Consider the following 72,089-nt stretch of genomic DNA (forward strand, 5'->3'; position numbering starts at 1 on the left):
ATCTCATTGTTGCAATAGATTCATTCATTGTCACACACACACACAAAGAAAAAAAAAAAAACATAAGAGAGAGCTGAGCCCAGTACTGTGTAAAAACCCTTGAAGAAAGATCTAAATTATGTCATGGCTTGTCAGTTTACCATGATAAAAAGAAGAGAACCAGCTTGGACTGGTCTGCTATAATGTCAGTGAAGATTTTATCTGGGAAGAACAGAAAGCCAAGAACCTCTGCTCGGAAAACATGAATGATAAACTCACTAAAAAGATAAAGATAAATTACTGGGGGTAATTAAGAAAAGGTATACAAGACAAATTGAGATAAGTTTTCATAAATATGGATGGCTTTTGCACAAAATTGTACACAAGATAATCCTTCAAGGATAAAAAAGGAGCTATTAACTGTCTTTCTGTTGATTTGTCAGTCCGTCTAATCCTTAGTACTACGTATTGAATACATAGCATAAAAATAATCACCAATTAAATTGTTTCTTTATTTATTTTTACTGAGCTCTACATTTTTCTCTGCTCCCTTCCCTACCTCTCCCTTCCCTTTCAACCTTTTCCCAAGGTCCTCTTGCTCCCAATTTACTCAGAAGATCATATCTTTTTCTACTTCCCATATAGATTACATCTATGTATGTCTCTCTTATGGTCCTAATTGTTGTCTAGGTTCTCTGAGATTGTGATTTGTGAGCTGTTTTTTTTTTTTGCTTTATGTTTAAAAAACACTTATGAGTGAGTACATGTGATAATTATCTTTCTGTGTCTGAGTTACCTCACTCAAAATGATGTGCTTAGCACCATCCAGTTGTGTGCAAAATTCAAAATGGCATCATTTTTTTTCTACTGTGTACTACTCCATTGTGTAAATGTACCACATTTTCCTCATTCATTCTTTGGTCAAGGGGCACCTAGGTTGTTTCCAGGTTCTGGCTATGACAAACATTGTTGCTATGAACACAGCTGAGCAGATGTCCTTGTAGCATGATTGAGCATCCTTTGGGTATATACCCAAAAGTGGTATTGCTGGGTCTTGAGGAAGGTTGCTTCCTAATTTTCTGAGAAATTGCCACACTGACATCCAAAGGGGCTGTACCAGCTTGCATTCCCACCACAATGCAGGGATGTTCCCTTTACCCCACAACCTCTCCAGCATAAGTTGTCATCAGTATTTTGATCTTTGCTTTTGGTAAGATTGCCCAATTAAGTGATTTCTGAAAGCAAGTGACTATTTAATAAAGGACCACCATAAGAAAGTCAGCATTTCACACTCAAGGCCTTTTTCATCCAGTTTGAGTCTGTTATGATTATTTTGAAATTTTTGTTCCCCATGGTATTCTTTTGTAGTTGTTATTTTATTTCTTCTGACTACATGTTCAAGTTGTTTTTCATATATTCATGTATGTATATATATATATATATATATAAACTTTATTCACATTGTCTTTTCATTCGCTGTATGAACACTAGTCTTATATTTTGGGGAAGCTTAGCCAATCACATTTGGATAGGGTGTGGCCGCTGGGGGCCAGGGAAGAAAAACCTGGGAATCCAGGTATACTCTCTCTCTTCGCGAGGTGTTTTGGACATTGGAACTTTTACCCCGGTCGTGTGAGTTTTCCCCGTTTCCAATTATTAAATTATATTTGTTGTTTTTGAGCTGATCTGGTTAATTCTAGCTTACCGGTAGACTATGCCCATCACTTATATTTGAGATATTAGCCTCTGGGTGAAAATTGCTTGTATCTGTGCTCAACACCTACAGTGAAAATGTCCGGTGATCCATAGTTAGTTTTCTCTTAGAAAATGATGAGTAGTATCCTGCATCCACAAGTAGATATCTATATTCTCTTTAGAGTGCAAAGGGTACACAGGTAAAGAGTAACATGCATCCAGGACAATCCACTGAATCTCTGTGTGGATAGTGAGTGAATAAAGCTTCTGAAGCAAGACCCCCATAGTCCAGATCCCCATAGTCCATGCAGATCCCCATAGTCCAGATCAGGAAGACACACTCAACAATGGCTTCCACCCACCTCCAACCCTAACTCCTAGACTAAGAGCTACCTACCTGCTCACTAAGGAGAGGATATTAGCATTTCTCAAAGTGCTATCATTCTTCCATCTACTTGTTATCAGTAAAAATTGTGGGTGTGTGCTGCTAAGAATTGGGTGATTCCTTTTCCTCCACTAATGGGAGAGAAACTCTATCCTAGGCTCCAGGCTATTGGCAGATCAGTCATGCATATCCTAACTGCTAAGTTCTGGTTCTATATTGAGACAGACTGCTAACTGGTTCTATATTGAGATAGGCAAACTAAAACAAGCTACCCTGATCAACTGGTATGTTAAGGGATGCCACTTGGAGTGAAATAAAATATTTGTTATCTTGACCTGAGATCCATAGTCTTGGCTCAAGAACATCTTTTCCTGATATTTGCCTCTCCATGAGGCTAATGTTAGTTAGTTAGTTCATGGCCAAATCACTCTCAAGTGTTCCATTAAGTTTTCTTAATTTTAACTCACCTATGACATTATTATTTATTTCTAGTAAAGATAATATTGAGAGTAAGTAATTTTCAGAGATGCCTCCCGGAATACACCAAATATAATCTGATAACTATTACTTGATTTCTTACTATGTACTTCTTTTTTTTTAGATACTTCAGTCTGTTAATAAAACAAGAGTCCTCATGATGCAACAGAGAATACCTCTCTCTACCTGTCATTTCTTTGCATTATAGTATATTAGTATGTCCCCTGCTTGTACAGAGTTTATTTGTTTCTATTGCAGTTTTTATGGGTATTACTTAAGTCTGCAAGCAAAGTCTTCTCAGACTGACCATAGTGGCAAATCATGATTTGATGTGGGAGTGTCATATATTAATCTGTTGATTTCATTGGTTAAGCAATAAAGAAACTGCTTGGCCCTGATAGGTTAAAACATGGGTGGGAGGAGTAAACAGAACAGAATGCTGAGAGGAAGAGGAAGTGAGCTCAGACTCGACAGCTCTGCTCTCCTGGGCAGACACACACGATTAAGCTCCGACCCAGGATGGACATAGGCTAGAATCTTCCCGGTAAGCACACCTAGTGGTGCTACACAGATGATTAGAAATGGGCTAAATTAATATGTGAGAATTAGCCTAGAAGAGGCTAGATAGAAATGGGCCAAGCAGTGTTTAAAAGAATACAGTGTCCATGTAATTATTTCGAGGCATAAGCTAGCCATGCGGGTGGCCAGGTGCTGGGGACGCAGCCCTGCCGCTCCTATTACAACAATGATTAATTATTTTCAAGCGGTTTTCTTCCCGTTGATCACAAATAAATAGAAGTATAGATTTTCCTTTCATTCTAAATCTTATTATTGCTCAAAAATGAAGGCAAGTTTTTACTGAATGCTAAAATATGAATCTCATGTTTTCCCATGAAGGATAGAGTGGTCCTGTGTGCAGAATTCCAACAGTACCACGGTCCCCCAAGTAAAGAGTGATGGAAGATGAGCTTAAAGATGCTGTAGATCAGCACTGAGCAATCTGTGCCATATGCTGCCCCTCAGCTTTGGCATATGGCTCTGAGTGTAATTTCAAACTCCCCAGTCAGCATATTCAAAGGTGAGGAATTTAGAGAAGATTGAAATACCACCATAGAAACTGGTTTGCAAGAGTAGAGAGATTTTTAAGTGGTCATTCCTCTAGCAGGTGTTCTCCAGCTGGCCTGAGAGAGTAGCAGAAGTAAGGTTTTGTGATTGGTACAAGTGAAGCAACTGTCTGGGGAGAGTCTCTGGAGCACCTGGACAGATAGTGTCCTGCCCTAGTTTCAGAGCCCCAAAGTATCCAGAGCAAGAAAACAGTAAGTGTATTCTCTTGGCTGAACAATGAATATTATTTTTATGTTTTATTTTAGACATATCACTTTTGAACTTGACACTGTAGCATCAAATATTTTTCTTTTAGATTTCAGACAGATATTGCAAATAATTTTTTAATACTTAAAAAGAAATCTATTGTGCTTCCCTTGCTCCCTAACTCCTCTTTTTTCCTCTCCCCCTCCTTCCTTCCTATCTTCTTCTCTCCCTCCCTCTTCCTTTATCTCAGCATTTATTTCTATGCAATTAATGTGTATTTCAGGGTAACAGGCTATTTAGATCATGTATAGGAGCAACACAAGTTATTTTTCTTGGTGAAACTCCTGATGTGTGTGTGTGGGAGGGGGAGTACTATAGATCAGTATGCATAGTATATATAGTATGCTAGTGTAATTTATCCATTGTAGAACAAGATAACTCTGATCTATGAGTTGAGTATTTGGGGCTAACAGAAGAGGATATTTAAGAAGAAACTAGAAAAAAAAACTGATTTGAACTAATATCTCTAGGACATTTTTTCCTTCCAAAACACATTAACTAATCAATTATTTTCCCCAATTCAGTCACAGTAAGCCTGCTGATTTAGATGGCATGCCCCTTGAATGATCAAAACTAATTCCAGGCACTAAACTTTAACAAACCAAGACACAAGATTCCACATCTGTTAATTGTGTGTGTGCCTACTTCCTGTCAATGTCAGAAGAGGTCATTAGATTCCTGGTACAGGAGTTACAGACAGCTGTGGGCCACTGCATGTGTGCTGGGTATTGAACCCAGGTTCTCTGAAACTCTTAACTGATGAGCCATTTCTCTAGTCCATAATACCTGTTAAAATCACAGATAGCTCTATTTAATTAAATAATTTAAAATTTATAAAAATCCACCTAGGATACGAAATGTACATGGCATAATGATGTGACACATGCAATAAGAAATCTTCCTCAAGCATTAACATAAGACAAAAAACAAATCTTAAATTTGTATACATTACTGATTTTCCCCTCAGTACGTATGATACAGGGGAGGAAAGCAACAGTGACAGAGCTAAGTCATGCGTGTTACGTCCCATGGGTAGGAAGTGATAGAGTGGATATTTGATGCAAGGGCTTTCCATTCACTGTATAGTCTACATTTTAGTTATTGCTCCATGTCACGTCACTGAGATGGTTGTTTTGTTGCAGTACTGGGGGATTTATTGTAACTAGTTTCCTGTGTTTTATCTCATAATTCTACTTGTAGTAGTTCTATCAAGGTGACTTCTGTATCATTTACCTTTAGGATTTGAAAGATTTCTATTTCCATGTCCATAAACTCTGAATCATGCAAGGCAATTCTATGTTAATAGAACTCCTAGAGTTTAATACAGAAGATAATAAAGCCCCATGGTTCTGGGCGGCTAGTGAGCCAGACTGGGTAAACAAGTGTGGAAGTTGCTATGGTTTAAAAATGACTTTTGTGTGCCTCATGTGTTGCATGTCGAAATTTAATATCCAATATGAGATATTAGGAGGGTGTAATTGCAGTTGACTATCATGTATGTGGTGGTAAAGCTTTGAGAGTCAGTTGGTCTCTTGGGTGACTCATCCACAGTCTTGTTGGCTTTATAAGAGAAGAAGCAGAGACTTCCTATGCATGGGCGTGTGCTGCCTAGTGCTTGTTGATTTGAGATCTCCAGTAGTGGGAACATTCATAAGCTAGTTTCCTAACTTGCCTGTCCTGCAGTACTGTGGAATGGATCATACAGAGCAGACCAAGTGATAAGCAAAACAAATGCTGCAGTAGAAGACTAAGGTAATATTGCTAGGGCAAAACTAGATTTATAGAGGTGAACAAAGTAAGATTGAAAGTATTGTTCTTAGCTCTACATATCTCGTTCGACTACAAAGAAATCAACTCACAGACAGGTAAACTAATTCCCCTGAAAACATTGTTTTTAGTTCTACATAACTCCTTGGACTATGTAGAAATAAACTCACAGACATGTTCCAATGTTTCATTTATATTTCTATAATTTCAATATCCGTGTACCAGTTTTCAGTCCTTTCACCTACAGGTGCTTATATTCTTCTGAAAGGTAGGAAAATGTGTAACTCATTCATGGAATTAAGCAGCATTTTGTTAAATAAAACAACTTACTAATGTCCTTACCAATTTCTGTACAAAATGTGTGGTCTAACACCCAGAGTTATACAGTTATGTGCTCTTCACAATGACATACACTAGTGTCACCTCTAATTCTATCCCATTGCTGCATCAAAGAGCAGTTCAAAGTGTTTGTCATTAGTTCCCTTCTTGAAAAGTGGATGAGTTAACTTTTTACATTTCTCATCTAAGAAGTTGATAAAAAACAGAAGAAATATAGTGAGTAGTATTCACAGCAAGAGATAATTGTAAAGAATCTACTCCGTTGATTCAAAGTATCTTGAGTAGTTATGATGGACAGATAGCACTGGGCATTAGGGCTGAAATTAAGAATGTAGCCAATACTGCAATCTGCACAGCCTTGTTTTTTGCTTTCTTTTAAAAATTTTTATTAGATTTTTTTTCAAAAAATACCAATCTAAATTCCCATTCCCTTTCCTCCTTTCATTCCCTCTACACACCCTCCCACCCCACCCCCATCTAATCCTAAGAGGGGCTAAGGCACTTTTCTTTGGGGAAGGTCCAAGCCCCCCTCTGCATCTAGACTGAGCAAGGTATAAATCAAAAGAGAATAGGTTCCCAAAGTGTCAGTACATGCAGTAGAGATAAATCCTTGTGCCACTGCCAGTGGCCCCTCAGTATGCCCCAGCCATATATCTGTCAACCACATTCTGAGGGACTAGTCCGGTCCTATGCTTGTTCCTTCCTAGTCCAACTGAAGTTGGTAAGATCACATTAGCTCCGGTAAACTGTTTTCAGTGGATGAATCCTTCATGGTCTTGACCTCTTTGCTCATATTCTCATTCCTTCTACTCTTCAACTGGACCTTGGGAGCTCAGTCCAGTGCTCCGGTGTGGGACTCTGCCTCTGTTTCCATCTATTGTTGGACACAGGTTCTATGGTGATATTTAAGATAATCATCAGTATGAATACAGGGCAAGGCCAGTTCAGGCACCCTCTCCTCTATTGCTTAGGGTCTTAGCTAGGGTCATTCTTGAGGATTTTTGGAAATTTTTCTAGAGCCAGGTTTCTTGCTAACTCCATAACGGCTCCCTCAATCAAGATATCTCTTTCCTTGCTCTCATATCAGTCCTTCTTTCATCTCGGCAATCCCATTCCCTCAAGTTTTCCTCAACTCTCCCCCCTCCCCTCCTCTTCCTTTTCTTCCCTTTCTTCTACCCCTTGCCCCCATGCTTCCAATTTTGTCAGGCAATCTTGTCTGTTTTCAATTTCCAGGTGGGTCTATATATGTCTTTCTTTGGGTTCACTTCATTACTTAGCTTCTCTAGGATCATGAACTATAGGCTCCATGGTCTTTGTTTATAGATAGTTTTCACTTATGAGTGAGTACATACCATATTCATTTTTTGGGGGGTCTGGGTTAACTTACTCAGGATTGTGTTTTCTAATTCCATCCATTTGAATGCAAAATTCAAGATGTCATTTGTTTTTCTTCTGAGAAGTGCTCTAATGTGTAATGTGCCACACTTTCTTTATCCATTCTTCAGTTGAGTGGCATCTAGATTGTTTCCAGTTTCTGGCTATAACAAATAATACTGCTATGAACATAGTTGAACAAATGCCTTTGTAGTATGATTGAGCATCATTTTGGTATATTCCCAAGAGTAGTATTGCTAGAATCTGAGGTAGGTTGATTCCCACTTTTCTGAGAAACCACCATACTGATTTCCAAAGTGATTGTATAAGTTTGCATTCGCACCAGCAATGGATGAGTGTTCTCCTTACTCCATATCCTCTCCAGCATAAGCTATCATTAGTGTTTTTGATCTTAGCCATTCTGACAGGTGTAAGATGGTATCATTTGCATTTCCCTGATATCTAAGGAAAATGAACATTTCTTTAAGTATGTTTATGCCATTAGAAATTCTTCTGGTTGAGAATTCTCTGTTTAGTTCAGTACTCCATTTTTAAATTGGGTTATTTAGAATATTAATGTCTAATTTCTTTAGGTTTTTTATATATTTTGGAGTTTAGTACTTTATATGTTGTGCAGTTGATGAAGATCTTTTCCCATTCCGTAGGCTGCCTTTTTGTCTTATTGACTGTGTCCTTTGCTTTACAGAAGCTTCTCAGTTTCAGGAGGTCCCATTTATTTATTGATGCTCTTATTGTCTGTGATATGGGGTTATATTTACGAAGTGGTCTCTTGTGCCTATGCATTGAAGACTACTTCCCACATTCTCTTCTATCAGGTTCAGTGTGGTCAGATTTATATTGAGATCTTTAATCCATTTGGACTTGAGTTTTGTGCATGGTGACAGATATGGATCTATTTTCATTCCTCTACAGGTTGATATCCAGTTATGCCAGCACCATTTGTTAAATATGCTCTCTTTTTTTTCTATTTGATATTTTTTGCTTCTTTGTCAAAAATCAGGTGTTCCTAGGTGTGTGGATTAATATCCAAGTCTTCAGTAAGATTCCATTGGTCAACATCTCTGTTTTTATGCCAATACCAAGCTGTTTTCATTACTGTAGCTCTGTAATAGAGCTTGATGTCAGGGATGGTAATGCCTCCAGAAGTTCCTTTATTGTAAGGATTGTTTTGACTATCCTGGGGTTTTTTTTCCATATGAAATTGATTATTGTTCTTTCAAGGTCTGTGAAGAATTATGTTGGGATTTTCATGGGAATTGTATTGAATCTATAGATTGCTTTTAATAGGATTTCCATTTTTACTATATTGATTCTTACTATCCAAGAGCATGGGAGATATTTCCATTTTTTGGTATCTTCTTCAATTTCTTTCTTCAAAGCCTTAAAGTTCTTGTCAAATAGGTCTTTCATTTCCTTGGTTAGTGCTACCCCAAGATATTTTATGTTATTTGTGAAAGGTGATATTTCTCTGATTTCCCTCTCAGCTTCTTTATCATTTGTGTATAGGAGGGCTACTGATTTTTGAGTTTATTTTGTATTCTGTCACATCACTGAAAGTATTTATCAGCTGTAGGACTTCTCTGGTAGGGTTTTTGGGGTCACTCACTTATGTACACTATCATATCATCTCCTATAACCAAAGTTAGACTTCTTCCTTTTCAATTTGAATCCCCTTGATCTCCTTTTGTTGTCTTATTGCTATTGCTAGAACTTCAAGAATTATGGTTGAAGAGATATGTCCTATTCTTGATTTTAGTGGAATTGCTTTTAGTTTCTCTCCATTTAATTTGATGTTAGCTGTTAGCTTGCTGTATATCGCTTTTATTATATTTAGATATAATTCTTGTATCCCTGATTTCTCTAAAACCTTTATCATGAAGGGGTGTTGAATTTTGTCAAATCCTTTTTCAGCATCCAATGAAATAATCATACTTTTTCTTTCAGTTTATTTACTTCATAGATTACATTGATCGATTTTTATATGTTGAACCAGCCCTGCATCTCTGGGATAAAGCCTAATGATCATGATGGATGAATTTTTTGATGGGTTCTTAAATTCAGTTTGCCAGTATTTTATAGAGTATTTTTGCACCCATGGTCATGAGTGAGACTGGTCTGTAATTCTCTTTCTTGGTTGAGTCTTTGTGTGGTTTTGGTATCAGCGTAACTGTAGCCTCATAAAAATAGTTAGGCAATGTCCCTTCTGTTTCTATTATGTGGAACACTTTGAGGAGTATAGGTATTAGCTCTTCTTGGAAGTTCTGGTAGAATTCTGCACTAAAACCATCCAAGCCTGGGCTTTTTTTGGTTGGGAGGATTTGGATGTCAGCTTCTATTTCCTCAAAGCTTATAGGTCTATTTAAATTGCTCACCTGGTCTTGAGTTAATTTTGCATATGTTATCTAAATAATTTTCCATTTCTTTTACATTTTCTAATTTTGTGGAGTACAGGTTTTTGTAGTAAGACTTAATGATACTCTGAATTTCTTCAGTGTCTGTCGTTATGCCCTCCTTTTCATTTCTGATTTTGTTAATTTGGATGTTCTTTCTCTGCCTTTTGATTAGTTTGGATAAGGGTTTGTCAATCTCTTGATTTTCTCAAAGAACCAGCTCTTTGTTTCGTTGATTCTTTATATTTTTTCTTTGTTTCTATTTTGTTGATTTCAGCCCTCAATTTGATTATTTCCTGTCTTCTACTCTTCCTAGGTGAGTCTGCTTCTTTTTGTTCTAGAGTTTTCAGGTGTGCTGTTAAGTCACTAATGTGAGCGTACTCCATTTTCTTTATGTAGGCACTTAGTGCTATAAAATTTTCTCTTAGCCCTGCTTTCATAGTGTTCTATAGGTTTGAATATGTTGTGCCTTCATTTTTGTGAATTCAAGGAAGACTTTAATTTCTTTCTTTATTTCTTCCTTGACCCAGGGGTGGTTCAGTAGTTGACTGTTCAGTTTCCATGAGTTTGTAGTCTTTCTGAAAGTAGTATTTTTGTTAAATTATAACTTTAATCCCTGATTTTTTTGTATTTGTGTAGGTTTGCTTTGTTACTGAGTATGTGATCAATTTTAGAGAAGATTCTGTGAGGTGCTGAGAAGAAGATATAGTATTTTGTGTTTAGGTGGAATGTCCTATAGATGTCTATTAAGTCCATTTGATTTATTACATCTGTTAGTTCTCTTATTTCTCTGTTATGTTTCTGTGTGGTGACTCCATTGGTGAGTGTGGAGTGTTGAAGTCTCCTACTATTAGTGTCTGCACAGCCTTGTATCTCAGTGAACAAAGTATATAAAATTAGACATAAATTATTTGCTACTATTCTTCAAAGTTATTATCATAAGCCTTGATGCACCTGATGTGTACTGAATTCCTCCAAGGCTTAGAACACTATGATGGGCATGGATCATACAGAAATAGAACAGATTCAGGGTTTATATTTTAGAATCTGAAAGTCTAGTGAGCAAAGAAAATTGTTTTCTGAGATCATAGCTCATATTTGCTGTGTGAATCATAAAGGAAGTTGGTAATGCCTAAATGTAGAGACTGGATGATAGTAATAAAATACACATTCCTAATTCATGAAACTCTGTATCATAGAAATATTGAACAGAGTACAATAATTGATAGTAGATTGGAAATAGATATTTCAGGATAAAAAGAATTCCCTGTTTTAAAATAGTAGAAGCAATACTGAGGCCTCTCTACTTTAACAGATGAAATAGAAATAAGTAAATATATGTTCTCAGTGGCCCCTTGAAAACAAAATTTTTCCTTCTGTTTAAACTGATTTGTTATTAATTTAAAAGAACTTATTTTTCCTTGTAGACAAATAATAGATTGAATTTAGCATATTATTGATTGTAGGACATAATTTTACTTACCCCTAAAAAAAATGAAAGGTCCTGCTGATCATAACATAAAATCAATCAGGAAGCCCTTTGTGAGCTGAGTGGTGCTGGTAGGTGAAAAGTATGAAATTTAGAAATGTTAGCTAGTTGGAAGGATCAGTTAAAGATCTAATATATGATCAGCAAAGGAAAACATTCTTTTCTCCACTAGACTATGTTGTGAGTATTCACTCTCACAGTCTTTTAACTGTTACAAAAAGGAAATTACAGTCATTAAGATTGTATTACATATATTTTGTCTAAAATATTATGTTACAAATTTATAGTGAAGTATTGGTATTGTGTGGTGGATCTTGCCGTCCACGACTCTCTCTCTCTTCTCTCTCTCCCCCTCTCTCATGTGTGTGTGCACATGTACTTGAAGTAGGACAGGAAGTTACAAATGTAGTAGCACAGAAACATAAAAAGAACCCTCATTCCATGAATCGTTCCTCATCTATTTTTGTCACTAATCATTTTATGAGCAAGAAATATGTATCATGCTATGTATATGTGCTCTGTCGTCATAGAAATTGTATTAATATAATACTGGTCATATGCATTCAACTTTATTTCTTACCAAATATTCAGCATCTGTCATGTTAGATCCAAAGCTCACTTGTATATGGAAAAGATTGGATTCATCCACTGGCTGAGTGATTGTGGATCTTCAGTTGAACTAGCTACATAATAATGATGTAGAAAATGAAGTGGCTTCCTAGTCATTTCACCTTCCTTTGTGCCATTGTGGTATAAATACTGAGTTTATTATGGTAATTAACCATTATGATTATATTAGTCATTGCAATATTACATTGGTATGTTTATTGAGGTTCAGCAAAAAAAATGCAATTGCTTATGTTTTTTCTCTTGTATTTTGTACATGGCCTATCTTCTTGAAAAGGCCACAGGTCTGAAATACATTGGATAAGGTCATACATGCTAGTGTATTCTTATTAGTTTCTTATAAATAAATATCTATCCAAAGTACTCTCAGGAATATCCCTACACAATTAGGAGAGCTTTTCATGAAGATGTGTATAAGACACATGCATCAATTCCTCATGAGGATAGTCTAGGAGGGGATTATTTGATCCTTTCTCTTCAGCTTCTTTTTGACCACTCAGGGGTTTCCTTTTCAATAGTAGCAAGAGGGACATTTCTATCCTAGTAAATGGAGGTCTAATTATATCTATCCTTAATTAATATACATGCTTGTTTGTCCTTATTATGTGAAGTGTTGGTGTCAGGGAAGGGTTGTCAGGGAAGACTTGAGGTCCAAGCAATATTGCTAACACATTTAAGATATATTCTACTTTGTACGTTTTTACAGAGAAACCTAGGATTGGAGGATAAGAGATTGTGGGAAAGTTGAGACTTCTGAAAATGTGATTCTGACTTCCTTAAGACTGAATTTACAGTGCATTACACTAGCCTAGACGACGGGACATAGTCGATGATGGATGAAAATGAGCGGTTAAGTTTAGCATTATTTTATATTTGGCACAATTTCTAAATGTGCAGTGAGATTAATAGAGCAGAAGATGATTAACTTTGAAAAGATAGATTTTCCTTTTTTCCTTTAGATTGATTGATGCTGTGTGTCATAATCCCATGTGTACATGACTGTGCCTGCATGTGGAGGAAAAACAGGACTCGAGTGTCCTACTATGACTTTTTCCTTTATTCTCTTGGGACAGAGTCTGTAGGTAGGGTGGTGGCCAAGACGTCCTGGGAGCCCCCGGAAAGGGGAATGTGAAGAATTTGGGTCCACAGAGGTCTGCTGTTTTGAAGCTTAGTTAAAGACAAACTAGATTCAAGGTGCTTACAGAATATCTTGGGTATGTTAATTAAGACACTGGTCCAATGAAATTTAACATACTATTATGAATCAGAATCTCAGAGTATTTTTTCCACAAATGTTGCTTTAGAAGGTTTACAATAAATCTTTGAGGAAGTATGATTATCCATATTTTACATACATTTTTGATAATTGCCATAGTTATCTTTTATGGGATATAATGAGAATATATGCAGTGGTTAATTTAAGTCAATCATGTAAGATAAATGTAATTATCTATTTATTTAAAGATTTATTTGCTTTCCTGTGAGTACGAGTGTTGTCCTCCATATTTGTGTGTATGTATTTGTGTTCATGTATGACCAGAAGGAAGCAGCATGTTCCCTAGAACTGGAGTCACAGATGATTATGAGTCACCATATAGGTGCTGGGAATCAAATCCCACTCCTTCAGAAGAGCAGAGATTGCTGTTAATTAATGAGCTATCTCTCCAGCCCTATATCTTCATTTTGTGTAGTAGCAAACTCAGAGTTGTATATGTGTAATCTGACTACATCACATATGTTTTTATTTTTCTCAGAAGCTGCTGATTGGCCTTGTAAACAGAACAAGGAAGGAATGTGGTCTTTCCATGGGAGTGGAGACTATACGACATTTTGAAATGTGCCTGGGTTTTACAGGGTGGAAAAGGAAACTTGGAAGATGAAAGGTCTCTTCTACATGTCAGTTCCCCCGAAACTCAAAATGACAAATACTGATGGAGCTTGATATATTTGAAGGGACACTAGCCCACTCTCTTTAGCATGTGGTTCGGGCAGGCCTTGTCCTTCTCCCCCATTCCCTCTGCCTTGCTAAAAACCATTAGATTACATTCCTAAAGCTAGCCACGAAGGTCTATAAAATTATTTGGACACTTCCTCCTCCTAAGGCTGACTACCAAAATCTGGAAATCAAATGCTCCCTTTGGCTCACATAATTAACATGCACAATTGAAATTAAACACCTCATCCTAACTCGGGGTTTTTCCCCTTTACATTTATTAACTGTCATTTGCCTATGTGCCATGTCTGTCTGTCTCTCCTCAATTAGAAGCAGTCTTTTGTGCCTCCAGGACAAGAACCCCTTCCTCCTTTCCCTTGTCCTTTTCCACTTTCTCTTCATCCCCTATCCCATTTACCACCTCATTCTAGCCTATTCTAACACAGACCTCCCCTTTTCTTCCTCTTAAAAGTTACACCTGCAAGGTCACCTGCTGCTGTTTTCTGCAGGAATCAGAAAGCAACCACATTAACATATCTTTCCCACTTAATAAAGGATCTCTCTGCAACAACAGATGTTTGGGTGTGGTCTGTGCCTAATCCCAAGCCCAGGAGAAAGCCCTTGCTCGGCAGGAGTCCCCTTCAATATTGATCTGATCTGAAGTTTCTGAGACCATAAATGATCCAAGAGAAATCACATAGCTTTCTGAGAATAAGTATTCTAAATATGAGCTTCTATAGTATAAAAAAAAAACTTTCAGATTTACAGGTCTGAGTGTAGGGTTTGGGAAATGAAATCATTTGAGTAATGTGTCCTGGTCATAAGTCCTCAGCCCTAGACTTGACCTCGGTGTACGTGATTTGGAACCCCTTCTGCTCTTTTCAGAGCATTTCACTGGATCATTTCAACTAGGTTCCTATGTGGGCATTTCTTCACCAGTAGCGTCACTGGTAGAATTACAGAGTGTTCTCTGAAATTCATATGTTGCAGTCTTCATCTCCCATTGCCTCATTCTGTGACTGCAATTTAGTGGGAGACAATTAAAATAAAATAATGTTGTGTTGATGTGCCTTAATACAATATAGGCAGTATTACTTTTTAAAGAGTTCAGAAAAGGGAGAGCTCAGTTAGTAAAGTACTTCACATGCATGAAGACCTGCAAATCCCCTGCACTGACATAAAAACTGCATGCTGTTGCATGTCCTTTTAACCCAGCACTGGGGAGGGGGTAGAGATGAGTAGATCACAAGGACTCACGGGCCAGTCAGTCTAGTCAACAAACGAGCAGGTTCAGTGAGAGACCTTGGCTCCAGAACTGTGGTGGAAAGTTTTGAGTTTTATTCTCAGTTCACTAAGCCACTCTTATTTCGGGGAATGCTTCCCCTTTGTAGAACATCGAGTCTCTTCCAGTCTCTAACAGTAAGAAAGATATTTAGTAATTAATAATTAACAATAACAGAAGAAGTTTGGGAACAAACAAGGAAGGCACCCAATAATGAACTCTGGTTTTTACACACACACACACACACACACACACACACACATGCTTGCATGTGTATGCACATAGAGCACACACATGAAATATCCATTACCCCATGAATAAGCAGATACACATAACAGGACACATACACACACACATACAAGAAAAGATCAGGACACAGATACACCTGATGACATTTGATCCTGGGTTCTAGCCTTCAGCATTGTGTGAACAGAAATTCCTGTATTTTGTAATATCCAGTCTGTGGTACTGTGCCATCGGAGGCTTAGAAGCTTAGCTGGAGCTAAGTCTCCACTACTGAAATCCAAACAAGAACGTGGGCGTTGTTCCAGGCACGTACAGTGGCTGTACGAGTCTCCGGTTACTTTCCTGCATTCACCAAGCCCAGAGGTCAGATGACTTCCTGGGATGAACGCCAGCTTCCTCTTGCTGTTCCGCCGCTGGCTGGTCAGCAAACGCCTTCTTCTTTTTCTTCCTGTCCTCCTCTTAGTCTTCTGAACTGCCTCCTGCGTTAGGGCAGATAAATTTTAGAATAAAAAGAGAACGCTAAAGTTGCCACTCTCACTTCCTCTCACCCTTTGGCCCAGAACATCTTTAAATATAGTACTCGCAGAGGGGCACCCACGGAGAGAGAAGAGGCCGGTGCCCCAGGGACTCTGCCCTGCCAACCGTTGCAGTTAGCTCATCATGCTTTCTCATGGCCTCCGCTGGTTGCAGAAAATGCCAGGATGAGGCCTCGCTTCTGCCTGACTGGTACATTGATGATGGCATTGTTCCTTTCGTGCCTGAGACCTGAAAGATTGGACCCCTGCGTGGAGGTATGTGTCTTGACCATTTCCTTTCCTGCTAGCCTCCCTTGTCTCTCAAAACTGTCCCCAGCACAGAGCTTCCTGCTGTACATTCCGGCTTGTTTACTTTGCACAAAGGAATTAAACTAACCAAAACATGAGAAGTTGTGCGAAGAAAAAGACTCAGTGTTAGCAGGGCAGGAACAGGCAATCAGTGTGGTGTTTTCTTCTATTCACGACATCTGAGCCATGACTAGATACTTGACATTAGTAAAAAAAAAAATTTAAACGTATTGTTCTGTGACCTGCCTGAGTGACATCAAAGAAATTACTGAACCTTTCTGAGGCTTGTTTTCACGTTGTAAAGGAATTAGAGTGTTCACAGGGGAACTGAAGAAGTTTATTAATATCAGGGCCTTCTCTTGGTACTGTGGACACTCAGCTTTCAGTGGTCATTCCTCCCCTTTCCAACTGAGGTGAAGATGGCTGTCACTTCTGTCTCTTAAGAAACTTCTTTGATGGAGAGGCAGCTCAGCAGGTTGCACAGTTGCTGCCAAGCTTGACGATCTGAGTTTAATCCTCAAGTCCCACATAGCAGAGTAGAGAATGTACTTTTTTAAGGTATCTGCTGAGTTCCAAGTGTTTGCCTTGGCAGGTGTGTACATGCATGAATGCACACACACACACACAAATTAATAACTAGAACTGGTTTTCAAAATGAAGAAATTTTCTGAGAGTTTGGAATTATGTCATTAATACAGGAAGATAATGAATTGGGAGGGAAGGAAGGGGAGAGGAAGAGAGAGAGACACAGAGAGAGAGAGACATATGGAGAGACAGACAGATTACACAGAAAGACAGTGAGGCATACAGAGACAGAGACACTCAGAGACAAAAGACAGAGACAGAGAGCAATGTAAAACCTGGACTAAGGCAGTGACTTTTTCTTGGTGAAACACTGACTAGTGAGTAATCTAATTCATGACGAATTCTTGTTTGCTCACTGCACAGACCACACAATTATCTCAGAAGCTCACAATAGAGCTAAGCAAACAAGGAAATAATTCAGGGTGAGGCAGGCTCAGAAGCTCAAGACAGGTATAATGAGTTAGAGTCATGATGTTGACATGGGGGAAAATATTATAACTTAAATCAAAGACTAACTCCTTGCTTCCTCGGTATCTTGCCTTCTGATTCCTTGGCTATGTTGACGGAGATAGAGTTTCCAACCAGTTTCACACTGAGATAAAATCCCTCTACCCTTGTTGTATACTGTATTCTGGCAACCCTCAAAAGCTGGGTCTCGTTCCCTTGGCCTTGTCTCCAAAGGTGATTACTAGCTTCCTAATTTACACTTCTTTCTGTAACCATCCTACAATCTATATCTGTTTTCTTTGGTCCAGAGGCTTGGATCTTTCAAACTGCTCCTTTATAAACTTTTAATAACTCTTTAGGTGCCACAAAGGCTGTTTTGCCCTACAGGGTCTTTGAACTGCTTGCCCTACCCACAACATCCTTCACCTAGATAAGAGCTGTCTCATGGTAAAACTTTGGGATCCCCTTATATAGTTTAAAATTTTTCCTAGTGGTAAAATTGTAAAATGAAAATAAAGGGCAAAGCTAGTTTTAGTGATATATTTTATATAATGAAATACACTCCACCTACTAAGAGGATAGTTTATGTTTCATTTTGGAGACAGAATATTAGAAAGTCAGCAATAGTTTATGTTTATCACACATTTTGATTTATCCTACGCACATAGTTCGTGTTTAAGAGTTGTGTGTGGCATATAGCTACAATACTGGAACATAGGGCCTTTTAGGATTTATTTTTACACTTTCACTTTATGTAAATATCTGTAGAAGTGTCTCCTCAGGGAGTTTTTTCTTGTTTGCCACATTGACACCTCTGCCTTTGGCCACTGAGTATGTGTTCTCATCCATCACATCATTTTGCACTATTGTCTATTTTTTATTATTTCTCATCTTTTTCTGCTGGCCTTATCATATGCTAACAGTATCCAGACCATTATAGGTCTCCCATTTGTACATGTGAAACAAATGAAAGAATAGCTGATAAACAAAGCCTGTTGCCCTTGCACTCAGACTGTGGCTTCCCATGACTGAGGCTCTCTTCTCTTACATTTCTTCTCTTTTCATGTTCTGGATGTAGAATCAATCTCTATTTATTCTGAACCAGACCTACCTTTTGGGTCTTATTAACTTTCCTTCCCTGTTAGCTGATGCTGCGAGTTCAATGCCATCTGGAATTCTATGTCATTTATTTTTGTATTACCCATGGCCCTTAGCAGAGAAGGTCTACCATTTGACTTACATGCATCTCTGATCCATAATTACATAATGCTTATCATTCACTCGTCCAACAAAAAATCTACTGTGCACCTTTCTGAGCCTTGGAGACACCATAACAAACAAAATCATCAGAGCAGCAAAGATCATGGTCCATTTCATTGAATGAACAACATTTGGAAAATAATTACTAGGCAATGTAAGGTTGCCTAGTGATCAAAACCTGTAAAGAAATAAAAGAGGGCAAGAGAAGAATTTCTGACTGACACCTTACTCTATTAGCACTGTCTTCAAGGATACTATGATAATTATCATTTAAACAGACATATGTGAGGGGATAACCTATAAGTATAAATCTTCTAACTATATGTGCATTACCCCATCTTCTTATGTTTTCATCTTTAAAGGATTTTTTTAATATTAGCATAAAATACATAACATGAAAGTAAAATGTTGATATGCAACAAGGGGTTAATAATAGCCAATGATAATTAACATTTATATTTATCACTTTGGTTATAGCAAGCTTTGAGATAAACTCTGATCTCACTTATTTCGTTGAGAATTCTGTTGCTTTTAAATTAGAGAAAATAAAACTTACTGGGTTAAAAGAAGCATTTTCCTGGAATCATATAATTATGAAATTCGAAGGAAGGTTATGGAATAGGGTTTACACTAAATGTGAGAAAATAGATAAAATTAAGTGGGGACGAGAACAACACAAACCCTTGCCCTTGGTTACTGTTTTCCACCACTGGAATCCTTGCACTCTAAGACTGTCTCTCATTCCTGCACCAAGCTGCTAAGGTCATTAAGCCAAGAAAGAAAATACAGTTGTCAAAAATAGGTGATAGCTGAAAAAGTCTCGACATGTGACTGTATATAATTAAGATAAGTAATTAGAATGATAGGAATTTTACATAAAACTAAGCATTTACAAATATATATATATATATATATATATATATATATATATATATTCCCTAAAACTACATTTACTGGAGATATTATAAAACAAACAAACAAACAAAAACAAAACATTGTCTCACTTTCAGAATTTCTTAGTTGCCTATAGTTCTTAACTGCCTACAGAGAGTTGAGGAGCCCTGGGCTTTATACTCTATCCATGATAGCATGTCTAATTGTTGTCTTGCTCAGCTTTATACTCTATCCATGATAGCATGTCTAATTGTTGTCTTGCTCACCTCATGTTTAAGCAATCATGTTAGTGAGACTTTATGGGTGTAGCTTTTGACATTATTAGGAGACACAATATCAAAGTAAACTTTTTGTTCCCTGGGCTCTTATAAATTTTTTATTCCCCTCTTCTGCAATGATCACTGAGCTTTAGGTGCAGGGGTTCTTTTGTAAATGCATTTGTTGGGACTGGGTTTTAGAATTCTGCATTTTGATTGGTTCTGATTTTCTGTATAGGTCTCCATTTGAGTGGGAGAGAGTCTTGCTAGGGAAGAGAACATCAGATGGTTACCAAATGCCAAATGGTCATTCATGAAAACACACATATGAGTAATGTTATACAAACTGAGCAAGATGTACTTATGTATTTAAAATTATATTTATATACATATTCATGTATGTATATAAGAGAAACTAATACAAAAAAGAAGCCATTGATTTGAAAGAGAGCAAAGAAGAGGGGCGAAGTGAGAACTTGAAGGGAAAAAAGGGAAAAAGAGAAATGATATAATTATAACCTCAAGAATAAATAAATAAAATAATTAAAAGTTACTTTGTACCAAGTGTCATAGAACATCTGTTTTGGAACTAAAGATTCTGTACTTGGGAGCCTTTAACACCTGATGCTGTTGTCCTTCAATTAATCATAGTTTTCTTGTAGTTAACATGTTGAGAATGCAGGAGATACTTTTTGTTTCCGAATATAAGAAAAAGAAATTTTATATGTGTAAAGTGATAGATAAATTAATGTGTGGGAATGAATGTGATGTCATACTCATGTAGTATCAGAACTTGTGTGGTAGGGAAAGATAGTTCAGGAAGTGCAATGTCACCTTGGGCTGTATAAAAAGCTTAAGACTGGGCTAAATGTGACCCTGTTTCAAACAAAATAAAACAGAATGGCTGAATTGATAGATGGATGGACAGAAGAAGGTTGACTGTATAAGAATTTTACAACCCCATTATTTGTTTTGGGGGAGGAGTGGGAACACTGGCAGTTGGGAACAGACATTTGTCGTGTGCTTTTTACAGGTGGATCCTAACATTACCTACCAATGCATGGATCAGAATCTCAACAAAATCCCTGTCAACATTCCTTCTTCAGTCAAGAATTTAGATCTGAGCTTCAACACCCTGAAGACCTTAGGAAGTCATAGCTTCTCTAATTTTCCAGAACTTCAGTTTCTGGATTTATCCAGGTAATAAATGAGCTTTTACATGTTGCACAAGGGGAGATAGTTATTTTTCTATCATTGTATTCTTGGGCAAGAAAATCTAGCTTATTCTAACTCAACTTCTTCTGGAACTCATTCATCCAGCAAATGTATTACTTACTGTATATTCTCGGAAAAACTACTTTTCTTCACCGGTTTCAGTTTGATGTACAGATAGAAAAGAATATTTAAGAACAGTTCTAACTTTTACATTAGCTTAAACTATTCCATTAGATATTTATGGACCACATCCTACATGCTGTACCCTAAGCTACAGAACAAGAACTTATAGATACATAACACACACTCCTAGTAGGATTAATACTCTCTTGAATGAGTTAATAAGTTAAAGTGCCCTTGTTATTAGACACATAGCACAAATCCAACAAATGTTAATCAACTATAATACTGTGGTTTACAACAGTAAGTGCTAAACTATGTGCAATAACAATTTGTGTTGGTTAGGAGAGGGACTGTCTTGTTATGTTGGGTGAGGAGTGAGACATGAGGAGGTGCAGAAAATGCCTAAAATATTGAAAGTGAAATAGAGGATAAGAAAGATACTAACTTAGGAGAAAGATGCCAAGATCCAAGAAAAACATCTGCTATGAGCAAGAAGTAGTTGCTAAGATTTTCTTTTTCTGATTCAATGCATTATAGCATTTTTTCGGATACATAAACTTTTAACCAATATTTTAGATGGGAAGCTGAATTTTTCTATGTAAAATTTGTTCTTTGACAATTTCAATCATGGATGTAGTGCATTCTTTTGCTCTTACCCTCACTACACTTGATTCCACCTGATCCTTGGTAGCCCTGACTCTTTCCAACAGATCCCCTTCTTATAGTCATACCTTTTGATCCCCTTCTTATAGTCATACCTTTTATTTATTTTGTGACTCACTGATTTTAACCATAGTCTCTGAGTGATCATAGATTTGCAAATACTTATTGGAGCCTAGTGGGTGTAACCAGTTGAAAACAACTAAAATCAATGTACCCTCCTTCATCCATGACTTTTTATTGGTAGGCTTAGTCTTGTGCAGGTTCAGAGTAGTTAACCACAGTTGCTGTGACATCATGTTTAAAATGTCTGTGTCTTTTCCAAAGATAGCCCCTCTTCACCCTGTCTTCTGACTCCTAAATTTGTTCTGCTCTCTCTTCCTCAGTGTTCTCTTACTCTTAGAGTGGGTGCTATAAATACCTATTTCAGGACTGACCACAGAACTGTTTTTCACTCCTGGCATCTTGACCATCCAAGAATGTCTGTATTCTCCACTGTTTACTATAAAAAGAAGTGGCATGTGTTAATGGGTATAAATATATTTTTACAGTCATCTTGTGCCCTGCTAATTTAACTAAACCACAGTAAAAAACCACCCTCCTTCCCACCCCAAGCAATTGGGTCATAGATTAGTCTCTAATCACTGCTTTTTGACTTCTTTAACAATACCAACCATGGGTAACTTCCTGTGGAATGAGACAAAAATCTAACCCAAGAAAGATTTGTTACCTTAGAATAGATATGCTGACATTTCATCACCAGACACATCTTGCCTGAGAGTTAGTGCCTTAATTCATAGGGTTCATAGCTGGATGAGATCACTGAAGACTTCCCACCACCACCTTCCTGTGAAATCTAGCCATTGGGAGGGACGTGGCCAGCTCAGCTTCAGTGTTACATCAGTGGGGGCTGCGATGATCAGAGGCATCCATCAAGTCTGAAGTAGATAAAAAGGATTCATTTTTTCTGTAGTGTCTATAAAATTACAGAAATGTTCCATATGTTTATATTCTGAAATTCCTTGATAAAGATCAAGATTATGGCTGGTGGTGGTGGTGCACGCCTTTAATCCCAGCACTCAGGTGGCGGGGAGAGGCCAGCCTGGTCTACAGAGTGAGTTACAGGACAGACTCCAAAGCTGCACAGAGAAACCCTGTCTCAAAAAACTAAAACAAACAAACAAACAAACAAACAAACAAAAAAAGATCAAGATATAGAAAGGCTTCTGCAGAGCAGTTATTACTATCAAAAAGTCTGAAACTACCTACCCAATGTGATATATTCTTTACTTGGGTATTGATAGAATATTACAAAGTGGGAGGGCAACAACTCTGTGCACAAAGAAGAATGGAGCTCATTCTTCCTCCAATATTTATAACTCTATGATGTGATTCATGTAAATTTTACCTGAGTCTCAGATTTCACTTTTATTAAATTGTCTTATTGTTACTATTGCTGTAAAGAGACACAACATTTATAAAAGAAAAATGTAATTGTGGTGATTGACTTACATGTCAGATATTCAGTCCATTTTGTTGGGGAGCACAGCAGCATGCAGGCAGGCATGATGCTGGAGAAATAGTCAAGTGTCCTACATCTTGCGGGTAGCAGTAAGTGGGCTGTCTGTCACACTCGGGGAAGTGACACACTTCCTACAGAAGGTATGGTCCGGATTAAAGGCGTGCCTTCCAGTCTCAAGGTCTGGATTAAAGGCCTGTGTCGACTAGCCTCTTCCAACAAGACCACACTTCCTCCAACAAGGGCATACCTCCTAATAGTGCCACTCCTTGAGTTTATAGAAGCTAAATAGATTCAAACTGCCACATAAATGAAAATTATAAATCTCACTGCATGGTTAAATGTTATTAGGTACTGCATGTAGTAAAATCATTTAGTGAGTTTTATGAGTTTAAAAAAATAGTATTTTAATCATTTCATTAGATTTTACACTTTAGTTTCCCTAGGAGGTTTGCAGGGAACTGAGTTAGACAGGGAAGTAGAAGAGTAGAAAGAATAACTTCTCAATTCTTAATAAAAGAGGACATAGCTCTCATCAATGTCCTGGATAACTGAGCATTGATCTATACTACACTATAAGAACATTCCTTAAATGCTTTGAATATATGCTTGGGAAGAAGTCAGGTTTCTTTTCCCTTAGATCAAAGGATGTTTTGCATTAGTGCCGGGCAGACAAGCTGTTCCCCCAAACCTTTCCAGAGGTGTTTAACGTGTAGTAACTAGACTCCTAACAGTGTTTTGTAATAGATCAGGTAGCCCTTAGAAACATACATGCATGTTTGAATTTTTTCTTCTTGGGTCTAAGAAAACTGAGTTTTGAAGGATTTGAGTGACTTACCTACAGTAATATTGAATAATATTATTTATCTCAGCAGACTAGAGCATCCGCTAATATCTCTGGCTTCCTAGTTTAAAGTCTCTTCATGGTATCACTCCATTTCTCTAAAGTTATGAGCTGGATATTATGAGATAGAAAGAGAGAAAGAGATTTTTGTTCTTATCTGCTATATATGGTAATATATGTATATGATTATGGACTACAAAATTACATAGCTGAGAGAGGGAGCTTGAGAAAGAATCAAACTGAATTGCATAATTTAGTAGTGGGATGATTGAAACACAGACAAAATACGGTTCTAAAGACCATGTATGAAGGCAGGAGAGTAGATACATCCAATCCTGGCTACCTGGCCTCCTCTTCCAGTATTTTTTCTACAACACCTCAATCCTTTGTCAAATTACCAATAAATAACCAAAGCACAGACCAGAGTTATTTTCTTACCTATGATCATCCCAAAGAAAATAGGAAAAGTGGGGGCTGCTCTAAAAGTTTAGGAAATTATACATTTGCAGACTGTGTCTGGTAAGCATCTTCAGTGAAGTCTATCATGCATATAGGTTGACTGCATATGAGTTCTGTTGCTAGTTTGTCTCTATGGATGCTATATATAGTACAGCTTATTGATGTCGGGATAAAATTCACATTTATTGGGCTTGTGATTTTCTACTTTATTTGCAAGTCTTCTCTTCACAACCTCACATTCTCCTTCCTCATCTTTCTTGTCGCCCAGAGCCACAGAGTCTATGTATTGTGGTTCCTCCTTGTGCCATGCTTGCTGCTTAATTTGGTGTTCAGACCCACTGCTTGCTTCAACTTTATTCTTATTTATCATTAAAATTTCCACTTAAATATTTGCCGAGAAGTCTGTTTCATCCCCTAAAAAAGGTCAACTCCTTTGATGTGAACATTCCTAGCCCACTTTCTACTTCTTCTGCAAAACTTACTCACATCACCAATTATTAACATTTACCTGTGAAAATGACAGATTTAAATACCTAGCTGTCACATATGAGTAAATTTTGTAAATATTAATGCTATCCTTGACACTTAGGTATAATTATTTATGTCTTTGAATTGACTTTCACCAGGCATTTATTACGACTAACAACCATCCATATAGTCTGTACCCATCAGATGTACAATCACAGCTATGTGTGGAAAGAAATGCCTGAACTTAATCTAAGGCTATTACATATTCTGTCAGACAAACAGTCATTTATGCCCCAATTATTGATCTTGAATTGATTTCCTTCTGATGGATTTGTTGCCTTGCATAGTTTATCACAGTAGCCAGTGTGAAAATGCTGGACCTGCTCACACCATTGTCAATTGCCTTGCTTTGTGTGTTTGTCTCCTCACAATAGCGTGGTATATCACATATGTTTTATTGTGAGTTTGCAGGAATTGTTATGATGCTATAAAGTTTTATTAAGCAAAAATACATGATTGGTATCTCTTTTCCCCATAGGTGTGAAATTGAGACAATTGAAGACAAGGCATATGAGGGCTTACAACAGCTCTCAACCTTAATACTGACAGGAAACCCTATCCAGAGTTTGTCCCAGGGAAGTTTTTCTGGACTAACAAGTTTACAGAATCTTGTGGCTGTAGAGATAAATCTGGATTCTCTAGAGAGTTTACCTATTGGACACCTTAAAACCTTAAAGAAACTCAATGTGGCTCACAATTTTATACATTCCTCCAAGTTACCTGAGTATTTTTCCAATCTGACAAACCTAGAACACTTGGACCTTTCTAATAACTATATTGAAACTATCTACCACCAAGACTTTCAGGTTTTATGTGAAAATCCCCAACTCAATCTCTCTTTAGAGCTGTCCATGAACCCAATTGACTTTATTCAACCTCGAGCCTTTCAAGGAATTAGGCTCTATGAACTGACTCTAAGAAGTAATTTTAACAGCACAAATGTAATGAAAACTTGCATTCAAAACCTGGATGGTTTGCAAGTTCATCGGCTGATCTTCGGAGAATTTAGAAATGAAAGGACTTTAGAAAGTTTTGACCTTTCTGTCACGGACGGATTGTGCAATGTGATCATTGATGAGTTCCGGTTAACGTATGTAGACAACATTTCTGGTGATATTACTGATTTCAATTGCTTGGCAAATGTTTCTGTAATGTCTCTGGTAAGTGTGCATTTAAACAACCTAGAACATATTCCTAAATATTTCAAATGGCAAACCTTAGTAGTCACTAGATGTAGCCTTAAGGAATTTCCTTCTCTGGACCACCCCTTTATTAAACATTTGATTTTTACAAACAACAAAGATCCTCCCAGTTTTGCAGATGTGAATCTGCCAAACCTTACGTTTCTAGATCTCCATAGAAATGGTCTCAGTTTTATGGGTTGCTGTTCTTCCTCTCATTTTGGAACAAGCAACCTGAAACACTTAGACTTTAGCTTCAATGGTGTCATCAGTATAAGTAAAAACTTCATGGGTTTAGAACAGCTGGAATACCTGGATTTCCAACGTTCCACTTTAAAAAAGACCACGGAATACCCAGTGTTCTTATGCCTTGAAAACCTGCGTTATCTTGACATCTCTTATACTAACACCAAAATTGACTTCAATGGCATATTTTATGGCTTGACTAGTCTTAACACCTTAAAACTGGCTGGCAATTCTTTCAAAGACAACACCCTTTCAGACGTCTTTACAAATATGACAAACTTGACATTCTTGGATGTTTCTAAATGCCAATTACAGCACGTATCTTGGGGGGTATTTGACACACTCCATGGACTTCTGTTACTAAATATGAGTCACAACAACCTACTGCTTTTGGATCCATTCCATTATAAACAGCTGCACTCTCTCAAGACACTTGATTGCAGTTTTAATTTCATAAAGACTTCCAAAGGAATGCTGCAACATTTTCCAAAGAGTCTAGCCTCCATAAATCTTACTAATAATTCTTTTGCTTGTACGTGTGAACATCAGAACTTCCTGCAGTGGATCAAGGACCAGAGCCTATTCTTAGTGAATGCTGAAAAAATGACATGTGCAACACCTGAAGAGATGAATGGCTCCCTGGTGTTGGATTTCAGGAATGCCACCTGTCATATGCATAAGACTATCATAAGTGTGTCAGTAATCAGTGTGCTTGTCATATCCACCATAGCATTTCTGGTCTACAAATTCTATTTTCACCTGATGCTGCTTGCTGGTTGTAGAAAGTACAGCAGCGGAGAAAGCATCTATGATGCCTTTGTCATCTACTCCAGCCATGATGAAGACTGGGTGAGAAATGAACTGGTAAAGAACTTAGAAGAAGGGGTGCCCCCTTTTCAGCTCTGTCTCCACTACAGAGACTTTATTCCTGGTGTAGCCATTGCTGCCAACATCATCCAGGAAGGCTTCCACAAGAGCCGGAAGGTTATTGTGGTGGTGTCTAGACACTTTATCCAGAGCCGCTGGTGTGTCTTTGAATATGAGATTGCTCAGACATGGCAGTTTCTAAGCAGTCACTCTGGCATCATCTTCATTGTCCTGGAGAAAGTGGAGAAGTCTCTGCTGAAGCAGCAGGTGGAGCTGTATCGCCTTCTCAGCAGGAACACCTATCTCGAGTGGGAGGACAATGCCCTGGGGAGGCACATCTTCTGGAGAAGGCTCAAAAAAGCTCTACTTGATGGAAGAGCCTGGAATCCGGAGGGAACAGCAGAGGCAGAAGACAATCTAGAAGCAACAACTTCCACCTGAGGAGGATAAAACTCTGTGTTCAACACTATTTCTGGCTGCTAGTATTAGATGTTACAGCTTACCAAAAGTTCTGGTGTAGAGAAGGGTTCCATGGTGCACATGGTACCAAAAAGCTGGTAACCTAATGGACCTTACAGAGCAGAAAGAGGGTAATACTATGATGCCAGTCCATACCTTCCATGTGTCATCTTTAACCAACTCACGCAAAGAATCATAATCAAGAAGGTTGACTCCTACCATTTCAGACTGAGAAGAGGCTATGCTCAATGAAGCAGAAAGGAACATTTGTCTTCCAAATAAAATATATTATAAACTGTGTTTCAACTTCCTTAAACAAGTTTTGGTAGTGTTAACTGAATTGAATGTTTGCTAACTTTTCTTTTTTTTTTCTTACTGAATGCAATTTAAATTCCACTGGTTCTCTTTGAGTATCTCTGATTCAAAGTTCATCATCCATTTTATATCACTTTCCTTTGTACTTAATTCTTCAGGAAACCAGATTAATAGATGCTCACAGACATCCTAGCCATTACTGAGTATGCTGTATTTATTAAGTAAAAATTCCTAATGTACTTTTATTTTATAAATTCAGTTATCATTTGTTATGTTTTGTCTATACACTCATATCATAAATAAGGCTGTTAGAGATATGCTAGAAATGCCCATATTTAACTTCAATTTTTCAAGAAAGTGTGTAAAATATACTCTGTCACTTTGTCACTGAGTGTCATTCTTAAATTATTACCTACTAAGTTATGGATGTCATAGAGGCAGTGTTAAAAATAATTTGGTTTATAGAATATTTTTAATCAGGGGAGAATAACAGAGAATAATGCGGAAACCAAAATCAGATAACTTGATCATTTCTTCTTGAAATATCCAGAATCCTAAACGCTCACATAACTGAGTGGCAACACAAGCTATGCTACCGAACTGTTCCTTTTCATCAAGGATACTGATTGATGGCCTGGAAGATCCCGTCAGGGAGTCATGGAAATAGATCTGAGGTCCTTTCCCTTCATGTTTCCCATTGCTGGACGTGCTTTGTGAGATGAGTGAATGTTGGGAGTATACAATTCTCTTCTTGTTAGTATCACCTCCTCATGACATTTAGGGAGGGAGATTTTATCATTAAGAAAACAGGGCATTCAAAGGGCTTCTCAGAAAATTATTTTTTTTTTTACTTTCTCATAATGGCATGTGCCAAGAAAGAACAGCAAAAACATTCATAGGGAATTGCAATATTACAAGCACAATGAGATTTTACCTTATTCCCGTCAGCATGACCACTATATAAAATGACATGTACACTGTGTGTGTGCATGCACATGTGCACATAGTACTTCTATATTGTTTGCAGGGTATAAAATAGTTGAGGCATTACACTAAACTGTGCATGTTTCTTTTTTTTTTATTCTTTTTTTTCTTTTTTTTATTGATAAAAGGAGAATAAAGAAAAGAAAGAAAAAAAAACAAATTTCCACCTCCTCCCAGCCTCCCATTTCCCCCCCCTCCTCCCATTCTTCTCCCCCTCCTCCCACCCCTCTCCCTTCCCCCCCACTTTTCTCCCCCTCCCTCTCCAGTCCAAAGAGCAGTCAGGGTTCCCTGCCCTGTGGTAAGTCCTAGCTCCTCCCCCCTCCGTCCATATCTAGGAAGGTGAACATCCAAACTGGCTAGGCTCCCACAAAGCCAGCACATTGCGTTGGATCAAAACCGCGTGCCATTGTCCTTGGCGTCTCATCAGCCCTCATTGTTCGTCATGTTCAGAGAGTCCAGTTTTATCCCATGCTTTTTTTGGTAACAGTCCAGCTGGCCTTGGTGAGCTCCCAGTAGATCAGCTCCACTGTCTCAGTGGGTGGGTGCACCCCTCGTGGTCCCGACTTCTTTGCTCTTGTTCTCCCTCCTTCTGCTCCTCATTGGGACCTTGGGAGCTCTATCCAGTGTTCCAGTGTGGGTCTCTGTCTCTATCTCCATCCATCACCAGATGAAAGTTCTAGGATGATATGCATGATATTCGTCAGTATTGCTCTAGGATAGGGTCATTTCAGGTTCCCTATCCTCAGCTGCCCAAGGAACTAACTGGGGGCCTCAGCTTGGGCACCTGGGAGCCCCTCTAGGGTCAAGTCTCCTGCCCATCCTAAAGTGGGTCCTTTAACTAAGAAATGGGGTTCCGTGCTCCCCTATCCAACCTTCCTTTATCCCGATCCTCCTGTCTGGAAACAACCTAGATGCCCTTCAATGGAAGAATGGATGAAGAAAATATGGAATATATACACATTAGAGTACTACGCTGCGGTAAAAAACAATGACTTCTCGAATTTTGCATGCAAATGGATGGAAATAGAAAACACTATCCTGAGTGAGGTATCCCAGACCCAAAAAGATGAACATGGGATGTACTCACTCATAATTGGTTTCTAGCCATAAATAGGGGTCACGGAGTCTACAATAGGCGAATCTAAAGAAGCTAAGTAAGAAGGTGAACCCAAGGAAAAACATAGTTATCCTCTTGGATAAGGGAAGTAGACAAAATTGCCGGGGAGAAAAGTGGGATGTTGGGGGTGGGGTGGGATGGGGGTAAGGGGAGATGGGGAGAGAAATGCATGTTTCTTAATAAAGAAAACCAAGTAGAAATATTATAATATCTAGCAATAAGAATTTCAAAAACCTCATTTGGATTCCTTTGTTAATTATCACAATATTCATAATACTCAGATCATGGACATTTGGGTTGTGTTCATTGACAGGTTAATACATATAGGTAGTGTACTATATACTTGCAATGGAATGTTATTTGACCTTGGAAAATATTAAAGTTTTGTTATTTGTGACAACATGCATAGAAATTGAGTTTCTTTATTCTTTGTGAAATAAGTCAGCCAGAGAAGGAATTGGAATTCTGACAACTTCTAATGAGGTGAATAAGGATAGAAAGAAGTGATATACAGAACAAAAGAAGAGGAAGACAAAAGAAAGCCAGGCTTGGAATGGAGTTCTTTAAAATCACTTTAAATAATTTTGTTTCACAGTGACTCAAATGATGGTGTGGAGTTATTAATATTAAAAAAGATTCCTTATTTTTTTGTATTTCCCTTCAGCTTAAATATACATAATTATTAGTCTCTTCTTATCTAGATGAGGTAGATGATAAGGAATTAATTTCTTGATTTTCTTGATGTAAAACTGAAGTTCAATATAGTATAGGTCTTTTCAATCTACCGGTCAATACGTGAGAGGCAAGGCCCCAGCCTGGTCCTCATTCCATCTCAGGGAAACTGTTGTGCACTCCAGCCCATTGCTTCATGCTTCAATTTGGCAAATCAAGAAGTGAAACCCCTGCAGTTCTCTATGTGGTTAGTGCCAGTCAGGGTTTTTCAACTTAAACCATGAATCATTAAACAAATACATATGCATGCATGTATTATGCACACAGTGGTTTATTTATAGCACCTCTTTCCATAAAGGGCTTGGGAGAGCTTCCAACAAAATGTACATGAACAATAAGGTTAATCAGAAGTAGGAAATATGGATAGAAGAGAGGAATGAAAGACATGGAAAGTTTTGACAGTGTATTCCAGGTGGAATTCCAGAGAGATCCCCTGAAATTTTGGAAAGTATGACTTCCTGAACTCATTTTCAGAGTTTATTAGTTGTGTGACTTGGGCTTCACTTGTCTGCCAGCTAGTCACCTTATAAATAAAATGAAGATCGGGATGTTAATTTTTAGGCCATTGCAAAGTAAAATATATAGTTAATGTAAGGGGCTTTCTCATGGGTAGTCAGAGAGAAGCACTGAGTGGTTTTCTCATCAATAACATTTTAATCCCAGCTGGTCACAGCTTGTAGGACCACAGTAGTGCCTATGACTAAAGTGATAGTTTCTCTTTTACTTTGCTTCTACTAATATGAATTACCTGACTCTAACTTCCTCTTGGACTCTATAGCCTTTTCAGAAATCACTGGTGGGTTCCTGGAAAGTCATATGTGGACTTGTGAGAGTCCTCAGACATGTTCCTGGGTATTTCTGTGGGACTGCGGGCCACATCTTGCCATCACCTTTGCTTCCCTAATGTTGATCACCATGCCTGACAAAGTAGACATGTGAAGAACAGATGGATAATTAATGTACCGTCTCTTTGTGTGATGTTTCTCGTCCTCTGTACTTCACAGTTAAGACCCTAAAGTCCCGAAGATCTTAGCTTTCAATTTAGTTTACACAGCTTTGAAATTTTCTGTCTGTCACTAGCATGGATATTCTCAACTACTTCCTCACTTGTTTACTTGATATCATTTTTTCCAACACTTTAAAGAAGGTTGGGGGAAAAGAGTTATCTAAAAAATAGTTTTCTCTAGTGAACACTTTAAAGTCTTATTCTCCTAACTTATGAAAAGTATCTGAGTAGAGTTCTCAGGCCATGCCAATTTGATGAATGCCCCCAATATTACTTTAAGGAATTAAGGCTTCAAGATTTTTATTAACATATCCAAAGTACACAAGGCATTAAATGGCAGAAATTAAAATTTAACTTGTTATATGAAATTATTTTTCTACTATTTTCTTTCTGTTTGGGATCAAGATTCGAATGCTACTGTTCTCTATTTTTATTTATTTATTGTGTACTATGTTCAAAAGTCAAAACTAGAACTCAGTTATGAAGTTTGTGCCAGAGAATAACTGCTAGGCTGCAAGAGAAGCTGGGGAATATGAAAATAGTATTTGAACTTGAAAATTTCCTCCTATAACTATGGACTAAGTCTCCACAATTCAGCTTTCCTTTCTGATGGAATAAACTTCTTTCCATGAAGCTTCCACTTATGCTAATGCATCCATACAAACAGCCAGGCTGATTGGACCAGCTGTTTTTGTCTTTATTGTAATTTCCCAACATTCTTCGCTTGGGGATTTCTTCTGTTACAAGGTTTTTAATTGGTCATCCTTTCAAACATTCATTAAATGGTTGAGACTTATCACTAGAAACAAACGTAAGGAAATAATTAAGCTGATAGAGTCTGAGGGCTGTGAGTTTTTCAAAGCACCTTGATATGGAATTTGAATTGGACTGTTCAAGGCAGGAGAACAAGTCTTTTGATACAGTTTCCTACTCATAGCAAGCTTGTACTTTCTTATAGCTTTATCAGATTAAAAGATTCAAAGCATCTCAGCTTCATACCTACAACACATGCAATCTATTTTGTAGATGCACTGAAAATTAAATGGTTAGAGAATTTGACTTATATATTCCCACCATCAACTATCCTAGTTATTACTGAAGAAGGAGGTTGCAAATTTTTAAATCATATCCTAAACTGCCTTCTTTTACTTAACAGTTCTAGAAAATGCAAAGAGTTGGTCTAGATTTGATTTGTGGTTCTATTATATCTTCAAAAAGTAATTTAGAACAAGTTTCATACTCCAATTTCAGTTTGTTCACCTAAGCGTTAAGGGTAATTTTCCATTGCACCATAGGCTTACTATGAACAAAAGAAATTGTTCTGGGGAGTCTCAGAATAGATCTTAATTTACCTTATTAAAGGGGCCTAGCAGGTATGAGAAAGACCACAAGCCTGGCATGAAGTTGATTTAGTGGCCTGGGATTCTGGATACCTCCTAAAGCAGGAGATCTCATATGTATGGTCTCAGCTAGTGAGTCATCTCTCAAACAGAATGGAAAAACAGTGCAAGGGAGTCACTTTTCTGAAAGACATAGAGTCAAAAGTCCCTGTATCTAGAATTTATAATGGGAAAAAGGCCAAATACTGTTTATGTATAATGAAGCAGAAACCTAGTTCCCTGAGAATGTCTTTCATGATGGAAAGTGAGCAATAATTCTGGTTTTCCACTTACATAGGTCAAATCTTGAAAGTCCCTAAAGAGCCTAGAAGTCCAGGTTCCAAATACAAAAAGTGCACAATAGCATCTTGGTAGAGTGAACGTGACCAAAATGCAGAAATGGATGTCCAGAGACTGCTTGTAATGTATTAATAACCATAATGATAAATTTTATCTGACAAACATTTGATATATACCTGGGACTGTTTCAATTTAATTGCATCAATGGCCTTGTAATACAGCTCTTAGAAACACTGTCCTTTCACATACAATGAAACTGAGATCAAGGAAGTAATTGTCGAGTTGGACCAGGCAAAATTCAAGTTGGCCTGATTGCCAGGGCTGTGAATTTTCTACCACACAATGCCCTGCTGCAGTGTTCTGAGCGTTTTTGCTGGAGATTGTTAGAGCAGTAAAGAGAGAATCATTTGGACAAGGTCAGCAACTCCCATACCATCTAGAAATTGAAGGTTTCAAAGGCAGAACGTGCAACTATCCTTGATTTCTATGGAAATGAAGATGGTCCCTCCTGTGATGGTGCTAAGTGATGGGTCTGAGGTAAATGTGCTTTCTTGGCACAAATTGTCCTGTTCTAATAGTGTTGATTATAATTATAAAATAATGTGCTTCTGAAAGGCTGCAAGCAATTCTAGGAATAACAATAAGGCTTTAGAAACAATGTGGTATTTACATGAGAAGTGTTTTGTTGAAAATTAAACCTGTGTTTAGGAGAAAGGATCTTGTTGTTTGCACCTAGGAAATTATCACGCTATGTAATTAAATCAAATCCAGTCAGTTGTCAATTTGAATTCCTGTCTTACACGAACAATATTTTGTCACCTACAACTAACAAGATAGGACTGACCAGAAGTAATCCAGCAAGTCTCTTTACTCAAACCTTGTTTCTCTAATTTTTTTAGGACCCAGAAAAAAAATGGAATTGTGTGGTCAATTTTTGCTAACCCTGAGAATTAGCTTTGCCTTCAAGATCTTCTCAGATTTTCTGTAAGAAATAAGTTTTCTGCTCAAGGGATTTCATAGGAGGCACTATATAGAAATGAGTGAAGAATTCATCCTGGAGAAGCTAACTTGACCTCCTTCCTTAGGACTGAAAAAAAATGTCCTTCTTCAAAGATTGAAAAAAATCTTTGATGCTCTATGACCTCAAAGGTAGAAGAAATTATGAAATTTAATTTTGTATGTATTTCTCTGTTAAAATAATGTTTATCACAATATCTCCAATTCTTTATTTGTGTTTGATTTTTGCCAAGGACATCAGGAGGTTTAAAGTAGATCTTACCATGGAAATCATGAAAATAAGAATATGTCAAGATTCACCAGACTTAAGAATCACTTGACGATTTTGACTTTATTTAGTTATATATGTCTACTTGTATATATCTGCATTTATATGTCTTTTTCTCGAAATTTTGGTTGAGAATCAGATTTTAGGAATCTGTATTTTAAAAATATTCTACATGTAATTTTTAAGTATCTAAGAATGACTCTTTTAATAGGAAATAGGATATTGTTCCATGTTTAACATGGCCATGGATTCTATTCTTGAGATTTACTGCTAAGCTTCATGAAAGCCAAAGAAAGAACAACAGAATGAAGTATGCCAGTGTCTTTGTTAAGAAAAAGGAAGTGTCTTACTTAGCTGATTATTTCATTCTTTTACATGGTATAGTTGATTCTTCTCAATCCTATCAGATAAGACTAATAAAAAGAATCTCTTCTCTTTGATCTGATCTTTCTACACACAGTTAAAAGTAATATATAACCTGACAGCCATATTTTTCTTTGTTTCTACATAGTATGTTTTCTTTTTCATCCGCCTTGCTAGCTGAGATACAGCAAAGACTTATATCAGAAGAATATCATGGTGTATGATGAACTTTCCTAGGCATCTGTTGACAGATTTCATTTACAGATTTATCAATCTCAAACTCGTCACATCAAACTTACCTTTCATTTGCAAACTGAACATTGCACTTGGTACTGACTTATAAATATTCAACAAATGGCTTTCTCTGGAAAACACAGGGCTCTCTTGTACAGACTTGCTATGTAATGGTCAGTCTTCACAGGAATCCCCTTTCATTCCTGTTGAGGGGAGGTAAAGCAGTGAGTGCTAACAGCTAAAATGCAGTCATTTTGGTCTTTAAACTAGCAACCCTGAGTCTTCTGGAGGAGACTGTGGCTCCCCAGAGGGAAATGCCTGCTGGAGAAACTTACTACTTGCAAAGAGCACTTTTGAAATGAACTGCAGGGATGAGTCTCTGGTTAGTGCTGTGCTCAGCATACTGCAGGGTCCTGCTGAGTCTTTATCCTTCATCATTTCTGCAGCATTGGCCGTGGCCTGAGAGCCAGCGCTGCTAAGAGTATCCTATCTTGCCACTGAATTATGGGCTGGCAATTCTGGAGTTCAGGATAAAGGTTAGCTGCTGGAAGACTCCTTCAAATCCTAAGTATCACACTGAGGTAGAACCACTGATGTGCAGGGTGTGGTTTGCTTGTAAAAACGATGGGTGAATTTTCTTTAATGGTTCTATGCTTGTAGCTAGTTACAATGATTTATGACTAGTAAATAATGACCTCTATAAAAATACATGTGGGGTTGTAATGTGAGCTTATCAGAGGGCAGAAAAAAGTACATCGGAAGATACAGATGCTTAATATGTTTGAAGGCATTACTAGTGAAAGAGGCAAATAAAAAGAAGCAACATACTCTAAGATGACAGGCTGAAGTTCGAGTCACTCCTATTTCTGTTCTAGTGAGCTCACCTCCTTAAGACAATCTCATCTGTAAAAATTCCAGGATGATGTAAATGTTCATTCCTACAATACAGTTCTGCAATTGGAAGAGTAAATCTGTCATGCGCCTATTTTGCTATCCCTAACTTGTGGTCCTAGCATTTGGGACCAAATGATAGTGTACAAAGAATAGAAAAGTCTTTCAGGGACTGAAGAGAGAGTTCGGTGGTTAAGATCACTGGATGTTTTTCCCAAGTGCCTTTGTTCAATTCCCAGCCCCTTCATAGCAGCTCACAACTGTCTATAACTCCAGTTCCAGGGGATCCAGCATCCTCACATAAGCATACATCCAGGCAAAATGCCAATGTACATAAAATTTTAAATTAATAAATTATTTTTTAAAAGAAGAATCTTTCATTAATTGGTGAAGTATTTAAGTATCAATAATTTCCACTCTTTTCTCAGTTCCTGGAGAAGATTTAGCTAAGATCAGTTGAGTGTTGGACAACATATTATGGAAGCAGGAATTAAGGTGATTGGCTGGTGAACTGGAGCAACCAGTGATACTTTGTTTGCTTGTTGACAAAGGCAAGTTATTGGACCTCTTCCTCACATTTTCTATTTCTTTGTCTATAGGATGAGAGTATTTATACAATGGTACTGTACAGTACGGTAGCTTTGAGAACCAAGTAAAACTGAAGATTCAAGAAAATTCATTACAGTGCATTTGGACTGCCGTAAAAGAAATGTCAAAATGTATAATCCTGAGAACAACTTCCACCATGTATAGGCACTTAAAAAGTTTGTAAATTAATCATCTACACCATTTTTTTACAAGGTTATCTTATAGTTTAGCAATTTTTATACTTGGTCAGTTTGCCTAAATCTGAGCACATCTTGGAGTAACACTTCAAGTTCTTGTTTCCCACACTTGGCATTTAAAGTGATATATTGCAGGCACATACACTGCTTGCTATGGAAGTGCCATCCGACCCCTGGTGCCTCTCACCATCTGTGAATTCTTGTCAGTTCAGAGTAAACTCTGCATAAATTTCACCATTGGAGTCTGCTGTTAACAGAGGGCTCTGTTCCTTTTTTCTTCCTGCTGTGTCTTAAAATGCCATCTATGATTGCCCAAGTTATCTAAAGTGCACATAAAGCCTGTCTTTCAGGACTCACAGGAGCTTCCCTTCCAAAGTTCCTCCTGAGCTGTGGCATGCTACCTCCTGACCTGTTCAGTGTTCCTGTTTCTGCCCTTCTTTCTTCTCCCGCAGCTCCATCTTCCAACAACCAGAAGTTCAGTTATGTTCTCTGGCCACATGCCAGCATCATCTTCTTTTTATGTTTATTTAGTGTGTGAAATGTGTGCATGTGTGCACATACACTCTACACTCATGTGCAGATCATAACCACCTGTAGTGGCCAGAGAGTAATCTTACAATTTTATGGGAGCTGGTTTGCTTCTTCCACCATATTACTTCCAGGGATTGAATTCAGGTTGTCAGGCCTGGTTGCAATTACCTTACCTTTTGTACCATGTTTATGATCCTCTTTACACACTTTTGGACACTAAGTTAGTTTTTGTTTGGTAATCATTCGTTGTTTTTGTCTCTTTAACTTCTCTTTCTCTTTTTTTTCCTGCCATTACCCTTACCCCAAGAGTAAGATTAATTCCATCTTCCCTATTTGTTGGTGTTTGTTCCTTCTTTGTGCTTTCCCTTCTCTTTCTGCTTGTGAACTCCAGAAACCTTTGTTTCACAGGATAACTAATATGCATTTTATTTCGGTGTCTTGGAAATGACATACCAAGTACTGGAAATCAAACAGGTCCATGCATATATCATATATCACAGTTACTGCTAAATAGGAGTAATATCTGCTTTCAGATTTGATAGCAGAGAAATTTACTGATATAAAATTCTCGCTTTCATTTTCCTCCAAAAGTTTTCTACATTTTTCTCTTCCTATTGTCTAACATTTATAGATTAGCTTCTTTGCTGCTAGATGCATACACCATGCATGTGGAGGCAGAGATACATGTCAGAATTATGCTTCCTACATTTTATAGAGTTTAGATCATTTACACACACATACACACATGCACACATGTACTATGACAACATGAAGGTTGTAGGGGAAGAAAATAATGGTAATAGAGAACATTGTTTTAAAGCTGAATGTGCTTCAGTGCTACCTCTGTAGACAGCTCATTACAGAATAAGAAGAACAGAATGTGTGAAAAGAAAAAAAATGTGAGAAAAATAAACTGAAGTATGTTCAAAGCAGAGCACTAATAAAGAGTATAGTATAAATAGCTGTGTAGCTGCCAATAGTGTTTGATATCATCTGTTACTGACAGTCATTTCTCACTACCGTTTTCATTTGCTAACCCATCCATTAAGGATACTATATTGAGTACTTATTCAAATGTGTAGTGCTCGGGGTAAGTAGTCACTCACTCACAAACGCTAACACTTTTTTTGGTGTGCTAATGTTATAAAATGTGGAAAACAGGACATGAAAAAGAGTGGATTTAGCATGAAGTCCACTGATCCGTGGCCCAACATTGAGGAAGAGCGAGTTCTTATTGTGGTGTTGCATGAACTGGCTCTGTGACACTGACTAAGGGAATTCTAAACCAGACTTGAAGTAACGTGAGTCATTTGTTTTGTATTAAAGACTTTCTGGGAATTGAGCAACTCCACCCTTTTCAGAAGTAGGCAAACATTCTGGCCTATTGCAACATCGGAGCTGCAGAGTGCCTGCTGTAATGTTCCGTTGCCTTGAATGTTACTGGCGATTGTGTAACACTGTGACACAATATCTCCTTTCCCCGTTGTTCATGCCTCAAAATCAAAGTGTCATGACCTGGCAGTTGTGCTTTCTTAAAGACGATAGTGCAATTAAAGAGAACACTTTACTTGGAAATAATCTGCTATCATTTCAGAAAATAGATGTTTTTTTGTTCATTTTTAAAGTTTTACTCTAGATAGGAAAAGGTACAGAAAGATGAGCTATTCCCTGCCCCAGGGAAATGTGAGTTTGTCTGTAGGGATAATTTAAAATCTCTAGAAGTAAATGACCCCTTGTATCAGGTGGACTCACACAAGAGACTTGAGCTGGCCTCTTAGGTCTCAGCTAGCATTGTTCCTTCTTATGTCAGGAGTACAGTGAGAGGCATGGATTTAACCAAGTCAAACCTGTCTGTTCTTATGCCATGATACTGACGTTGGGACAGTAATAAATTGGCGACAGTAGCAGCAGCTGTGAAATGGTATGAACCCCACAATAGCCCATAATAATAATAGGAAAATGGGGAAATGAAGGAGAGGATAATAAAGGAGTAGCCATTTGGAAGAGTTCTACTTAATCTGTTTTATGTTATTCAGGTGTTTTAAAAGGCTAAGCAATTATGATCATCACTAGTAAGCCATTTTAGGACATTTACCCTTTATTCTTTCCAAAACAGGGGTTTCTTCTCCAACCATAAAATATCAGAACTAATAACAAAGACTATTAAGTCTATTTATACTAAATGTTCCAGTCTCTGAGCAGTTACCATATGCCAGTTTTAGGTGTTTTATACATATTAACTTTTTTTTTTAACCCAGTAGTCAAACCCTGGAGATGGGTGTCTTTAGTGTCCTCATTTAGCAAAGGAGAAAATCGAGGCTTAGGAAGGGGTGCTCATTTGTCCAAATGACTTTGTCAGTAAATATTAACCAGTAAGATGTCATATGGAAACCTATATGTACTCTGTTGTAGAGTCTGTGCTGTAAAACTTCAGCTAGCCTGGCTGTTTGATCCTTGCGAAGAAGCTTGGCATTTCTTGAGAGGTGAGAAATGCCACAAGAATGTACACAGAGATGTCCTACACTCAACTGCATGGAGAACTGCTTTGATTAGATTCAGCAGCATCTTTGCAGTATGCTGAGCAATTACAATACAGTGTACTTTGATGAAATGAAATGAGATGACATATACAATACAATCAATATCATGCCTACTTTAAACTTAAAATTCTAAAAGTATTGGAGTAAAATATAAGGGAAATACTTTAAGATATTGGCATAGACAATGGATTTATATAAGTGCACAGGGCTCTACAGGCATAAGAAATAAAAATTTAAAAATTAGTAGAAAGGATAACATCAAACTCAAAGCAAACAATGGACAAATAGACACTCTAAAACTGAAGAAAGTATGTGCTAGTGATTTATGTTTCAAAAGATTGGTATGTAATAATATATTCATGGCAATACAAAGGAATAAATAAATCTTTGTACCCAATTAAAAACAGGCAAAAAAAGGAAATTTGAACTAAACTTTTCAAAATAAACACAGACATTCAATGAAAGAATGACAGTATCTTTTGTAACAGTAGGCAACAAAGAATGAAAACTAGGCTGAGATTGCATTTAATACTTTTTAGCATGGCTATTATCAAAAATAAAACTAAAGTAAAATAACAATAAATAAACAAACACAAAAATTCTTCAAAATCCCAAGCAAATCAACCAACTAGCAAAAGGATGTGAAGAGAAACATTTCAATCATTTTGAGGAGAACATTAATTAGATTTGAAGTAACTATACGGGTTCTTCAAACAAGCAAACAAAAAGCCTAAAATCAAACTATCAAGTGGCATGCTAAATCACTATTGTAACCTATCTAAAAGAATAGAAACCAGCATTCCATAGAGACATCTATATATCCATGTTACTGTGACGCCTAGATATGGAGTCATCCACATGTCCATCAGTGGATGAAAGGATAAAGAAAACATGGTAGGTAAAGCACAATGGAGCACTATTCAATTAGAAATAAGAATAAAATCTTGTCATATGTAATGGAATGAATAGAACTGGAGGAAGCCATGTTAAGAAAAATATTCTAGGCAGAGAAAGGCAATGGTTTTGCTTTCTCTTTTAGAGGTAGAAAGTAACAATTTGATGGAAACTTTTATGTGAAAGCAGAACAATTCCTAAGAATGAGAAAGCCTTTGGGGGGCATGGGTTTGTAAGAAGACAACATGAACTCACAGGGTGCATTGCACACACACAGACTCCAGAGCAAATCCACCAATCTTTATAACAGTGAAATCATAAAATCAATGCTTGCCTGATTTGTTTATCTCTAATTTTATCCACTGTTCTGCACATAATGGAGATACATTCTTTGAGATTGCAAGAAAATCCCTTTGTGTATGCTTATCACATTATTTTTCTCCATTGTTCTGACGTTGGGCATTGTAGAAAGCATTTCATGTGCTTTCTCTCACATGTAACTCTTATTTTATACAGCTTATAAAATCATGTTTTTATGTATAACATGAAAGTAATAACAGTCTTAAAGGACAATATAAAATTAAGGGAAAGAGAAAAATAGGAGAGATTTAGGGAATATGAGCTAGATCATTTTATATGTATATGCACACATTTACACATGTACATACATACATACTTTTATCATAAAAATGTCCTTATATTGTACAGAAATTGTAAAAAGCATTGCAATTACATTTTGCAATAAATGGAAAATAATTCCCATAAAAAAACTCTCATAATAAACAAGACTTTGGGTTAAATGAAAAGCAATAGTTTTATCTCTACTACTGATGATGCTGGAGCCAACAGAGTGAATGCAGAAAGACAGGGCTCGAGAGACCCGTCAATAGAACATGGATGTTATAACTTCAACAACTATTTTTGATTGCCACAGAGAAACTTAGAGTAGGAGACACTAAAATCTTAGCTCTGACCTATAAAGAATAGAATAAAGCCTTCAGGGCCAAAAATGCAATCTGTTCTCTTCTGGGAAGAAGATAGCAACTGCAGTGTCTCCTGTGGCCTGACCCAACAACTTGGTCTCTACTCATTTATCTCAGTAACCAGAGCCCTAGATATTTATAGAAAGAGTTGTAATGACAACAGACAGAAGGTAATTTAATTTGAGCAAAGGCCCCCAGTGGCAGAGGCAGAAAACCTTCTTGACTGGGTTTTCTAATGTATGCAACTTTTTTTCTTTCTTTTTTTATTCTCTAACAAAGGCTCAGTCTTGTCACATCTCTGGTAGCATTTGGCTGAACATCATGGGAAAAAGAAACACAAACTAGGCCAACCGTGATGAGTGAGAAAACCCTTTCCTGGAAAAAAAAGAAAACAAAAAATAAAACCAGAGCAACAAAACCTTGCCTCTTAGTTCCCTGAAGGGCTGAAGAGGACAGTGGGATTATCAGTAATTGTCATGTTTTCCACTCCCTGTGAACTGACAAGTCATCCTCTCCTGGATGCCCTGAAGTTCCTGTAGAATGTGTTCCCAGTAGACAGTGGGACAGGCTCAAAGAGATTATAATAGATGCTAGTGCGCATTATGTGTAAATATGAATTTTTCCTCTCTTCTATCGGTGTACTTCCCTAGCTACTGCTGCAAAGGGCAGCTATATAATCATTTTGACTATCTGTTCAGATGAAGATTAAACACATATGTCAAAGTTTCTGAGATATAAAGACAAGTTGGCCTGAGTCCTAATCCTGATTGTTATTACCTCTGACACAGTTAGCTTTGAAAAAGTCAATTAGACCTTCTTAACCTTAGTAGACTCACAGATTGTCCTTATAATATGAAATGTTTGAATAGTTAGTCCCTAAGTCTTCCTGTTCCTTGGCACAGGTCTTTACCTAAGGCCTAGCTGGAGGGAATGAGTCACTTAGTCAAGTCTTGAGGTTGCTTAGGTCAGTGCCACTTCCTGTCCTCTTCCTGTTTCTGACTGTTGATACCTTGTGACCAGTTGCCCTACATTTATGCTACAATGCCCCCACCCATGGCAGATTTTATCTGTTCTTAAATTGTAAGTCAAATAAATGATTCTAGGATCTATTGGTCATTTAATCCCCATTACACTTCTGCTGATCTTTAGTTACCTGTAGTGTCTTCCTCTTCTATTAAGGTTTCACGTGTGGGAAAGACAGGATGGAGATTATCAAAGCTTGGGAAGACTAGACTTTGAAAAGATGTCAGGGAGAAGCAGCCCCTTTTGACAATGATAGTTTGGGCCCTGCATGCTCAAGAGTAGATGTAAGACATGAGACAATAGCTAGTTAGGAAGACTAGACAAGCCTCGATTTCCCAGAGACCATGATGCAATGTGCCCCCCTTTTCTCCTCACACGCTGTTTCTTCAGCTCTGGGCCCCACCCTTTCTCTATTGCAGGTATCAAAGGCTACTTCCTGCAAAACCAAAAAAAAAAAAATTTAAGATACCATATTCTCTTTTTTTGTTCTTTTCCAAATAAAAGTCATGAATGCTTCCTTTAACTTTGATAACCTCTTTCCTAGCTTTCTTTACTTATTTTTCATATATTTACTTTTATTTTTTTCCAGAACATGGACTTAACTGTCTGAGAACTAGTCCTTGTGACCAGGCTGGCCTCGAACTCACAGATATCTGTCTGTCTCTGTCTTTTGAGTGTTGGGATGAAAGGCATGCACCACCACCATGTGGCATGCATTTACTTTTATTTAAGTAATTTACAGCTATTTCTTATCTTATCTTTTAATAAGTCAGCTTAAGTGTAGAGAAAAGGCCATAGCAATGTTCTCACTGACTAGCTTAGTTCCTGACAAACGGAAGATCCAATTACTGTTTGACAAATAAGTGGATGACTGATCATTTCAGCTGAATAATCTAAGATAATACATTTCACTTTCTAGGCCTTGATATCCCAGTCTCTGATTCTCTAATTTTTTTTTTTTTGCGGAAAAAAAATATTCTTTTGTATCTCATCTATGCCACCAATTTGCTTAACTTTGCAAATGAATTATGTACTAAATCTCCATTATATACTGTACAAATCATACACTCATTCTTATAAAGTGGCTTAGAAGATTAGTGTTAATGAATATACAGTGTTCACTGGGCCACACTGAACTAGAACCTAACATCTGTGTTGTTAGTTTGGAAAGAAAAAGGTAGTAATGAAAACAGTCTTTCTTCCTTTCAGTTGCCTTGTGTCAAGTATTTGGTCTCAGCAGGAAGAAATGTAACAAATATAAGATGTAAATAGTGGATAAATTTGTTTACCTTTACAGATCAGGGGGGATTTAGGTTATTGAGGCAGGACATTGACATACAAGAGGACTTTAGGAAGGTTAGGTGTCTCCTCAGTGACCGACTGGGCTGTGATAATGGGCTCTGTCACCAATACCATTTCCAGTAACTTCTGGCTCCTTTTAATACATCAGCTCCATCATCACCTGAGGGACAGATCAACTTCTCTCACTTCTCAAAGAGTCAGAAGACCAATAATATCATCTCTTTCTAGGACAAGGGGCTTTATTATTTCCCTCACTCAATTTCTGTCTTTTCAAATTATTTCCGTGTTTTAAGCTTTCAGGGACTAGTTAAAACTTCACCACGTCTCCGACCAGAGCAGCTGGGATATTGTGCTCCAGCTGCATTTGTGGCCTTCAGCTCCACAGCATGTGTTCTAAGTGTTTTCAAGATGCCAAGTCATGTGCTTTCTTCTACACTACGTAGACCTCATGATGCTGACTGTTGGAGAACACAAGGATTGATGAACACTGCAGTGAAATTGCCAGGAGTGATTTCAACATAAAGTTCTCATGGGAACTATACCTGACCAAGGATAGAAAGAATCTTCCCAGAAAGCAATAACCCCAAATTGCGCCGAGCCTTTGAGGCCCCCAAATGTTTTGAGCCTGGCCCTAAACAATGGTACAAGGGCTCATGTGGGTTAAGCTTGAAATTTGGTGTAAAATATTGCAAAATATGGTTTGTAAATTGAGCCCAGATAGTTAATTCAATGACCACCAATCCCAGCTGATTATCAAAATCAAGTTTGAGAAACCTTCTTGGAAAAAGAAGGTATTTGTGGTTCCCAGGTCTTAAGAAGGACTTCAAGGTACCTTCTACGTTAAGAACAGGAAACATGTTGTCATTTAAAACTCCCAGGTGATTTTAAGAGTAGGCAGATACAAGAAGCATGGAGCCCATCTGCCTAATACCACAGGGGAAAAATACAGAAATCCAAAATTTATTTTTAGTCCTCTTCTAACCTCATAGGAGCTCTAGTACCCTTATATACCATGCTTGAGCTACATAGCATTTGAAACTTTTGTCTCAATTAGTGCCCTGAGATAATTAGACAGAGGCACTGGTTTCTCTAATGCTTTCTATCTCTACTCATGCTTCACATACATAGGATCAGTTCCCCAGGTCCAATTTCTAGCTAGTTGTTCTTCTGGAAGTCAGCAAGTAGAAAATAATCTTCATGTCATGGGAACTGTGCAAATCATTTGACCTGCATTGATTCACAGGGTCCTACGGCCTTTCTCTGAGGAGCACTGTTATTACCCTCATTTCATAGACAAAATTGCAGCAGAGAAGTTAATAGATTGGCCTAAGAGCCCAGTAAATAGCAAAGCCAGGATTGATCACTGACATGTTTACTCTAGAAACTGTTCTTTCTGCGTGTTACCATGCTTCGGGGATTTAATATTAGTTTCTGAATGGCTACTATCCAAATCCAAGTTTAGACATGTATATATAGGTATATAGAGTCACCTTCACCACTTTCATTTTCCATAAAATAGTTAAGACATTTTCCCAAACAAATCCATTTTACTCTTGCAACTAAGTAATCTTATTTCTACAAATATGGCTTTGTATATATGTTTGGGAGAAAGCAAAATTCAATTTAAAACATCCAATTTGTCCTTTCTTGTAATATAGCTAAAATCTTATGTTTTCCTAAACAGATGTGGGTAAATTCATGGACGTTCAGCCACCAGCTTTCTTGACATGAGACAGGGAGAAGAGAAAACCATGATACTACTTATCAAATGTTTGCTAACTACCCCAGCTTATTTCAAAGTACCCACATTACAGTAGTTAAGGTTGGAATGCGGAAATACATGTACAATATTTATTAGTAAGAAATTTGCTGGGGGGTGGTGGCTCAAGTCTTTAATCCCAGAACTGGGGAGGCAAAGGCAGGCAGATCTCTGTGAGTTCGAGGACAGCCTGATCTACAAGTGCTAGTTCCAGTACAGGCTCCAAAGCTACAGGAAAATCCTATTTCAAAAAACAAAAAACAAAACAAAACAAAAAAAACCCCAACTCTTCCACTGTCTTTTGAAATCTCCTGTCCTTAAAATATTTATTTTTAACAGGTTTAATTATGCATATATATGTATGTGGGGTTATGTCCATGTGAGTGTTGTGGAGTTGGACTATCAGGTGCCCTAGAACCAGAATTTTAGGTTGATGTCAATAGCCCAACATAGAGTCTGGGAATAAGCCAAGCACACTCTGCACTGCTCAGTCAGACCTCCAGCCCTCAAAGTATTTCTTTACTAACATATGTTGTATTACTTTCCTGATGCAGGTTCTAGGTAAATGTAGTCATGAAAAATGAATGGTTATGTACTGATGTCTATATTCCAGACACTGCAAAAATAAGTGTACATTCTTTAACTCTATCATTTTTATATTTCGCTATCAAAGAAGATGTGTGGTGTTTCATCTAGATGATCAGTTGACTGCATTCTGGAAGATTACTTAACTTTACCTATGTACACTCCTACAGAAACTCTTCCAAAAAGAATTAATTAAGAAGGAAGATGAGCCTGAACTGTCACAGCATAAATTCATATATTGGGGACCCAAGTGGAATAAAAAGGGGAAGGAGAAAGCCTACTCACAGGGATTCTTTCTCTGTGCTTCCTATCAGCCTTAAAGCGAACTCACTGTTCTGCTCCACTGTCTACTTCCCAGCATCCTGCAGGGAAAGTTCTGAAACCATGTTATACTTTTTCCTGTTAGCTGTTTTATGTGATACAAGCTGCTCCTGGAACTTCCTAATTCTCATGGCCCTACTCCAGTCATATATATACCACAACAACCCTGATGGCGGCAGGAGATAGAAGAGAGGAAGCGAGTCTGGGCTGAAACACACTCTAGCCATCATCAAACCTCCAGTACAAATGTGTACAGGACCATAACATATTCTCCCATGTATCTGTAATATACACCTACATGTGCTTGACTGTTAGAAGGATGGAAAAAGAGAGTTTAAATAAAATACAGGGCACTTTACAAAAGGTCAGTAAACATTAAACATCAGCCTCAAGATCCTTCCTGGATCATTTGTTTTCTGAATCCCCATTCCTTCCTTCTGTTGATTGTTGCTGCCACTTACTCTTCTTTCTGAGGCCGTATCTTTTGTTTTCTTTTTGTATGATATACCCCCTACTGTGGCTTGTGCTTCCTCTGTCTGTGAGATTCTGCTTCTATCCTTCAAGGCTTCCTTGTTAAGCCTCTAGGATTTTCTATTTATCTTTCTGCTTTTTTTCCTCCTCACATGGTAACTTCCTCAGTTATGCACTGTTCTTTTGGGGGATGTTTTCTTTATCGCCAAGGGGATTTACAGTCCCAACTCTTTGCTTCTGCCCCTATTAACTTTGTCGACTACCCCTCCCATTTCTCCCCTGAGGGTTTCAGACGAAGCCGCCTTCACTGGTGTGTGTTCTACTTGCTTCTATAACAGAGGCCCTCACTGTCCTCTTTCTTCCCAGCATCCCATGCTTCTGCCAATCCCCGCTCTGAACTCCCTAGTGCTCCCTCTGCTGCAGCCAAAAACCCACTGCCCTTTTCTTCCCATTTCCTCCCTGAAGATTTTCCCATCTTCTAGCAGCTCACTATTTTTGTTTCCCTTTCATTTTTCCTGAAACTTCTCTGGCTGAATGTATTTTTTTTCTTTCATGATGCAAAAAAAAAAAAACCCTGAGAGGCAGTTTGTATTGATGCGTCTATTCACACCAGAAGGATAACATTCTTTTCTGAGGCAGTATACTCAGTTCTTGTCACCAACTGGTGGGAAAACAAAACAAAACAAAGGAAAACATGTCTGTCTGCACACTGGAGACTCTTCAATGAGCTTCTGTACAAAATAGCAGTGTGGGGTAGCAGAAAGAGCCCAGAAGTGTTTCACGATTCAGTGCCATTATTCAAAGTTCAATGATCAACAAAGAAATTCACCTCCAAGCCATATCCTCCCTTATTAAGAAAATGGATGGACAGCGGAGTGGAGCATCCGAGAATGGAGATTTAGGGATGGCCAGGCCAATGTTTGTGTAGAAGTTCATTTTACTGCTTCTGTGATCTCAGATTACCCTAGTCATGGGCATGGAGTTCTTCTTTGGAATAGGAAAGCTCAGTAGGAAAGGCAGAATTCAATAGAACTGAGTATGTACGTTTACACAATGAGATATTTTAATGATAATTTAATGATTTAGTCTCCATTAATATAGAAATCATGGAATTTTCAAGGAAATGGATAGAATTAGGAAAATTATCCAGAGTGAGGTAATTCACACACAAAAGGAAAAGTAAGGAATGTAATTGCTTATATGTATATGTTAAATGTTAAGTATACAAATCAGGCTAGAATTTGTATAGCCACAGAGTTTAGGTATATGTAAGAGACTGGGGGTGAGATGGGAGCTGAATCTCCCAAGTAAGGGAAAATAGATATTTATGATTATCTGGAGCTAAGGGGTTGGAAGAGGAACATTAAATGGGGTGGGAAAAGAAGGGAAAAAGAGAGAGTACAGAAAGGTACAGCTAAAATTAAGAGCCATTTAATGGGTCATATAGAAACTTGATATCATAGAAGCTTCCAAAAGTATATACATAGATGAACGAAATCTAAGCTGAATCGAACTGAATCGCCAACTGGTGAGACTTATCACCAAATGAAGCTCCCAGTTCCAGGAATGGGTTCCATCTAATTGAGTTTTTAGAAAAGGGGCCCCATAGAAACCCTTAAACAACTCATGCATTGTCAAGCCTATCGGTTGCTCTTCACAAGCTGATGGTAAGGTCACATTGCTTAAGACAATATTTATACAATAACCCGAATACAGAAATTTTTAATGTTTTTCTTTATGTTCAGTTTTTTAATTATTTATGTATTTTGGATATAAGCCATCTATCTTATATGTAGTTGGTAAAATTCTTTGTCAGTTCTGTAGAATGCAGCTTTATTCATATGACAGTGTCCTTCGACCTACAGTAGCTTTTCAGTTTCATGAGGTTCCGTTTATTATTTGCTGTCCTTAGTGCCTACACTAATGGTATTCTGCTCACTAAGAAACTGATTCAAATATTCATTTACTATCATTTTTAAGGCAAACTTCTATGAGGTACCCCGTGGCACACCGGAAACAATGCATGTGATGCTTAAAGGACAGTCCTGAAAGAGAAGTCAAAGTTTGGAGCTCTCTTCTGTGTCTCTCTTATTAACTCAGGAACAAGTCACATGGACCCTGAGACTCCATTCTTACTATTAGAAATAGGTGTGATAAGAAATGTCTTTCCCTTTTATTCACAACGATAATAATGCAAAGGTTAAGAGAGATGTTGTGTTTAAGAGCTGCAAAAGCTGAAAAGTGTTACAGAATTACAAAGAAGGGCATGAGGAGTTTCGGCTTATTTTTTTTTATTCAATTTCATTCCCTCCATTTTGAGGAAGTTGATACAATCCAAATTTGAGACTCAATAATTAAATCTTCACAGTGGGTCCTAAAAGGCTCATCAAATTTCTAACTCTGAGATAGATCCTATAGTGCATGCTGCTGCTGAGAGGTGGAGAAGGGATAGGAGGACAATGAATTCAAAGTCAGTCCAGGCTAAATAATGAGTTTGACACTTCTATGGGTTACAAAGTAGGGCCCTGAATCAAAACCATCAAAATAATAAATTGAAAATATTATATTTTAAGTATAAAGAGTAATATAATATGGCATAGCATCAATCAAAAATAATTTTTTAACATAAAAGCACATCCATGTATGGCACTTTGAAACTGTCATGAAGCTGCGTACTACAGTGGATATGTAGGTTTACCTGTTTGTGCCTTCTAAAAATGGTGGTACATTTGACTAAGTAAATATGATACTAACATCCAATTGAAGTTTTATTTTTTGTTTGTGCTGGACAACTTGAGTTCAACACAGTTGACATCTGTACTGGCGTGGGCCTGTGCTTGATAGGCTGTTCTGCTCACTGTAAGGTATTCAAGAGAGTTCTATAGCCTATTCAATAATGCCTAGAAACACATCTCTTCCACTTTTAATAGCCAAACCTCCTTTGGGTATTTCCAAGTACCTCCTTGAGAAGAAAAAAATCGTACCTGATTGAGAATCTCTCTTCTAGAACGGTCTTTCTAAATAAAAGCATAATCTTCTGAGAGCTCATGACACAGACTCCACATATGACCATATGGATCTACATGGTTCTTTCTGTTTCCATATTATTTCATTTTCTACTGTTATTCCTATTGCCTATGTCTTCCAGTGTCACTGCCCTTCTTGCTCAAGATGGTTTTACTGGGTCTTTGGAATTCTTCCTTCTCTGTGGAACACACTCTCTCAGATTATCCATTATTTTAACTCTAGCTGCTTTCCTTTTATATTTATTAGATATTTAATAGTATATCCTCAACAGACTTTTAAAAAACTTAGACACTTATCACTTGATGGAGGAAGGTCATTGGTTAAACAAAAAAAAACTGCTTGGCCCTCATTGGTTAGAAGATAGGTGGGAGGAGTAAACAGAACAGAACTCTGAGAGGAAGAGGAAGTGAGCTCAGACTCCACAGCTCTCCTCTCGGGAGCAGATGCCTCAGAGAGAGACGGCATGCTCCCAGCTCCCATGCAGACACACGTGATGAAGCTCCGACCCAGGATGGACATAGGCTAGAATCTTCCCGGTAAGCGCACCTAGGGGCGCTACACAGATGATTAGAAATGGGCTAAATTAATATGTGAGAATTAGCCTAGAAGAGGCTAGATAGAAATGGGCCAAGCAGTGATTAAAAGAATACAGTGTCCGTGTAATTATTTCAGGGCATAAGCTAGCCGAGCAGGTGGCCGGGGTGCTGGGAACACAGCCTCATCGCCCCTATTACTACAATCACTTTTATTCCTTGTGTTTATTTCTGCATTTTCTCTCCTCCTGTCTTCCTCTCTTACTCACTTCATTCTCCTTTGCTGTCCTATACGTTTTCAACTCTGTAACTTCTCCACAAATTATAATGAATGCTTCTATACTATGCCCCGTGATTTATGCTATTTATGTATTTTCTATACTTATGATTTATGGCTTACTTTTGTTAGAAATTAAGCTTCACGAGGACAGGAATCTTTGTCTTGTCTTGCTGGTTTTTCTTGAATATATTCCCTAACTTTTGCATAGCAGATGCTATCTATGCAGGCGGAATTGAGGCAGACCTGTCTTTGGCCAGACCTTGAAGATCTTCTCTCTTCAGACTCTGAAACTGTGGTTTGCAATGCATACCCTTTGCTTTGTAACCATTTCTGGTTACAAACAGAGGAGTTTTTATGTGATTTTTCATCATGCACTCCCATTCTGCCTGACCATGTTTCCATTTTTGTATTTATTTGTTTGTTTTGAACCTGCCTTTGCCTCTTTGCCCCTGGACTGCCTGGAGCAGCAGAAGGGAAACACTACCACTCAAGATCTGAAACAGCTGATTCCTCAACTCCTGGAGTCTCTCTATCCGGGGGGGAAAAAAGAATCTGAAAGAGGCTTGAAACACTCTGACTTTGCATTGCTGTGAGTTAAATGAGTGACAGGGAGGACAAAAGAACTCCTTTCAGATCTTCATGTAGGGAATTATTTACCACGAGAGTTGCTAAATAGAAAGGCCAAGATGTGGGTTGCAATGCCATCCTCTCTATGCTATCTGGGGAGAAGCAGAGAAGGTCTTTGCAAGTAGTGCCAGTTTGTGGGGACAGCAGGCATGCACATCTTCCTGAGAGACAGCCCTTGCTGACCCAGTTTCAACACTACAACGCCTGACACAGCGTTGCAGTGCGCAACTTTAATAACTTGGTGACATACAAAGCAGCCTTGATGCAAAGTGGAGCTGACAGAGCAGTAGAAGAAAGGGTCTGCCTCTTGCTGAGCTGCGTGGGGAATCCACTCAAGGTGACTGCAACCTTCCCAGCCCAGAGACAGTCCGAGTTTTCGCTTGTGAATCAAGACGGCTGGCCTCTTTTCCAGCAGGACATAAGTGGGAATGGAACACACCGCCACGGTGAAGGCAATATATTTGGAAGGATGAGATAATACATCCTGTTCTGCTTTAATATTATGCCCTTGATAGCCCTGCCCTGCCCACTTTCATTCCTCTGCCCTGACATCAATCGGCCTCTGTGGATGGTCATCATGACAGCTGCACAGTGTTCTTAAGGCCTGAAACTCTTCCTATTCTTTCTTATTCTTAGCCAAAAGTCTCATCTTCAAAGATTTTGCCAATAATCATGCTAATTTTACTTTAAGTCCTTTTCCCAGCCATTCATTCCTGCAGAGGAACTTTTTATGGAAAACACAGTTGTCTGAAGTGAGTTCTCTAAGCTACCTTTTAGCTTCTGCCACTCACACCTATTAATGCCTGGTCACCTCTAGCTTCTACTACCTTCATCAAATCAAACCACACTTTCCTCATTGTGATTTGTTAGACAGACACCACGCATTTCATTCCTGATGCGCCTAGGTCGTGACCATGTCATGATCATCTAAACACTCTGTGCTGGGAGACTCAGCACAATAGTCTTTTCTAATACTGAGCAGTTCTCATTTTCTGCATGACTCTGTGTATGAAACACAGACTGCCCTATACCTTTCATATGTCACTGTTCCTGGACTTGTACATGCTCTGTAGCATGAGGATCTTCTAAGAAGTGAATTTAATGGAACTTTATTTAATCATTTTTGCCACGTCAGAGTGCCAGGTTCTTTGAACTGTTTTTCAGAAGATAAGGTTTTTCTCATTCAGACCCTTCCTATTTTGCACCTGCCTCATATTTTCCAGGATCTTAAAATCAATGCGGGTCAATTCTACCTTGTACATGTAAAGATAATCATAATAATTAGAAGCTACGATAATAACATTTACCAGCTGTTCTTGGCCCATGGAAAGAGGTGTTTTGACCTAAGTTATATGATTTGAATGATTTAATCTTCTATTTATTCATTAGCAGTAAGGGCACATAAAGTAAAATACAGTTCATGTCTGATTATATATTGGAGAGGGATGAAGAGTTGTATAAGCAGCAATCACAACTCAGTGTGATAAGACATAAGATGGTGAGACACAAAATGCTTGAGAAAATATTATATATAAACTGTTGTCTACATAAAGACTTGGGACCTCAGAGGAGTTTCCCAAATCAAGAGTGGGCAAACATAGTTCTGGTGGTATATACCACAAGAAGAAAGGCACAGGGATAAGATAGCATGCAGTACTCAGCTGCCTCAAAGGACTGGACATTTCCTTACCAGGGAAATGCATATGAAGTGGTCAAATCCTGTGTCCAGACTGCAGTTCGAATAGAGTTCTAGAATGCAGAGATTACTGGGGATTGTAATTGTCAGGACAATCTCTCTGGAAGGAAGAGCCCTTCAGTGGCTCTAGGTAGAAGGACACATTATAGATAGCACAGAGGCGAGGAGATGGATATCTATATGCAAATATGTCCGCACACGTACATCTACTTCATATGCATTTAAACCTTAAAATGACTTTCACTTGCCTTCTACTTTGGTTTCTATAGTAACCCTGGCCACTTATATTTCTTTTAACCTTCTTTTCATTGTTTCAAGATGAGGTGGACTGAATGAGCATTAACCAGTCAGGGGAAGACAAGAGATTTTAAAGCAATTATTGGGACTTTTTTTTTTTTAAAGAAAATTGCTAACTTTGCAATTTAATGCAAACTGTCTCTGGTATATTTGCCCTGAAGGATGCTGTAGGGAGAAACAGGAGCCTTTTCCGTTCCCTCCTCCCTGACTTCTATTATTACCGCGCACTTACTGCTAATACAGCATCTAAACTCGCAATTTCTGTAACTATGGCAATAAAATGGGTGAGATTCCTTTCCATTATGACTAGAATTGCTAGGACTTCACAAACAGCATGTGTGTTTGCACAGGGAGGATAAAGATACACTCTGGGGAAAAATAGTTATTTCAACTCCCTATGGGGGCTTGGACATCCTGGTCTATCAGTCCATGACCACATGAAGAATTATCCCCACCACCTTATGCCAGAAGATTCATATTCAGTACTTTTAGGACATTGTGTACATCCCATGCTGGCAGAGTACACCTGTGCACTGTGTATGGGTCAGAAATGTAGGTCTGAGAAGAGCTTCAGATGGCAGGTGGCAGGCAAGAGAGCGAGTTCTATTCCAGGAGCCAACAAACCTTGTTTCTGAAGTACAAAACAGTATGTCTTGAGACTCCAAGGGCTGTAAGATTTCTTTTGCCACTACTCTCTCAGCTTCTGCCTTACAAAAACAAAACAAAACAAAACAAAAAACAAAAACACTACAGAAGAAACACAAAGGAGTGTGAGCCTGCATTTCAACACAGTTTTACTCAGGGACATTGATATCTGAATTAGAACTTTTGTGCTTTTCAATGAGAGAGACACTGATACCATTTCATAATGAGAATAGTGGAGACTCAGAATAGTAAACGCACGACAGACTTATTCTACAGATGCTGGGCATCCACCTGGACAAAAGGCAAAAATGGTTGGTTTGCCAAGCACATGATCAAAATTCACATCTTATAAGACTCTTCCTACAATAATTAATGTGATGACCTAGAACCAAAGTAATTTGTTGGGAATAAACTTATACTGTGGTAGTTCCCAAGACTTTCCCAAACTCCTTTTGGTCCTTGCCTCTGAAATGGCATTTATTTGGGACTAAGTAACCTATTCATAGCCAACCATCTTGCTTTGGGACTGACAGTTTACCTTCATGGACCACAGACTTCCTATCATTAGCCACTATTTTCAACCCTCCTACTTTTCTTGTCCATCTCCCACAGGACCATTGGGAAGAGGTTCTGGTAACTCTGGCTTTAGTCAGGAGAGAAGAACACTTCGGGCTGCAGGGGGAGGACAGCTGTCTTAATCTCCAAGCAGGCAAGAGATGTTAATTATTCAGGACAGATGCAGAGAGAATAATGAGAACAATGAACAAAATTTAGAAAGTGGTCAATTTACCTCTTACAGAGATTATTCTATATGACTAAATTCATCGTCCACATGTGGCTATTGTGCTGGAGAGTTCCACGTGGCCTAGGGTTTTCCATGCATATCCTCAGTTGCTTTATTTTAAATACTTGGGGCACAACGTTTCTGAACAAAGTTACAGGTTACTCTGTGGAATAAAGCATTTGGTTGCACCTGCCATTGAGTTTGGGGCAAGTAGTGTGACCTTGGAGAAGCTAGGTGCCCTTCCCAGGCACTGCTGTTTCTGCTGGAGCCATGTGAATGATGTGCTCACCTTCAGAGGTGAGCTCTTACTGCCCCTCCCACTTTGCTCCACGGAGCACACACATCTGTTTTCTGGATCCATTACTTTGCAAACCTTGATGAGATTTTTCTCTCTTTCTCTCTCTCTCTCCAGTCCCTAGGAAATTACTGCAGGTCTTTCTTTGGAAAGAGCATTAGCTGGCCCTGTGCTAAGCAAATGCATTCAGCTTCTCCCTATCTCATTTCTCCTTTTCTCGTTTGTCAGCAAAGGAGAAACCTCCTAGCTATTAATCAAACTCCTGGCTGTAGATAGCTTTAATTGCAGAAACTATGGTTAGATGAGGAATGCTTAACTTTTCCAAGCAGTGCCGGCTGCCTAGCACAGAAGAGAAACAATTAATTACCTGCTTTTTCTGTCCAGAACAGAAATGCAGATGAACTAACAATGTTGTGGCTGGCACCAAATTTTCCCTTCCCAAGGTGGAGGGGAATGTCCAAGAAGACGTTTATGAAGTGGATACCAAAATGGGAGTTCATGTATCTGACTGTGGTTAGGCCAACACATCTGTCTCTGTCGAGCATCTTTGTTTTAATATGGATACTGGCTTGCTCTATCCCTTCTAGAGGAATGTGACTGGGGCATTCTCTAAAGAGGATGTAGCAGAAGAAAAGTCTTCCATTTGGAGGTGAAATATTTAAAGAGGAGGGAAGGATATAATATTTGAAGATTAAAATTTAAAAGATTAGACTCATTACCTGCTTTCCAACTGACAGAAAACTTCTAGATAACATTCACAGTTTCTTTTTTTTGTTGTTGTTTTTTTTAACATTTTTTTATTGATAAAAGAAGAATAAAGAAAAAAAAACAAATTTCCACCTCCTCCCAACCTCCCCTTTCCCTCCCCCTCCTCCCACTCTTCTCCCTCTCCTCCCACTCTTCTCCCCCTCCTCCCACCCCTCTCCCCTTCCCCCCACTCCTCTCCCCCTCTCTCTCCAGTCCAAAGAGCAGTCAGGGTTCCCTGCCCTGTGGTAAGTCCTAGGTCCTCCCCCCTCCGTCCATATCTAGGAAGGTGAACATCCAGACTGGCTAGGCTCCCACCAAGCCAGCAGATTGCATAGGATCAAAACTGCGTGCCATTGTCCTTGGCGTCTCATCAGCCCTCATTGTTCGTCATGATCAGAGAGTTCAGTTATATCCCATGCTTTTTTTGGTAATAGTCCAGCTGGCCTTGGTGAGCTCCCAGTAGATCAGCTCCACTGTCTCAGTGGGTGGGTGCACCCCTCGTGGTCCCGACTTCTTTGCTCATGTTCTCCCTCCTTCTGCTCCTCATTGGGACCTTGGGAGCTCAGTCCAGTGCTCCAGTGTGGGTCTCTGTCTCTATCTCCATCCCTCGCCAGATGAAAGTTCTAAGATGATATGCAAGATATTCGTCAGTATTGCGCTAGGATGGGGTCATTTCAGGTTCCCTATCCTCAGCTGCCCAAGGAACTAACTGGGGCCCTCAGCATGGGCTCCTGGGAGCCCCTCTAGGGTCAATTCTCCTGCCCACCCTAAAGTGGGTCCCTTAACTAAGGATTGTGGTTTCGTGTTCCCCTATCCAACCTTCCTTTATCCCGATCCTCCTATTTCCCCAAGTCCCCCCTCCTTCCCTTCTACCTTTTCTCTCCCCATCTCCCCTTACCCCCTTCCCACCCCACCCCCAACATCCCACTTTTCTCCCCGGCAATTTTGTCTACTTCCCTTATCCAAGAGGATAACGATATGTTTTTTCTTGTGTTCACCTTCTTACTTAGCTTCTTTAGGTTCGCCAATTGTAGATTCTGTGACCCCTATTTATGGCTAGAAACCAATTATGAGTGAGTACATCCCATGTTCTTCTTTTTGGGTCTGGGATACCTCACTCAGGATAGTGTTTTCTATTTCCATCCATTTGCATGCAAAATTCGAGAAGTCATTGTTTTTTACCGCAGCGTAGTACTCTAGTGTGTATATATTCCATACTTTCTTCATCCATTCTTCCATTGAAGGGCATCTAGGTTGTTTCCAGGTTCTGGCTATTACAAATAATACTGCTATGAACATAGTTGAACAAATGCTTTTGACATGTGATAGAGCATCTCTTGGGTAAATTCCCAAGAGTGGTATTGCTGGGTCCAGGGGTAGGTTGATCCCGAATTTCCTGAGAAACCGAAACACTGACTTCCACAGTGGTTGCACAAGATTGCATTCCCACCAGCAATGGATGAGGGTACCCCTTCCTCCACAGCCTCTCCAGCAAAGGCTATCCTTGTTGTTTTTGACTTTAGCCATTCTGACAGGTGTAAGATGGTATCTCAAAGTTGTTTTGATTTGCATTTCCCTGATTGCTAAGGAAATTGAGCACGACCTTAAGTATCTTTTGGCCATTTGAAGTTCTTCTGTTGAGAATTCTCTGTTCAGTTCAGTGCCCCATTTTTTAATTGGGTTAATTAGCATTTTAAAGTCTAGTTTCTTGAGTTCTCTATATATTTTGGAGATCAGACCTTTGTCTGTTGCGGGGTTGGTGAAGATCTTCTCCCAGTCAGTAGGTTCCCTTTGTGTCTTAGTGACAGTGTCCTTTGCTTTACAGAAGCTTCTCAGTTTTAGTAGGTCCCATTTATTCAATGTTGCCCTTAATGCGTGTGCTTCTGGGGTTATACCTAAGAAGCGATCACCTGTGCCCATCTGTTGTAGGGTATTTCCCACTTTCTCTTCTATCAGGTTCAGTGTTTTCGGGCTGATAATGAGGTCTTTAATCCATTTGGACACCGTTTTGTGAACGGTGATAGATATGGGTCTATTTTCATTCTTCTACAGGTTGACATCCAGTTGTGCCAGCACCATTTGTTGAAGATGCTTTCTTTCTTCCATTGTATACTTTTAGCTCCTTTATCGAAAATGAGGTGTTCATAGGTTTGTGGGGTAAAATCCGGGTCTTCTATACGATTCCATTGGTCGACTTCTCTGTTTTTATGCCAGTACCACCCTGTTTTCATTACTGTAGCTCTGTAATAGAGCTTGAAGTCAGGGATGGTAATGCCTCCAGAAGATCCTTTATTGTATAGGATTGTTTTGGCTATCCTGGGTTTTTTGTTTTTCCATATAAAGTTGATTATTGTCCTCTCCAGATCTGTAAAGAATTTTGATGGGATCTTGATGGGGATTGCATTGAATCTATAAATTGCCTTAGGTAGAATTGCCATTTTTACTATGTTGATCCTCCCAATCCAAGAGCAAGGGATGTCCATCCATTTTTTGGTATCCTCATCAATTTCTTTCTTCAATGCCTTAAAGTTCTTGTCAAATAGATCTTTCACTTCCTTGGTTAGGTTTACCCCAAGATATTTTATGCTGTTTGTGGCTATCGTGAATGGAGAAGCTTCTCTGATTTCCCTCTCTGCTTCCATATCCTTTGTGTATAAGAGGGCGACTGATTTTTTGGAGTTGATCTTGTATCCTGCCACATTACTAAAGCTGTTTATCAGCTGTAAAAGTTCTTTGGTGGAGTTTTGGGGGTCGCTTATGTACACTATCATATCATCTGCGAATAACGAAAGTTTAACTTCTTCCTTTCCAATTCGAATCCCCTTGATCCCATTATGTTGTCTTATTGCTATTGCTAGAACTTCCAGCACTATATTGAAGAGGTATGGCGAAAGTGGACAGCCTTGTCGTGTTCCTGAGTTAAGCGGGATGGCTTTGAGTTTCTCTCCGTTTAATTTGATGTTAGCTGTCGGCTTGCTGTATATAGCTTTTATTATATTTAGGTATGACCCTTGTATCCCTAATCTCTCCAAGACTTTTAACATAAATGGATGTTGAATTTTGTCGAATGCTTTTTCAGCATCTAATGAAATGATCATATGGTTTTTTTCTTTCAGTTTATTTATATGCTGGATTACATTGATAGATTTTCATATGTTGAACCAGCCCTGCATCTCAGGAATGAAGCCTACTTGATCATAGTGGATAATTTTTCGGATGTGTTCTTGGATTCGGTTTGCCAGTATTTTGTTGAGGATTTTTGCATCGATATTCATGAGTGAGATTGGCCTGTAATTCTCTTTCCTGGTTGAGTCTTTGTGTGGTTTTGGTATCAGAGTAACTGTAGCTTCATAAAAGGAATTTGGTAATGACCCTTCTGTTTCTATATTGTGAAATACATTAAGGAGTATAGGTATTAGCTCTTCTTGGAAGTTCTTGTAGAATTCCGCGTTGAAACCATCTGGTCCTGGGCTTTTTTTGGTAGGGAGGTTTTTGATAACCTCTTCTAATTCTTCGCGACTAACAGTTCTATTTAGATTGTTCACCTGGTCCTGATTTAACTTTGGTAAATGATATTTATCTAAGAAAGTATCCATTTCCTTTACATTTTCCAGTTTTGTGGCATATAGGCTTTTGTAGTAAGATCTAATGATTCTCTGAATTTCCTCTATGTCTGTGGTTATGTCCCCCTTTTCATTTCTGATCTTATTAATTTGCAAATTCTCTCTCTGCCGTTTGATTAGTTTGGATAGGGGTTTGTCAATCTTATTGATTTTCTCCAGGAACCAGCTTTTTGTTTCATTGATTCTTTGGATTGTTCTCTGTGTTTCTATTTTATTGATTTCAGCCCTCAGTTTGATTATTTCCAGTCTCCTACTCCTCCTAGGTGAGTCTGCTTCTTTTTTTTCTAGAGCTTTCAGGTGGGCTGTTAAGTCTCCAATGTGAGCTTTCTCTGTTTTCTTTAAGTGGGCACTAAGTGCTATGAACTTTCCTCTTAGGACTGATTTCATAGTGTCCCATAAATTTGAGTATGTTGTTTCTTTATTTTCATTGAATTCCAGGAAGACTTTAATTTCTTTCTTTATTTCTTAATCCAGGTATGGTTCAGTAGTTGGCTGTTCAGTTTCCATGACTTTGTGGACTTTCCGGGGGTAGCCTTGTTGTTGAATTCTAACTTTAATCCATGGTGATCTGATAAGACACAGGTGGTTAGTAATACTTTTTTGTAACTGTGGATGTTTGCTTTGTTACCGACTATGTGGTCGATTTTCGAGAAGGTTCCATGAGCTGCAGAGAAGAAGGTGTATTCTTTCCTATTTGGGTGGAATGTTCTATAGATGTCTGTTAAGTCCATTTGTTTCATTACCTCCATTAATTGTCTTATTTCTCTGCTAGGTTTCTGTCTGATTGACCTGTCCATTGGTGAGAGAGGAGTGTTGAAGTCTCCTACTATTAGTGTGTGCGGTTTGATGACTGCCTTGAATTTTAGCAATGTTTCTTTTATGTACGTGGGTGCTTTTATATTAGGGGCATAGATGTTCAGGATTGAGACTTCATCCTGATGAACTGTTCCTGTTATGAATATAAAATGCCCCTCTCCATCTCTTCTGATTGATTTAAGTTTGAAGTCAACTTTGTTAGAGATTAGTATGGCCACACCTGCTTGTTTCTTAGGTCCATTTGCTTGATAAGCCTTTTCCCAACCCTTTACTCTGAGTAGGTGCCTGTCTTTGTGGTTGAGGTGTGTTTCTTGTAAACAGCAGAATGTTGGATCCTGTTTTCTTATCCAATCTCTTAGCCTGTGCCTTTTTATAGGTGAGTTGAGACCATTGACATTAAGTGATATTAATGACCAGTGGTTGTTAACTCCGGTCATTTTTTTTTAGTCATAGAGTTTGTGTGTATCCCTTCTTTGGTTTGTGTTGATGAAGGGTCTCTAGATGCCTGAGTTATTGTGGTCATTATTGGACTCCTTGGTTAGTGATTTTCCTTCTATTACTTTCTGTAAGGCTGGATTTGTGGCTGCATATTGTTTGAATTTGTTTTTATCCTGGAAAATTTTATTTTCTCCATTTATAGTGAACGAAAGCTTGGCTGGGTATAGTAATCTGGGATTGCATCCATGGTCTCTCAGTTTCTGCAGTACATCTATCCAGGACCTTCTGGCTTTCATGGTTTCCATGGAAAAGTCAGGTGTAAGTCTGATAGGTTTACCTTTGTAAGTAATTTGGCCTTTTTCCTTTGCCGCTCTTAATATTTTTTCCTTATTCTGAATGCTTTGTGTTTTGATAATTATATGGCGAGGGGATGTTTTTTTTTGATCCAGCCTATTTGGTGTTCTGTATGCTTCTTGCACCTTCATAGGTATATCTTTCTTTAGGTTGGGAAAGTTTTCTTCTATAATTTTATTAAATATATTTTCTGGACCATTGAGCTGCACTTCTTCTCCTTCTTCTACTCCTATTATTCTTAGGTTTGGTCTTTTTATTGTGTCCCATATTTCCTGAATGTTTTGTGATGAGAGTTTGTTGGACTTGCTGTTTTCTTTGATCAGTGTGTTTATTTTCTCTATGGTATCTTCAGAATCTGAGAGTCTTTCTTCTATCTCTTGTATTCTGCTGTTTATGCTTGTTTCTGTAGTCTCTATTCGTTTACCTAGATTTTCCATGTCCAGCCGGCCCTCTGTTTGTGTTTTCTTCTTTGCCTCTATTTCAGTTTTCAAGTCTTGAACTGTTTCCATTATCTGTTTGATTGTTTTTCCTTGGTTTTCTAGGGTATCATTCACTGATTTATTCAATTCTTCAAACTTTCTGTTATATTTCTCATCCATTTCTATAAGGGCGTTTTTTACATGCTGTTTAAGGGCGTCAATAACTTTCATGAAGTCAATCTTTTCTCCTTCTTGATTAAGGTGTTCATGTCCTTCCGTTGTGAGGTCGCTGGTTTCTGGTGGCTTCATGTTGCTTTTCAGTTTGTTGGGCGAATTCTTGCCTTGGCGTCTGCCCATCTCTTCTTCCAAATACTCCCTTATGGATCTTCTTTTACCAGATCAGGTCTCCTTGCCTACCCAACGCGGCCTCCCCAATGTTGGCTCTCCTGGCACCAAGGGATCAGGTGTCCGTGCCCGACCCTGGCTCGTCCCAATGCTGATTCTCCCCACTGCTGGTTCTCCTGGGACCGAGAGATCAGGCCTCCGTGCTGGTTGGGCAGCTCGCAAACAAAGCGCCTACCCTCTGGGTGCAGGCAGGCCACAGAAGTAAAGGAACTGCAGCCCGCCTGGACGCAAAAGAGGGCGGGGGGGGGGGCGCGAAGGGGGGGTCTCTGGACGGAAGCTGGGTGGGCCAGGAAGAAAGAGGCAGTACCCAGGGAATATAGGTCCTGCAGAGAGCCCAAGAAAGACAGGAGGCCAAGGGATCCCCGAGATCCCTGTCCCTGGCTGGCGCCGCGGGCCAGAAACTCACCCCAACGCTGGTTCTCCTGGGGCCGAGAGATCAGGCCTCCATGCTGGTTGGGCAGCTCGCAAACAAAGCGCCTACCCTCCTTGGTGCAGGCAGGCCACAGAAACAAAGGAAGTGAAGCCCGCCCGGCCGCCCCGAGGACTGGGACCCCGCTCCCAATGCCACGCGCCAAAAGAGGGCAGGGGGGGGCCAAGTGGGGAGGGCTCTGGACGGAAGCTGGGTGGGCCAGGAAGAAAGAGGCAGTAACCAGGGAATAGAGGTCCTGCAGAGAGCCCAAGAAAGACAGGAGGCCAAGGGATCCCCGAGATCCCTGTCCCTGGCTGGCGCCGCGGGCCAGAAACTCACCCCAACGCTGGTTCTCCTGGGGCCGAGAGATCAGGCCTCCATGCTGGTTGGGCAGCTCGCAAACAAAGCGCCTACCCTCCTTGGTGCAGGCAGGCCACAGAAACAAAGGAAGTGCAGCCCGCCCGGCCGCCCCAAGGACTGGGGACACAGTTTCTTATAAGAAGAAATACTGGAGGGATTCTCTGCTCCTTGTGACTTTTCTTGGCATCTTTTCCATCAGTTTGTTTAATTTAATTCTGATGTGCTGGGTTTTGTTTTATTACATCATATCATATCATATCATTATCCCTTAGGAGCCCGTTTGCTTTCTGAGAGACAGAATGCAGACCTATCTGGATGGGAGGAACTGGGACAAATAGAGGGAAAGGAACTGGTAATGGGGGTATACTATCTGAGAATGAAATTCACTTTCTATAAAAGGAAAAAGTGAAATGCAAAAAAAAAAGAACTGTTTGAGAGGTGGATCTGTGATGTTATGGAATGGAGGATTCCCTGTGTATGGTGATACGTCAGTGGATTTTAGGATATTCTAAGTGATCTTTGTACTTGGACAAGAGACTTATTCAAATACCCTCTCATAGTAACTTTCCTTTTTAAGTGTCTTTGATTGGTTGATAGCCCTGCCTTACCTACAGATTTTCAGTTGATAGACAATATAGAGGCAGTGGTGCAAAGAGGAAGAATTGGGTCCAAGTTTATAAATTTTTTCATCAGTTCAGAACACATTTCTTGCTTCAAAGATTTTTTAAGAGGGAGATTGCTTTAAGCCTGATATGTGTGACCATGAACCAGGAACAGGGGTTAGGTGGTCCGGAATAACATGGTTCACTGTGAAAGTATTTTGCAGGAACTTTTTGCAAGCACAGAACAGAAGACAGTCATAGATGAATTCATTTACTAAATGTGTGGGTGGGGTCTCGGGGTTAGACTGCACAGCATTGGTATCTCTGCGACACTCTCAGTTGCTATCTGATGACATTCAGAGCTCCTAGGTTGCTAGGAGCCTGTGGTCTGCTAATAAGTATTAATATATTCCAAAAGTTCTGATAGTCACAAGGATGCCAGGGCAGATAGCAGGACAGGTGATAAATAGCTTTTAAGGGGACTCAAGACAGTGAAAGATAATTTTGACTGACCGTTTGCAACATTCTAATCGATGACACTGGAGGTGACACTGAACAGAGAGATAGAGAGAGAGAGAGAGTGAGAGAGAATGAGCCTGAATCGACTGACCTGAGTCTTCGTTTACTAGATGAATGAATGAATTTCCTCAAGCCATATAAACTTTCGTTGCCTCAGTTTCTTTGTGGCACCCTCTGAAGACTTATTGAGCAATGTCAAATGATCACAATGAGAATATAAAACCAATATATTTACTCATCACTCAAAAATGGGATGTTATAATGTTAAAGATGTGCTATTATTTTTTAAATTCTCTCTCTCTCTCTCTCTCTCTCTCTCTCTCTCTCTCTCTCTCTCTCTCTCTCTCTCTGTGTGTGTGTGTGCATGCACGCATATGTGTGTGTGTGTTATGTGCAATTTTTGCAGTTGCTCACAGATGACGGAAACATTGGATCTCTGAAACTGAAGTTACAGGGTGTTGTGAACTACCTAATGTGTATGCTGGTAATTGAACTCTGCTTCTCAGGTACAGAGAAGTACTTGCTTTTAACAGCTTAGCCATCTCTCCAACTTTATATTCATTGGTGAATGTGGTTCTGATAAGTCAGGTGTTAATCAATATATCAAGACTTACACAGTGATAAAGTGATGGTCAGTCAGTAGCACTGGTCACTGATCATCTCTCTTTGGTAAACACTAGACATCATTTTAGATCACTATGGCTTTAGCTCATCTACCACTAATGACTGCCTTCCAGTCTTCCCTCTCCTTTTTGTCTCTGCCACATAGGTGACTATTCACACCATTTCTCTAGCATAATCTGGATTCCGGAAATCCTGGAATCCATCTTCTCTTATTCTTTGGAACATTTTCCAAAGAGCAAAGGGTCTTGCATATTCTCTGTATTTGATTGATGCCTTCCCTGTGTTGTATGGATAAATAGGTACTGACTTTGTTTATTTAATAAAGTAATGTCATTTGCATAGTGGTTTGTGGATCTCTGTTAAGGCTCTCATCTTTTACAGCCATAGATTAACACCTGACTTGGTCAGCTTCCCTCTTTTCCTTTCTTCATTTCACCTGTCAATCTACTTAAGGATTCACAAGTGGCACATTTTTGTTTGTTTTGTTTTGATTTTGATTTTGATATTTCAAGACAGGATTTCTCTGTGTAACAGTCCTGCTGTTCTGGAACTTGCTTTGTAGATCAGGCTAGCCTCAAACTCAAAGAGATTTGCCTGCCTCTGCCTCACAAGTGCTGGGACTAAAGGTGTGTGTCTCCACTGCCTGGCCAAATCACATGTTTTAAAATGCAAAGCTTGTCTTTAAAGCTGGTTTCCAGCAGTAGAGGCTGTCTGTGCTGGCTTGAGTGTTACCTGGCCTCTTTGGCAGTTGCTTTTCCCATCTGAGAAATAAAATCTATTTGGTAGATTCCTTGGTGAAGCTGGGGTACGACTGTAGTCAGGAGGGCCATCTTGGAGGTGGATAAATGTCACAGTTACTTGTCAGCCTTCAAGACTCCTGAAGAGGATGTGTGGTTTCCTCTGAGAAGCTGCCACAGGTTTTGTCTGTCCCTGGCTTATTTTCCTGCTTTGCTTCGCCTCAATTCCTGGTAAGCCCAAGATAGCCTTATTGGAATTAGCTCTTCCTGTAGTCAGACTGTGGTTAGAATTACTGAACCAGGTGTGTTGGTAGAGGACCTCTCACTTCTGAGGTTTCATTTTTATTTATTTTGCCCTTGAAAGTGTTTGGGTACTTTTCATTTATTTATTTATATTTCTCCATCTTTCTTCTTTTCCCCAATGCCCTGACTCTGCTGGTTTTCGTTTTGTTTTTCTTCCCTTACATGAATCAGGCAAGCACAAGGGCCTCCGATGGACAACTTTGAAGATTCCTGGGACATCCTGTGGCCACCGTGACCACAGGAGTCTGTACTGGGGTAATATTTCTTGGGCTTTTCAGGATCAGGTCCCATCTCCGGGTCTCATACTGAACATACTGGGCAGGGACCCTGCTGTATTGTAGCCCTCAGGGAAGCCTGTGCACCCACAAACACTTCTGAGCTGCCTTTAAAATCATTGGCAGCTTTCAAAGGTGCACTTTGAAGGGGTGGATCCCCTGACTCCTGAGTTAGGACGCAACTCAGCTTTGCTGTCAGGATTCTCCGGTGCACCTCCTTCAGGGGTTGATTGTCTGACTGTGCTCAGGAGACAATAAAGGATGGAGATCATAAAAAGATAGACAATAAAAGCTGGCTGTTAGCCTTATTTACCGCACACGCAGGACTTGGAGGGTTCGCCAGGCCATCGGGTTGAATAAGCTGTTTGATGCAAAAGCATTGAACAGTTTTCTTTGGGGTATATATTTTTTCTTTTCTCTTTGTTTTCCCTTACCCTCAAAGTCCGTGATGCCATTTTACTTTGGGATCAGATGCAGGAGGGGATGAACATTCAGATACAGAGAACATTAAATGGGATAATTCAAATCTCTTAGAGGATAGGGAATCTGATTTCTATTAGGAGGGAGGAGTCCTCGCTGCTGTTCTTGGCCTATTCCCCCCTGCAGGTCTATTGTCTCCCGATTGACTGTGCAGGCAGTCTTCCAAAACCTTCGGAAAGAGGGTGAGAAGAATCACTGGGGAGAAAATGGGCTGTACAACCAAGCAGACTTTTGTGAAGTCTCTGCACACCAGTTAATATGGTGAAGGTGTTGAGCACATGACAGACTCTTACCTATCTTCTCACCACACTGCTAGAAGACCAACTTTGGCATTTCTGTATTTATTTGCATTTCCTCTGGTTCCTGAACAGCCCTTAGTTCACTGAGATATAAAGAAAAGGTCACACAACTTAACTTAGGGGATAAGTGTACATCCAAAACACTATTGCTACTGCGGAGGCCAGCAACTTAAACTTCATTTCCCAAGGCGTCCTCTTTCTATCCACAATTATTATTATTATTTATTATTATTACTATTATTATTATTTTCTGAGAGAGAGTCTCCTGTATTCTAGGCTAGCGGCTGGGCTTGTACTTGCTATGGGTCTGAGGATGGTCTTGAACTTATCATCCTCCTGCCTCTGAGTGCTAGGATCATAGATATGCATACATTCATATTGTTAGCTCCTATTATTACTATCATGCTATAAGAACACAGAATTATATTACTTTCTTAGTCATCTTCTAGTATGCCATGTGATACCTTCACGTAGGAATCCTGCAATTTTCAACACAGGGCCCTGGAGAGCCTTATGCTAAGTGCGCGAAGCCTTTGACTCCTGCTGCTTCAAGGTCAAATATCTAACAACCAGCAGATCTCCAGTGTTCTTTCCCCCATGGTTCTTTTATATGCTGCACAAACCCCCTACCACCTCCTTTTTTTAAAAACAAAATTATTTCAATATTTTTAATCTCTCTTTCTTAAATCTAACAGATTCTGTGTCACCCCAGTCCTTCGGGACACCAGAACTTCTGTTTCAGAGGCCCAGTCCCATCTGTGGGGCATCCAAAACCACTCAGCAAACCATGCTGTGCTACAAAGCAAATGCAGGTGTTGTGCTGGAGTGGACAGATGATGATATGCTCAGCTTCCATGGGAAAGTTATCAGTGCATCACCATGAGCCTGGGAAATGATACTGGGGTAAATTTCTCAGAAAGGGAATATAGAGTCTTTGTAGCAGTCTTTAAGGGTTGTCCCTGTCTTCTGATTTCCTATCAACAAAAATTTGAGACCTTTCATGGAGTTCAAAGGTAACCCGGAACGTGGCAAATTTAGAACACAACAAAATATAGGTTTTCTTACTTAAAGTGGACATTTTTTTTCTGCTACAGCACAAGGTAAATTGCTATCCTCCTTCCCCTCCTCCTTTTCATCTCTCTTCCTAGTTTGAACATTATCTCTTAATTCCTTTCCTCAAACATTTATGTCTTGAAGCCTTATCAGGCTGTGACAGGCAGTCTTGGGCAGACAGCCCATGCTACACACTGTGAATACCACAGTTCCCATTCACGCATAAAGGCCGTGTTATATATCCAAACCCTTCCCCCTCTAGCAGGAGAGAACTGTTAATTATGAGAAGCTCAAGGGAGCTATGTTCCAAAACACCCAGTGCCTGTCTTTATGTTTAGCTCAGCCCAGCAGAGAAAGGTTAAATTGTGTTTGCAAGTCTTACAAGCAAAACTTTAATTGAGGCATAAAGGCATGTGCCTTGATCTTCCTGGGACCCACGGCTCTCCTGTCACCTGCATCCTAGTCCTGACAACACAGTTTGGAGCTAAGCCTGTAGCTAGTACTGTGCCAAACGCACCTTGCAGGATGCAAAGTGAAAATTTTGCTGTATATAATTTATCCATCCAATAGGAGAGTGGCATCCCAGGTGTGATCTCTCCTTTCTTTTTCACTTACTGCAATGCACAGACCTGTATACTCAGACTTCAAATATTTCTGTAAAATGTCTCTTTTTCTCTTCTAGAACTGCCTGTACCTCTTGATTCTCTCCAGCCTGTGGTAGACCCAGGAATCAACTACTGCTTCACTCATGTGGCTGGATTTCAGAGTTTTTCTGTTGTGCCTTCTGAATTCCTCTACTCACTCATTCTCTTACTTTTTCTTTCATGCAGCTTGCCATTCATTTTTTAAATTCAGCCATTTATTTGTTCCTGTACTAGTTTTTCAGGACAAAAAAGACTATCTGAATATAAGAGGAAAAAAAAATTAAGGCGGAAAACCCTGAAACCATGGTGTAAAATCTGTCCAAACTCTGAAAAGGAGAGAAAACAGGACTCATTTACCTATCTGAGGCTGCATATTGGCTGTGCCACCTTTGGGTAGTGGACAATAGATTAGGTTAGGGATGAATTCCAATCTCAACAATGTTCTTCATCAATATGATAAGTTTGGGAAAGATCAATAATTCCTGAGAGCTCTATTTTAAATAAATAAATGAGAAGTACTTGTTTTAGGAGATATCATTATTTGTAATACACTCCAAAAATGGAAATTTGGTTTTCAAAATGCATATAAAAATTACCAGGCATAGTGGGAAGCTTACAATCCTAGCAGTGGAAAATTAATGACTGATAGGTTGAAATGGCATTTAAATAACTTTGGATTCTGTTGACTTGAGACACAATTGATCCTGGCAGAACTGATCTATTCCTGAGAGAATGTTGGACACCAAAGACACTCCACTTAAAGCTTGTTTTCTTCTTGGCAAAACTAACCTTTGGGCAAAAACTGCCCCTGACTCAACTACTTACAAAATGCACAGTGCCCACACTGTTCAAGCAAGATACAAGCAAAAAGACTGCCAAACTGTGTTAAGGCAGGATGAGATGATTTTTCAAATTTTCCTGCCTCTAAATATGGTCTGTTACTTACTCTAGGCCTTTGCCAAAGTTGGTTGCACCAAGGTTGCAAATGAAACTTTGCCCAAGTAGCTGGTTGTCTCTATTATTTCTTGCACCTTTGTTAACTTGTTTGATTGCACTTCCTATTAACTCAAGTAATATTATTTCCCTTCTCAGGTGTTTCATGGGGTTGAAGACTAGATAATCATAGTTACTTTCCTTTCATGACTTAGCCAATCCATTTTTAATATAAGATCTAATTCCTTAGGGTAGGACAACTATTGGAACATTTAGCATATGTTTCTTATTTGATGTTGTTCATGCTGGTTGTAATTCTAATTTTTTGTTTTGTTTTGTTTTTCGAGGCAGGGTTTCTCTGTGGTTTTGGAGCCTGTCCTGGAACTAGCTCTTGTAGACCAGGCTGGTCTCGAACTCACAGAGATCTGCCTGCCTCTGCCTCCCGAGTGCTGGGATTAAAGGCGTACGCCACCACTGCCTGGCTGTAATTCTAATTTTTATGTGCGATTTTCTTCTTCTTTTCCCTGGACAATACTTGATGTTTGTTCTTATTTTATATAGTTTTGTATTAGGACTAGAACTCTCTTATTTAGACAAAAGGGGGAGGTGCTGTGGGAAATTCTTCAGCCAATAGCCTTTATCATATGGACCCAATTGGGCATGATCTCTTGTATGATAAATGCTGATAAAAATTGTGTGACAGTATCTTGGCTGCTAGATTCAGTTCCAGTTCCCAGCACATGCAGAGGAGTGCAGATTGCTCTCCTTGTTTGGTGAGGGTATTCCTAAATAAATAAACCTTTGTTATACTCTGATGTGGGAGTGTCATATATCAATCTGTTGATTTCATTGGTTAACTAATAATGAAACTGCTTGGCCTGATAGGTTAGAACATAGGTGGGTGGAGTAGACAGAACAGAATGCTGGGAGGAAGTGAGGCAGATGCCATGCAGCTCCTTTAGGGGGCAGATGCCATGAAGCTCCAGCCCAAGATGGACGTACACTAGAATCTTCCTGGTGGGTCACCACCTCGTGGTGCTACACACATTAATGAAGTTGGGTTGATAAGGATGTGAGAGTTGGCCAGTAGGAGACTGGAGCTAATAGGCCAAGCAGTGTTTATATGAATACAGTTTGTGTGTTGTTATTTTGGGGCATAAACTAGCCAGGCGGCTGGGAGCTGGGTGGCAGGAATGCAGCTCTGCCGCTCCTACTACAATACTCCATTCTGGGCTATTGTGGAACTCTTTTGTATGCCAACATATTTTTCTTTTGTAGTGCTTATAGATTGATCTGAAAGCCTACCAAATGCTAGTCAAGTGATTTTATCAAAAAATTAAGTTCCTATTGTCTACTTGTGTGAGTGTATGTTATCTCCACAGTAATGACATACATGTTTGTAAAAAAACAGAGTGTTGATGTCAAGTTCCTTACAAGTTCCTTTCGGGGGCAGATGCCATGAAGCTCCAGCCTAAGATGGACGTACAGTAGAATCTTCCTGGTGGGTCACCACCTTGTGGTGCTACACACATTAATGAAGTTGGGTTGATAATTTTAGCAAAATTTTAATAGTGCATTCCCTATAGAATTTTAGAAGGAATAAGGTGGAGTTCTTACATGCTCTCTCAATCTTTCTGATTTACAAAATTTTTAAGTCAGGCTGAGAAACTAACAAGTGTTTTGGTTTATTTGCTTTCTTGCTTGATGTTTTGTTTGTTTTGGTTTTATTTTTAATACCATATTTCCAATTCACAGAAAATTCTAAAAGTGTGAGGAAAACCATAAGGTAGTCAAATTTTCTTGGGCATTATTTCTTAATAGAACAGTAATCTGAGAGTGTTAATGAATGGGTGGGTTGACTGAGGACATAGGAAGTTTGGGCAGGAAGTGGAAAGTTGTTTCAGGTATTGATAATTGGTACCCAACAGACTGCAGTCCTGTTTTCCTTGACACTTTTCCAGGACAATTTCTCTAAGTGAGGCACTATTGCACTCTCTATGAATAAAGGCCTTTGGTTCCCTGCTGAACAAAATCAAATAAGCCCCAGATTGGTATCATGGGACAGGCTGTATGCCTATAAGGTGCCTGTAGGATAAAGTCAAATCATTTAGCAAAGAACTTAAGGCACTTAACATCATGACTTTAATTAATCTTTCCATCTTTATCTTTTGGAACCATCAATCTTCTCCACAAAATCTACTTTTCATTTAAAACTTTTTCCCTACCATGGCTTTACTGCCTTATTTATACAGTCAGGCCAGGCCCCACAAAATCAAGTCCTAGCCTACTACTATTATCATAATTGTATTATTATTATTATTA

At 38.9% G+C, this 72,089-nt stretch overlaps 1 protein-coding gene across 1 annotated transcript; it reads left to right on the forward strand.

Annotated features, from left to right (window-relative positions):
• The first annotated feature begins 15,762 nt into the window (after positions 1-15,762).
• Positions 15,763-28,445, forward strand: Tlr4 (toll like receptor 4). The gene is made up of 3 exons (XM_075945158.1): positions 15,763-16,166; positions 20,676-20,842; positions 25,469-28,445. The coding sequence occupies exons 1-3, from the start codon at positions 16,077-16,079 to the stop codon at positions 27,723-27,725; spliced, it is 2,514 nt and encodes an 837-aa protein (XP_075801273.1). The 5' UTR covers positions 15,763-16,076; the 3' UTR covers positions 27,726-28,445.
• Positions 28,446-72,089: the final 43,644 nt, after the last annotated feature.

Source organism: Microtus pennsylvanicus, chromosome 13 (genome assembly GCF_037038515.1).
Source record: "Microtus pennsylvanicus isolate mMicPen1 chromosome 13, mMicPen1.hap1, whole genome shotgun sequence".
NCBI classification, from domain to species: domain Eukaryota; kingdom Metazoa; phylum Chordata; class Mammalia; order Rodentia; family Cricetidae; genus Microtus; species Microtus pennsylvanicus.

What these genes read in the sequence shown, in the direction of transcription:
- Tlr4 (XM_075945158.1), top strand. Translation starts at nt 16,077, where the DNA reads ATGAGGCCTCGCTTCTGCCTGACTGGTACATTGATGATGGCATTGTTC. An exon ending in GATTGGACCCCTGCGTGGAG is followed by an intron (nt 16,167 to 20,675) that starts GTATGTGTCTTG and finishes TGCTTTTTACAG; the next exon opens with GTGGATCCTAACATTACCTA. An exon ending in CAGTTTCTGGATTTATCCAG is followed by an intron (nt 20,843 to 25,468) that starts GTAATAAATGAG and finishes TTTTCCCCATAG; the next exon opens with GTGTGAAATTGAGACAATTG.